General features: G+C 35.3%; 1 pseudogene; it reads left to right on the top strand.

Annotated features, from left to right (window-relative positions):
- Positions 1 to 38107: 38107 nt before the first annotated feature.
- Positions 38108 to 59352, top strand: LOC143599010 (disease resistance protein Roq1-like; annotated as a pseudogene).
- Positions 59353 to 72089: the final 12737 nt, after the last annotated feature.

Raw genomic sequence — 72089 nt, 5'->3', positions numbered from 1 at the left:
TGGATTTCAATTCCCCACAATTCCAAATCCTGTTGGAATGTTCATATTCCAAATCCAATTCCTTCAAATTCCAAATCCTATGCAAATTCCAATTCCAATTCCATTCCATTCCGTGAAACGAACGCGCCCTAGGTATTCACGTACAGGTTTCGAACGTGTAGGCAGTCCTCGATGAGTAAACGTTTGGGAGGTGGTAATTGTTGATGTAATCACAGGTGCCAAAAGCCATGACTATTGTAAAACTGGAAAGGAGTTGAGTGAGTTATGAGGGCTCATCATGGTTCGTAATTGGCATAAAGTGATTTTAAAATTACACAACTTGTTGGTTTATGGAATAACTATCTCCCTACAATCAAGCAACTACTAAAAGTAATTAAAAAAAAGTAACCAAACTTATGCAAACTAATGATTATTGTTCAAGCAGACAACTTTGACTTTTTGAGTCAAAGTGTTGTTCCTAATATTAAAACTTTCGAACTTAGAATCAACATGGTTGCTATACCGCGCATATTAAGCATATTTGCTCCACTGTTTAGTCATGTATATGTGTTGTAAACAAAATTAATTAGTTGAAAAAATTTGTAGCTTCAACAACTAACATGGCATGTTTGATTACACAAAAGTGAAAAAAGCACGCGAGGGTTCTTTAGATCAATCATCAATGGCATGACATGAACCAAACCCCGTTTTGACCCTCACCAAATGTTCAATATTTCTCCAATAAATAATGAAAGATGTAGAAAAATAAGAACCGCTTATAAAAACATACACAATTTATACAACCAAAGGTAGTCCATTCGCTTATGTAAGTCATCAAGGTTACTTCAATGACCGAAAATTAGCATTTTATTATTGTTTATTATCTCTATTAACAAACTAAGAATGACGAAATCAATCAAGACATGCTCCTCAACGTCATATGGTAGCATCATATTACCTTATTTCTCATCAATCCACCAAAAGTCTAAAGGCCCAATGCAAAGTAAAAATGTCTTGGGAAAATGCCAAATTCAGAAACACGTGTCTGGTTTATAACCTCAAGTTTGATGAATAATAATTTAGTGAGGTAAAACTTGTTAAACCTCACGCATAAAAGAGCAGTATACTGTGCTTGAAAGATTGTACAATTAGCTACAGTGATTTATGTGAGTAGAGGAAAACTGCTTTTTAAATATATATATATATAATAACAAAAGTCTGGCTTTTTTTGGTTTCCATAGGTTTTGTTTGATACGGTTTTGGGTACATGCAAAACCGAAACCGATAAAATTCGGTTTTTGAAAAAGCATTACCAAACCATTGGTTCTTATTTGTTCGGTCTTTTCAATTTGATCATGTCGATCATTTTGGTTTCAGATTGGTTTTTCGATTTCATGCACACCCATGATATGTATCACGATTCGCAACCATAATACACCTTGTTTCATCTGATTTCCAATAATTTAGATATAGATTTTATGGTACTAAAATAGAATATATAAACAACCATGCATGATGCACTTTATAAGACACTTGGTTTAACAAATAGCAGGATAGCAAATGAAGCGGAAACAAAGCATGTTGTACGCACGACACTATCCAAGTCCGTCATGCGTACACAATTATGATTACACATAGTTTCCAAACCTTCAAAATTTCGATTCAAGTTTAACAACTTAATAAAGTTAAAGGATAAAAAATATTCTCATGACAAGTAATGGGAAAATTTAAATAAAGAAATAAAAACATTTCATGTTAAGAAAATAAGAAAATAAAAATATTTCATAAGTTCATTCCATATTAAGGAAATGGGAAAAGAGAATTCATCCCATGAAAAGATAGAAGAAAGTGGAAGCATTTCAAATGAGTATAAAAAGCAAAAGGAATTCTATCTCACATGGAAAGTAAGAAAAATTTGGAAGCTCTTTATTAGTAGATGAGTTAACTGTAGGTTCCCAGCCGGATCTACACGAGATATCGCGTACTACGCAGGTGCGGAATCCCTACGTAAGACGTTACGAGTATAGAAAACAATACGAGCTAACACACGATACAATAACCAAACACACGTTGTATTCCAACCGTAAACACGTGATACTATGATCACTGGATACAAAACTCTCTGACTCGAATACACAAACTGTTAATCTGTTAACTATGTTATTTAATAAGCCGTATACAAATGCTTATATAGACACGACAACTTCGCCTGGTATGTTCAGGCGAAGTTGTCCCTAACTTCGCTTGACTAACAAGTTCGCCCATATAAGCGAACTTGTTAGTAACTTCGCTTACATACAAAACTCAAATATAACTAACACGATTACAGACACTCGACACTGAACTACTGACATCATGCACCAACAGACTCTCCCTTGGCAGTAGCTTCATCTCTTTAGCTTCAAACACGTGTCTTGTAATCTTCAATCTTCTATCTTCAAGCATGCACTCTTTCTCTAACACAAACCGAGACAACTCTTTGATATTTCCTCTCTTCGTCTTTCCAAGCAGGAATATAAAATATCTTCTTGTCATTCAACACCTGCAAATCAGCTTGCGATAAGTTTACCAAGTGCATCGGATCGTACACTCTAAGTAGCTCTTGTTCATCTTCATCTTCCATCACTGCCTCAGCTGTCTCACAATCTACAAACCACCACTTCAGGTCTTTAAGCACATCCTTGGGCATTAGCTTCATCGGTACTTCTTTCAAACACCGGATCGGTTTATACTTCATGACCATCCAAGGCTTTCCATCAGCTCTCAAACCTCTATCCTTGTCTTCAACAAGCTTTCCCTTTTGTGGCTTCAACAGCTCAAATTTCTTCTCTTTTATACTTTCTTTCCACACAATTTTCCTAATGACTCTAGCCATATTATCGTCACTTCTGTTTATCAATCCCAATCTGGCTAAGTCTTTCACTTCACATTCTGGCAGTGTATTCAACGATCTTAACATCCTTCTAAAGTACTGAACACCGTCATACCTTTTAATCACGAAGAGCCTCAACTGCTCATCATATATCCAGCAAATAATCCCTTTCTTCGCTTCAGCATAGCCTTTAATGTTGTAACTCTTCTTAAACATTGTAGGGACCACCGGTTTCTTCGTTTTGACGAACCACTGAGCATAGCCTTCCTTCCACCTAGGCTGCTCTTCCCATTCAGACTCATCATTCCCAATCTGTTGACTCATATCTACGTTCTCGACTTGCGGTATCTCATGCTCCACATTCTCCTCTACTATCTCTCCCTCTTCTATCTCTGTATCAATCACAATCTCTTCACCAATTTTCTCTATCACATCACTCGGTAGTACATCATCGTCATCACCAACCAAAACATCATCCATCTCCTCTACGTCAACCACCACCACATCATCACCACCAGCTGCAGATGTCGACTCCCCCTGAGTTGTGGAAGTTCCAAGAGCTTGATCAGTTCTTGGCAACTCACCACCTGCATCTTTCGATGCATTGGGATCATCGTCTCTATCATTTTGTCTCTTGGTCCTCAACTCATCGCTTTTACAGCTCGTCTCCCCCTGAGATGCCAAGAACTCCTTGAAAGCATCTATGATTTTTCCATGTTGTACCAGGAGGGACGACTGCATCTGATTCTCTGTAACTAGGCGCTGAATAGCCTGGGTCTGGATAAGATTAATCCTTGACTGCTCTGCCACGACCCGTTCCAGTGCTGCTATTCGTTCAGAGTCTGATAGGGTTGCATCGAAATCGAACATCATATGCGATAAATCTTGAGTGTACTGAGGAGGGATTTCCGATGTCACCGGGACCTCAGAAGTAGAAATAGACGTAACCGCAGGTGGTATCGTCACCGATAGCCCTGCAGTGGCCACAACAATCGACTCTATAAATTGTGCCACGACCTCCGATGGAGTAACGGTCGGAGGCGGCAATGAAACGATCTCGGGAGTCGAAAGTTGGAAAGTAGTGGGTGGGAGGCCAAATGTAGACGAGGTAGCCACCACGGGAACACCCGTAGCGCTTGGCCTTGTAACCTGTAGTGATGAGGGAACCATTGTCATACCGGATAGTGTTGGTGGAGTGAAACGTACCACCCTAGAGCTCTCACCGGCTCCTGATCCTGCACCTATCCGTTCCCTTCTTGACCTCCGGATCAACTGTTGTACCTCTTCCTCATAATCAGACTCGCTATCATCAACAGTTCTCTTTCTCTTCCCATGTAGTCTTTCTCGAGTCACCATAATCCTTCTGGCCTCTGCCACTTCATTATCAGAATCAGAACCAGCCACCGTAGCAGCTGTCCTAGTAACATTCACAGTCGAAGCACGTTCAACCGGAACCTGAACGTTCTCCTCTGGATCCACCCGATCCATATCAAAGAAGCCTTGACCACCAAATTCTGCATCAAGGTCCACGTTCTCCTCCGGTGACACAACAGGAGCAGCAGGTATAGCTTGAGGTGCTCCTGCCTGTTGTGGTGCCGGGTCCCTAAACTCGTCCCCTTGAGCAGGCACATACCCCGGGTTGATCAAGAACCCAAAGAGTGGAGTATGTCGAGGACGGAGCTCAGGTTTGCTCCTCGCACTGGAGGATCGACATTGGGCGAAGATCCGTTTGTTCACACTCTCAACGTATCGGATCGGACGGCGCTGAGGAAGCGTTGGAGCAACATGATTCAAGATCATTTGTAGGAATCTTGGATACATGATGAATCGCTCACGCGCCATCGCTCTTCGTTGACGATCAATCTCATAAAAGACCATCTGACTAAAGCTGAATCGCTTGTTGTAAGTCAGAGCAGTCATCGCTGACTGCATGGTCGCGCCCATGCCATCAGTGCCCGCCTTTCTCCCTGACATGCAAACGATCATAACATGCATGAGAAAGCGCCACTGGTCAAGTAGAAAGCCTTTCCTCCTCTGTGTATCCCCCAAGGGACCAGAGTATCCTATCCTCAAAAACGCTCAATCACGGAAAGGAGCTACAAACTCTGTTGGGTCATCCCTTGTCTCGTTCCCAAATCGTAAAGCCGCCCGGATTTGTTCAGAAGAGAACTGAACAATCTGATTGTTGACTGTTGCGCGCATCACCGGGGGCTCGACCCTACAATCGTATTCCACGGTCTGCCAGAAATCCTCAATATTGGGCAAGGATATTGGCAGAGTTGTAGTAACCGCGTGGAATATCCTCGAGCGTAAAAGAAATGTGATGATTTCGCGGAAATCATCAACTCCGCTCGCCTCCGGGTCTAATGTTATGTACATGTTGTGACCCGGGAAGAACTGTCTCTGGTGATCACCTCCGTCATCACCGCCTGCACCACCTGCTCCAGCAACAACAGCCATATCTGCAACAAACAGGTTAAGTTAGATAAACTTCAAAGCGAATCACAAGTTCGCCTGTTACCATGAGCGAAGTTGTGATCAATACTGTATAGGCGAAGTTAAAGGTGAGGCGAAGATGGGAAACAACTTCGCTTCAACTTGAACTTCGTCTGAAAATAGTTAAGTGAAATGGTCCAGGCGAAGTTACGGATAACTTCGCCTAATCACAACATCGCCTCATAAACTGTTTCAAAATCAATAATCAGGCGAATTTAAACCTCAGGCGAAGTTACGGATAACTTCGCCTAAACTGTAACTTCGCCGAATTTGAATCGGCAACAGTTATAGTTTTTGAACGACGTGTAGATGATGATTTCGGATATCGAGGACTCCGAAATACATGATTTTATGAAGTTTTAGACGTTCAAGTAGTTTACTATCACGTAAAAACAAGTTTGAAATCGGGTGTTTAAGGTTTCGAAAGACGAGGTCGAAAATCGAGTCGAAACGACCGATGATCAACCTCAAGAACATTGATAATATGATAATCTAACCCTACACACCTTTAATTTGATCTGAATCGAGGTAAGGTTAAAACACAGAAGATCGATAATATAAGTTCGCCGGTTGACAGAGAGTTAAGTTCGCTGGGTTTTTGAAATTATGATCCTGTTTGACCTTAAAATTCCTTTATATAGGGTCAAAGTTAGTACAGGCGAAGTTATCGACAACTTCGCCTATTCCAGGCGAAGTTATCAACAAGTTCGCCTGTATTTTCAAAACAAACCCCTATACTTTTAACAATTTTCAATAAAGTTTTAAAAACATCCTTTAAAGCGTTAAATGATACGATCAAGACCAAGTAACCAGGTATAAAATCAAACAAATACAAAAGTAACAAAACTTTGAAAAATTAAAGTACAAGGGATCAAATTTCAGTCTCGACAGGGACTACCATGTTTTAGAAAAGATCCAAGCAGGAATCATACTAATTTCGTGACTGTCACATAGATCCGTGTTCAGTTGTATTATGACATAAAGAAACAGGTTGTAAGCAGGTAATCTACTTAACATGGTTTTCATCGTTTCTGTGATACGAGTTAGGTTCAATTAAGCTCAAAACTTAAGTGGGCAACAACTCAGAGATTATGATGCCTCCTATCTATTCTCAAGGCGTATTTGGCTTTCCCCAAGTCACCCCGAATTGACCTCAACCCGTAGTGTCTGATTAAGTAGTAATTACTCTTCGATCTTAGACTCTGTTTCCCGTTCAACTTCTTGCGTCTTGATTGATAATCATTAACATTATTAACTCTAGAATACACACATTTTTATTTTTTTATTTTTTTTTATTTTTTATTTTTATTTTTTTTTAACCTAACATGTGTATACACAACTTCAAGTAGAAAATAACTGCAAGTCCCGAATCTGGATCACTGCAGCGTCTTGACACTCCATCTTCACGGGAATCAGAACACTCACGGGCTCGTGTATGACTGGGTAATCGCTTTTCTGCCTATCATTCGGAAAGATATGTATGAAGACATGCACAACTCTTAAGGAGTTTCCACATAAAATCGAGTAGATTTAGTTAGTATCACTTCTACTTTTACGCACCATAGAAAGCTACCATGACATACAATGACTGTCCTAAAGTCTTTTAGGACTAATAACTTCACTAGTTAAGCACACAGAATCAATATATCAATCATTTTCCAAGGTTAGATCAATTTTCTGTTAAACATAGTAAAGGTACTTCTTACGAAGTAGTAGACTTGAAAAATAATTTCATCTCCCGTAAAGAAAAATTTAACTTCTATCGCCCCGTCCAAATCAAAGTCTTCAGGTTATCGGCTATCCAGAAGATCCAATGGATCAGCTGGACCGACCACATACTAGTATGTGTCCTTCTAACTAAGTATGATCGACTAATTTTCAGCGAAAGAATGAAAAACTCATCATAAACCGCCTCGGTCACTTTCAGTTATCTGGTTAATGGCTATCCTCATATTCTACAAGTAGAAATGAGGACCAAACATATCCGAAGACATGTCCTTCAAACTGAGGCAACCGACATAATTCTAAGCGATAGTGAAGTTTTTTTTTTTTTTTTTTTTTTTTTTTTTTATATAACACAAACACAAAGCATGGTTACTCGGGATTGATCATCCCATTTAGCTCAACAAGGTTTTGAAATCTAGTTTTGTCAAACGCTTTCGTGAACAAGTCAGCGAAATTATCTAACGTGTCAACCTTTTCGAGCTCAATCAGCTTCTTCTCAGCACAATCCCGTATAAAATGATGACGTATGTCAATATGTTTAGTTTTACTGTGCTTCACGGGATTGTTAGTTACTGAGATAGCAGCAGTGTTATCAATGCAAATAGGAGTAAGTGAGAAATTCAGACCATAATCGCGCAACTGTTGTTGAATCCAAAGAACCTGGGAGCAGCAGTTGGATGCTGCCATGTATTCTGCTTCACAGGTTGAAATTGCGACTGAGGTCTGCTTCTTGCACTGCCACGACACTAGTCTGCCACCAAGAAATTGACAACCACCAGTTGTAGACTTCCGACTCTGATTGCACCCTCCATAATCAGAATCTGTGTAAGCGACTAGCTCCAAGTCTCCTCCTCTCGAGTACCACAACCCCAGCTTCGGTTTGCCTTTGAGATATCGCAGTATCCTCTTCGCACCCTTCAAATGAGATTCTTTTGGGTTTGCCTGAAAGCGTGCACAAAGACAAACAGCAAACATTATATCAGGCCTAGAAGCAGTTAAGTACATTAAAGAACCTATAATAGCCCGATATTGGGTTGGGTCCACGTCTGCATCGTTATCTGAATCAGCACCCAATTTGTGATTGACGCAGACCGGAGTATCATATGGAGTGCTGTCCTCCATCTTGAAGCGTTTGAGAACATCATGTACATACTTCGTCTGATGAATGAACATCCCATCTTTCCTCTGATCAACCTGCAATCCTAAAAAGAAGGTTAGTTCACCCATAGCACTCATTTCAAATCTCTTGTTCATGACGGCCTCAAACTCCTGACACATGGCGACCTTTGATGCAGCAAAGATAATGTCGTCCACGTAGACTTGCACCAGCAGAAAGTCGCTACCCTTTCTCTTGAAGAACAATGTGCTATCAATTTTACCTCTTTCAAACTCATTCTCAAGCAAGTAATCTGATAAGGTAGAATACCAGGCACGAGGTGCCTGATGTAGTCCATACAGCCCTTTACTTAGCTTGTACACGTGATCGGGAAAGTCAGGGTCAGGAAAACCCGGAGGTTGCTCAACATACACAACCTCGTCGACTTTACCGTTTAGGAACGCACTCTTCACATCCAACTGAAAGACCTTCATCTCCTTATGAGCAGCAAATGCCAAAAACAGCCGAATGGCTTCCAATCTTGCCACAGGAGCAAACACCTCATTGTAATCAATCCCCTCTTGTTGATTAAAGCCTTTAACAACCAGCCTCGCCTTGTTCCTGATAACAATCCCTTTCTCATCTCTCTTACATTTGAAGACCCATTTTGTGCCTATCGCATGCACATTCCTTGGTTTTGCAACCAAGTTCCATACTTCCATTTTCTTAAACTGAGCTAACTCTTCTTGCATGGCTTCGACCCACGAGCTGTCCTTAAGAGCCATTTGATAGTTCTTTGGTTCAATCTGGCTGATAAAGCAGGTGTACAAGCACTCGTTGATTACGCCTGATTCTTTAATGCTTGTGTAAACACAGGTGTGCTCATTCAAGCTTTGTCTTGTTTGTACACCGGCGGACGGATCACCTATCACATTCTCCAAAGTCATCTTTCCATTCGACACCGTCCCTATTCCTGTAATCCTTCCACCGCTCTCTCCTGCGAAACTCACCCTTCCTCCTTGAACAGGTTTCAAGTCGTGTAACAATTTCTTGTTACCCGTCATGTGCCGGGAACAGCCCTATCCACAACCCATTGATTGTTGGCAGCCCTGTTCAACTGTTCCTGCACGATTAAAGCAGATGATTAAAATCTGGGGACCCAAGACTGATTGGTCTTGGGTCGATACATTCCGTACCTTGGCTGTCCAAAGTTAGTATCATAATAATTTCTGTGAGTCCTAACAGGATACCTTCTTGTGGATTGTCTATGAGGCCATCCAAACCGTCTTGAATTAAATGAATTATTAGTTATTGTTTGGTTGTTAGCAGTGAAAAACTGAGATCCTTTTCTTTGAAAACCTGAATTAGACCAATTTCTGAATTTTGATGGGTTTTCAGTTTTAACATTATCGTTAGTTCTATTCTCAGTTCTCGAAGGCCTCACACCTCTGAATCTCTGCTTCAGAGGGCAATCAGCAACAAGATGTCCTTGTTGATTACATCTAAAACAACACCTGTTTTCAACTTTCTTATCAAAAATTGTCTTAGATGTTGAGGCTGTATTACTGTCCGTTTGTCTCACATATGGTGGGACATACGGGTTTAGTGGAGACTTCTTTTCAGGTGTTTTATTTTTTTCTCCACTTTTTGGTAACACTTCCTCTTGTTTTGTCTCACTCGACTCAGAAGACTTGTCCGAGTTAGATGAGACAGGACTCGGAGCAGAAATCTTAACACTTGCAACATGCTTACTAAATTCTGGTTCTTTAATCGTTACTTTAACCGAAACTGTCTGACCATAGTCAACATCGATAGATTTCTGATTACTAGGGTCATAAGTGTAATTATGATTGAAAGGTGGTGGAACTTCATGATAACCAATTCCTCCCCTTTTTGGGGAACCTTGATCACTAACGAGGTGATCAAGTATAGCGGAGGAATTTCTGAATTGTTCAAGTTTCCTGTTAAGTTCCACCACTTTTACCTGGTGATCAACTATCTGTTTTTCCCTTTCAGCTATTAGTTTGGTTTTCTCTTCTAGAACTTCATAGCTAAGATCAATCACTTTAATTTTTTCAGCAAAGTTTCCTTTAAGACTTTTAATATCTGTTTCACTAGCTTTAATTTTTACTTTGTAACTATTTTCTCTAGCTTTAGTGAAATGATGATCTTCTTTTAAAGTTTTATATTGCGCATCCAAACTAACAAACTGATCAGTTAGAGTTGTCAGTTGTTCAGACAGCTGTTCACACTTAGTACAAGGGAGTTCGGTACTTACCTCGGAGAGCTGGTCTGCTACATCTGCCATGTACGCTTCATTTTCGCCAGTTCCCTTCTCACTATCTGCATTTTCGATGTTTGCCAAGTTGGCCTGTTAAAATACTTCTTCAACATGCAGGTTCCAGTTATACTCCTCGTTCTGTCTGGAAATCATGGCTCTATAGTCATTACCACTACCATTTTGCTGTGTAGATCTGTTTTGACTGCGTTCTACACGTTCATTTTTGCATTCTTTTGCAAAGTGGCCATTCTGCTGACAATTGTAACAGCGTACCTTAGACTTATCAAACCCTGGCCTCTCTCCGACAAACTTCCTGCCAGTCTTCTTCATGGACCTCTTCACCCTTCTGACAATCATAGCCATCTGCCACTGCAGATCCATCTCCTCCAGATCATCAGCATCGATCTGGTCATAGTCTTCATCCAAAACTGCAGGATCAACGATCTTACCCTGAATGTAGTTCTCATACGAAGCAATAAAAGATGCATAGAGAGCAAACTGCTGTTCAGCAGATTTGACACTCATGGGCATCTTCGAGTAGTTGTTGTTTGAAACACTTGGGGAATAACTACTTTTGGTCGCTTGAGGTTGAGAAGCATTTGACCCTCTAGCTACATAGCACACATCACCGTTCATGTTGAGAGATACATGTCCCTCATGTGTTGAGCTCGCGCCTGACTCTCCCTTAGAGTAATAAGCAGATGATTCAGTTTTCGAACTTGATCCAGAGTTAACCTTTGCACCATACATACCCGGATCTTGAACTTGATCGGTAGGTGTCTCCTTTCGTACCATATTCAGTTCAAACGTTCTTAGCTTGTTGACTGCTGTCTCCAGGTCATAGTCAGCAAAGTCTTTATCTTCTCTCATCAACACATTATACATCTCCCATTTCGGTGGGAGAGCATCAAGAAGCTTTTCAACTATCTCATCTTCTTTGTAAGCAATTGAATAGTTGCTGAGTTCAGTCATCAGATGATAATATCTAGTGATGATATCATCAAATGATTCATTTTTCAGATACTTGAAGACCGAGAATTGGGTTTTTAGAAGTTTAATTTTCGAGGCACGAATTCCCACATTGCCCTTAAACCGGTTCTCAAGTGCTTCCCAAAGCTCTCTAGCAGTTTTATACTTTCGGAAGGTGTGAAGTATCTCTTGTGGAAGAGCCATTGTAATTGCTGCATGAGCTTTGCTTTCTGCCTCATACATTTTCTTCTCCTCTTCTTCCATCTCTTTGTATTTCTTGATCTGATCACGACCTTCATACTCAGCAGTAGGTGGAATGTAACCATCTTGTATAAACACCGACATCTTGGCATCTTGATACTTGACATATTGTTCAAAACGATCTTTCCACGCTACATAATCAGTTTTCTTAAGCATCTTAGGTGCTTTTGTAGCCGAACCTGCTTCTACTTCCATCTTTACTAGTTCGGTAATGTTTATCGAAGACATCTTTTTCTAAACTCAAAGAAATCCGAAAATAAAAAATTTATTTTCAAACAGCACTGTAGGCGAAGTTGAGGATAACTTCGCTTAAAACTTAACTTCGCGTGAATTTGTAACTTCGCTCACTTTCTTAAATTCGCCTGATTGGCGAACTTGAGAATAACTTCGCTTAAGTTGAGCGAACTTGGGAGGTAGGCGAAGTTGAGGGTAACTTCGCTTGAGGTAAGCGAACTTGAAGAGGTAGGCGAAGTTGTGGATAACTTCGCTTAACCTTATATCTTCGCCGAAACCCTACTAACAGTGACGGCAACTTCGCCTGATGAACACGAAGTTTCTGCATATTAGATTTCTGGGTTTTTCGAGGTTTGTGAAGGTGTTATGGGTTGTTTAAGATTGTAGGAGGAGAGTATAGCACAAAAGCTCAGAAAACTCGTCCCGCGAATAGTCGAACGGAACGATTTCTATACCCGCGTGATAATCCCGAACCACACAATCGAACAAATGCTCTGATACCAATTGTAGATTCCCAGCCGGATCTACACGAGATATCGCGTACTACGCAGGTGCGGAATCCCTACGTAAGACGTTACGAGTATAGAAAACAATACGAGCTAACACACGATACAATAACCAAACACACGTTGTATTCCAACCGTAAACACGTGATACTATGATCACTGGATACAAAACTCTCTGACTCGAATACACAAACTGTTAATCTGTTAACTATGTTATTTAATAAGCCGTATACAAATGCTTATATAGACACGACAACTTCGCCTGGTATGTTCAGGCGAAGTTGTCCCTAACTTCACTTGACTAACAAGTTCGCCCATATAAGCGAACTTGTTAGTAACTTCGCTTACATACAAAACTCAAATCTAACTAACACGATTACAGACACTCGACACTGAACTACTGACATCATGCACCAACATTAACGTATTAATATTCTTTTATGCCTAGCATGCACCCAATAATCCTAGCGGTGGGTGCGAAGCACCCGACACGCACGGGCGAGGGGCACAATGTGGCGCTTTGATGACGCTCACATCGACGCAAGCCGCTTGAGAGCCGTCTTAGTATTTTTGGAAAATGAAAGTAAAACCAAGACATGACAAGTTGCCAAAGACATGAGACTAAAAGTTAAAAATCTGAAATATTGGTTCGCGCTACGCGAAGTACCAAACCATGATTACTTCGCGCTACGCGAAGTAGTCATCATGCATGCATAACACGTGTGGACACGTGGCATCAAGTGTTAGACCAAGTGACGCCACGTGGCGACATAATGTCGATTCGCGCGACGCGAACGACCCTAACATTGTTCCTTCGCGCGTCGCGTATGAGCACATAAACTTCTATAAATAAAAAGGTTCACTGCACATACCAGCTCACACCAAAACACACCCTCTCTCTCACTCACTTTGCAACGTTTTGCGTGATGAGCATCGTAGTGCGTGCCAAGCCCCGAAGATCTGACGGTATAAACTCTTGTACACAATATAGAGTATAAGTGCTGCTCGTACAAGCTTAGGCGTGTAAACTCCGAATACCCGTATAAGGTAGGGGTTCTGACTAAGTTATTATTTTATAATTATATCCTGGCTTTGACCATAGTCGAGGGTATAGCCTAGACCTTGATCAAGATTTATAAATACAAAGGTTATAGATAAAATAATATTTCTTTATTATTAAGAAACATATAATTTTATATACATGAGGATATAGTTAAAATATTGTTTTCTCAAGATTAAAAAACATAAGCTTTTTACATTCAAAGGGTATGGTTAAAATGTTTCTTTACAATTAAGAAACGTAAAAGTTTTATGTACAAGGGGTATAGTCAAAATAGTGTTCCTTTATAAATAAGAAACATAAGATTTTACATACAAGGACTATAGTTAGATTAGCGTTTCTTCTTGAAGAAGAAACCTATTATAGATGTTTTTTCATGAAGAAGAAACTCAACATATGATTACCAAATAAAGAGAAAGATTTCAGATATAAAATATTTTATTCAAACAAATGATCAATCAAGGTTTAAAGCCATCAAAACCAAACTAAATGTTTGTAGCCAGATCAAGAGACGATTCAGATATTTATATAAACATATTTTAGTATAGGTTAATCATCATTCATTAACAAAGGTTGTCAAACGAGACCACCACATCTGTCAGAACAAACAATCACAAATGAATACGTTAAACCTTTACAAACAGTCAAAACATAATTATACTCTATAAGATAAACAAGTCGTTTGTCTTAAAAGAGTCAGTCAAACGTTTACGTGAGATTGCATGATCTCTAAAACATTATAATACAAAATAGAATATAAAAGCAATTTTGACCGATTACACATGTGTATTGATCCAAATATAGTTATCTAGTTTATCAATCAAAGCTACGTGGCCGCAGACTAGTAGTCATAACAAAGTTCTCCAATGGGCGTTAGTTCTCGTAGAACCGTAATTGTGTGTGTATGGTAGTGGCAAAAATCCCAGAATTAAGAGACGTTTCTGCTGAGCTTGTACATAAAATTATATTGTCAGTCAAATAAAGATTTATTTAATGTTTTTATAGTCAACGATTCACCAACATATCGCTGACGTATTTCCCCCCGCATTTCAGGGAAACATATTAACACAGGTAGCAAGGAATTAGAGCCATTCATGGAGTTAGATGCTCACAATGTAGAGATGGATCAAATTTTTATTATTAAAATATTGTAACAATATTTAAACACGATTTATAAAGCAAGTACGTGGATATATAATATCCGAAAAGGTTTCAAAATAAATAAATATTTTACTATAAACAAAGTTTTCAGCTAAATAACTTGCAACTCTGATATATTTACAAAACAAATACCAACTATTGGTCACACGTCTAGACCATAAGTCGAGGTGTAACACTAGTAACCTACGCTCCTAAAGTTGGATACTTTAACTACCCTTCCCACACAGTTGTCTTTGGGTGGATGAGGCAGGTTAGGGCCGTCTAAACCGCTCGACGCTCAAACTCGTTCGCCGCTCGCTCGAAAATTGCTCGGAAAATACTCGCTCGTTTTTTCGCTCGATTGAAAACGAGCCGCTCTGCTCGGTTCGGTTTGTAAACGAGCCAAGCAACGGGCAAGGGTATGCTCGGTTCGGCTCGGCTTGAATATTTTTAATTTATTTTATATATAATTATATATGAACAAATATATAAATATATAGACAAAACACATAAATATAAGCTTACAATTATTTTACCCCTTAAAATTTTTCATATTCCGTTAATTTTATAGTTTTATTTGTTCAATTCAAGTTTTTAGAAAACTAAAAGTTTGTTTACATGATCAATATATCTCACTCTAAACTTATTTATAATAAAAAATTACAATATATTACATGTTTGTTTAAAAACTACTAATTTATTTATAAAATTTATTATTTACAACATTTAAATTTGTTTCTTATTGAATTTTTTAAAGTGAAAAATAAATAAATAATGCTCGAAATCGCTCGATGTTCGATCGAAAAATGCTCGATTCGATTTTGGCTCGTTTCGGTTTTCGCTCGGTTCGAATTTCAGCCGCTCGGTTCGGTTCGGTTGTAAACGAGCCAAGCAACGAGCAACCCTTCACTCGGTTCGGCTCGGCTTGTGAACAGCCCTAGGCAGGTACCTCACTGGACAACTTGGATTCTCCATTTCAAGTCTGCAATACAAATCAATTATATTTATCAATATTTCTGATTAAATTATTAAATATATATATATATATATATATATATATATATATATATATATAACAAAAGAGACTGTCATTTATGAACCAATAATATGTTAAGAAACGAGAGAACGACATAATGAATTTGAATGTCTTTGAATGTGACGCATAAGGCACTAGTGTAACTACATGTTTTTCTCTCCCGCTAGCTCTGGTATATATAAATACACTATCTACTTATCAGTTAATTATTGATTCTGAAGAGAACGTACCCATGTAAATATAAATAAATATATAGGCGAGTGTGGATTGGAGAACACTCTATTGAGAGAACAAACCGAGTATATATAAAATAAGTTATTTATTTTCACTCTTAAAATTTTAAAATATAAGAAAATCATTTAAATATATATATATATTTTAAACAAACTTCATTAGTGTATGGAACTTATACATGTGAAGGTAAACAATTAAAAGTTAAAAAAGAAATAAACAAATTAGTTTTACTTTTTTTACATACATAACATACATATTTATAGGTAAAACCTGAAATTTATATATTTAATATAGATTTAATTATTACATATTTTTTCTAGCTATAGTTTAGTGTTACACAATAAGCTTACTTGTATTTTAGGAGAAAATGGTGAAGGAAGATGAGAATCTCTAGCCTGGCAAGGTTGCATCCGGGCAAAGTCTACTGCCTCCTCTAAATGGAACAAAAGTACCTGGTTTTGGTACATACCCCTGGTCAACATGCATGCTCATATTAGTCAAAGTGTACAACTCACAAAGTCATTAGTACGTACAAACGAGTTGAAACATGCCACACCGTTTTCTTCACTTTATTTCGCGACCCTTTATGACTAAATAAGTCACCAATGGTTACCTACAAGCATAAGTCAAAGCCCAGATCAAAAGAAACCGTTAGTACCCATGAATCCCGACAAGGATCCTGGTAAGGATCCCGAGTCATAAATTTTATCCACGCCACAAGAGATTTCAATCACTACGCATTAAATTGAAAAAACATCCTGTCTCTTCATAGGGTCGACGTAGCATAAAAAGAACGCTTTTAGCCCCTCCACTACGAATGTCCCGGTAAATTACGGTCAACTCCTTTCAATCTGAATTTCAATAACAAAGGAAAAATGAATTCGTCGTCTTATGAATACAGATGCTATCTAAACGTTTTTTACTCCAACCTGCCCAACTATTTAAAAATATGGAAAAATACGTAAGTTCAATATTATTTTATTACAAGTTGTACTTTTTCTGAATAATGCGGACAAATATTTATATTATTAAGTTATAAATTGTCACTATATTAGACGAGTATTGGTGGAATACGAGAAATTAAATATGCCCATATGAAGAAATTATTTGTCTAATTAACATACAAACATTTGTGTTGTATAATGAATGTGACGTACGTGACAGCGAAATCAAATAGCCGGCTTGACTTTTTTAATCCAAATCTTATAAAATAAATAATAGCTTTTTTATGGAAGTTAAGAGAATAAATATTGAAAGAAAAAAGTAGAAAACTAAAGTCGGTAATTCCCAAATGTTCGAGAACAATATAATTACAAACCACACTTAAGACACACCTATACACTCATCCTTTACAACCTTTAGTTTTGTACATTACTCTTAACAACTAGTGGCTTTAGCCACATTACTCAAAAAAACCATAACACCTTCTAGCAGCCGCTAAGAGAGGTCAGAAGGAAAGGTTTGCTTATTTATAGCTCATGAGTAGAGGCTTTATCTATAATAGGGTCAAGTGAGCAAGTAGATACTTTATTCAAGTATAATCAGCGTCTAGTCAGCATGATGTGACATAATATTGGAGTGAATCCAGGGCCAATGGAGCCCCACAACACGTAATCTTAGAGTATCCATAATGGCGGATGAGTAAAAGGAAACTACACGCGCCACATCATCTACCACATCAGATTTTCACTCATTCACTTTCAAACAACAAAAAATCTCATTTCTTCTCCAACACTAAACCCATTTTTAAACACCCATATATTTCACATAATCACCTACTTCTACATTTTCTTTCTATAAACTAAAATACTTATATAGACATCTTATTTGTTATTTCATATTGTTTAAAAATAAAATAAGCTCTAGTAAATAGATTTAAAATAAAAATTTTAAATTACATAAACAATAAATAAAACAATTACACGGAAACACACCCAAAAATAATAATTATTTTTTTAAATTACATAAACAATAATATATTTTTTAAAAAAAAAACTTTTTGTTGAAAGTAAAAACAAATAAAAGAAATTATTTTTTAATTCAAAAAGAAAGATAATTATAGTGGGAGTTGAAATTGGTTTCAAATTTAAATGAAATTTAATTACGTTGTGCTCACTTATAATGTTTACTTCCATCCAATTTTGTGGATATGTTTTAAACTGAACATCACCTCCATGTGCATTTATCCGGTTCAGAATTCTGAATGTTGCCACCACAACCCATTGGAGTTGCTCTTGGACTGTGTTGCTATTGAAGTCATCCTTTATATTCATCCAGTGATATTGTGCCATATAGTGTTGACTGAAAACTGACTGTACACTCGCAGAAGTCTATATTGAAGCTACCAGAACATATTGCGGTTTAGGCGAGCAATGTAATTACCTACTTTTTATACAAATATACAAACCCTAGAACAAAACGAAGACATTATCTCCAATTTCAACTCAAAACTTTTAATTCCCCTGCCACATTTCTCAATTATAACAATTAAACCCATTTAAACTACCAGATCTATAGATATGAAATAGGAGGTAGTCGCCACACCTCAAAACAGCAATTCAATGAACAAAATTGCCAATTGAATGAATCGAACATATTTATCAAAGAAATAGTGTTGCGATGGGATATTGATTAAATTACACTAATAGTCAGTACATTATCAGATCATTACATGTCTATATTCATATAATTACACTAATAATCATTACATTCTCTCTCTCTCTCACTCTCTCATTTTCAATTAAATTATACATTTTTATACATTTATCATTATCATTTCTCTGTCCCTCCCCCATTCACAATTACTTTCGAAAAATATTAAAGAATTATACGGTGTGAACAGTGTATCCCAAAATTTAATTTTCCCACGTAATATTTTTTATCTCCTCTACTCGCAATCACTCATAATCATACCATTAAAAACGCACTTACATAGTCATAGGGCACATGTTGAAAATGCAGAGAGAGAAAGAGAGAGAGAGATAAGCTCTTTTTAAAGTTTATACTTTTTTTAATAAAAACACAATGGGTTGTAACTAAGATTTGTGGTCGTAAAACACAATTGCCTAACATCGTAAAATAAGATTTGCTAAAACACAATTTGTAAGACACAATGAAGAAAAAACACACTAGACAATAATAGGCCATCATTCCTTTGTGTTGATAAATTCTACTCATTTAATCTTAGTACTCTATTATCCAAATCACCTTGTTAGGATTAGAGATGGGAAAATAAACCATTTAATGAACCAACCAGAAAATCGAATTGGTTTGAAACCGATTATGTAGAAAATGGTTTGAAACCGATTAAAATCATAGGTTGGGAATTAGTTTCTAATTTTCTTCACCAAAACCGGTTCCAGACAGGATAACCAAACCGAAACCAGCAAAAAAACGGTTAAAACTCGAACCAAAAACGATATAAAACCTGAACCGAAACCGATTATAACATGGTCATGAAACCGGTAACCGATCATAACCCGGTTTTGACTTTTGTTGATTAAACCGAACATGTTTAAACCCAAACCAAATTTAAGTTTTAAACCGTTTTATACGCATCTCGTTAGGATTCTTTCCTAGCCTCCCTATGAAAAACAAACTTCTTGTTTTAACCAAACCCTTTAAGGTTGTGCTTTGAAAGAAAATATGTAACTTGATACGTTTACAACAACAAAAACAAACATAACCAACAAATCTCATATATATCAAAAGCTATTAGTAAGGTCTGGACAATATGAGATGCAATTATACGTTACCTCTATCTCTACGAATTAATAGGTTGCTTGCAGTGAGACCTTCTACTACAAAATAAACAACATAATAATAAACAAATAAAATATGAATAATATATTAGAATATTGTAGAATTTAGTGCTAACAAAATAATTTTAAAATAATAATAATAAGTGGTGGAGGTGGTGACAAAGAGGAAGAGGATAACGACGATGATGTCGATTATGACAATGACGACACTGATGCCTTTTCCAAATGATACTAATAATGATGATGATGATGAATACTAAATAGGTAAAGTTATGGCCCTAACACACATTTCTAACTAAAACTGTATATTTTTTCTAAAGGTTCTTAACTTTAATCTTAGAGCATTCTCAACCCCCCTCCCCCCTCAAATTTTCGTGAGAGGGTTTCACAAATTATGGGATAGGGTTTTGAGTGATTGTGAATAGAGGAGAGAAAAAAATTAATGTTAGTACACGATTGTGCGTCTCGAGTCTTTGTATTTATCGTTATTGTATTTATCGTTAATGTACTTATCGTTAATGTATTTGTCGTTTAATTAATGTATTAATTATTAAAGATATATATGTAGTTCGTTAAGATATAGTCTAGTTCGCTAAGAATGTTTAGCGAACTAGGTTTAATGTATGTTCCCTCCTGATTCATTAAGGATGTTTAACGAATCAGGGGGTGTGTCGTTAAGTTAGTTTTCATTTAATGTATTGTAACGAAGTGGAGCCTAGTTCGTTACGGAATGTGTAATGAACTAGGTTCATCTTTTATATATAGTGGTGTTATTCCACTGTTAATTTATGAATTGAGTTTTAAGCTTATCGAATCTGTGCTCAAATTCTCTCTCAATCTTCATCTTAATTTTATACATACATATATATACATACATACAATTAGTATTATAACTAATACATAATATATAATCTAATCAATAGCAAATATGAACGAGATCCGTTCTATCTTAGATCTGTTATAGATCTAGGTGATGACACTATTAGCTACACACCTAAAGCTATCTCTCAATACTCACAAGAAGAGAAGAAAGCTTTAGAGATTGAGACAAAATCTTATTCTACTCTTACAATGGCTTTACCCGAAAACATCTTTCACCAAGTGGGTAGTATAAAAATCTGTGCTTCCTTATTTCAACATATTCGTATGAGGAGTATGGGTAATACAGCTGAGAGTAAGAAGGTAATGCTTAAGTTTCAATTTAGAAACTTTAATTTACTGAAGGGTGAAACTGTTGAGGAGATGACAACGAGATTTAATCACTTGATTGCTGAGATGGATAAAATGAAATTGGAAACTTCTTAGGTTGATAAGATTGATACTATTAAGAGTGCACTACCGAGTTCTTATTCTACGTTTTTGATGGTTCTAAAAGAGAACAATTATTTCAAGAATGAAGACTTAACTGCAACTGAATTTTTGCAAAAGATTGAAGCAAGAGAGTACGATCTCAAATGTCAAAATTCTTCCAAAGAGAGTCAAGATCCTGCTTTTTACGGTGGTAGCATGCTTTTAAGTTCAACCATTTCACCAATCACTGCATTTCTTACACAAAATGCAAGTGAAAACGAAACAACCATATATAATGATCCAAAAGCATGTTTTTACACTGCTGGTAATTCTGGATCACCTGGTGTTTCTGTTGGATCTGAAAATTCATCTTCTACAAATCCGTTTTCTCCGCCACCAACTGTAAACATGAAGGAAGCTGAACAAAATTTTGCTTTTCTGACAGCCTTCATGTCTTCTTATGAGAATTTGGTGAGTAGTAAGATAGCCACAAGTGATCTGACTGATGAAGATTATGATCGGATTGATCCGGATGACTTAGAGATTATGGACTTGAAGTGGAACATGGCATGATTGTTCATAAAGTTAAGAGATTTATGCAAAGGATCGGAAAAGATCTTTTTGCTTTGAACAAGAAATTGGGATTTGATAAGTTAAAGGTGAAATGTTACAATTGCCAAGAGTTTGGTCACTTTGCAAAAGAATGTGACAAACCTAAGAAGGAGTATAGTGGTCCTCGTGGTCAAAACCAAAGTACTTCTACACCACGAGGTAATGATGCTGAAAAGAAACCGTCTACTTCTGGGTCACAAGCAATGTTAGCTGATGGAACCGATTGGTCACAAAGATTGCTGTGTAATGAGAATCAAGCCAATTTGGTAATGTTCAAGACAAATGATATATTCCAAGATGCAAGTGGAAGTGAGCTATCGTCTGATAATGACACTAAATCCGATTATGATGATTCATGTGTTAATATTCCAACCACATTTTTTTGCATGGCTAAGATCAATGAGGTTACTCATTCTATCTCTGCTACTTCATCTGTTAAAGTCACTTGTGTTGAATGTGAAACTAACAAACCTAAGTTAGAGTCTTTGAAAAATCACAATGATAATTTAGTAAAAGAAATTGCTTCATTAAAGGATACTTATCGACAATCTCTTGAATCTCAAATGAGATCTCGAGAGAAGATTGAGGCTTTGTCGACAAGTAACCACGATCTCAAGGCTGAGTTATCTGTTAAGATGACAATCAATGATCAAAAGTTTCAAGAAATCTTGAAACATCGTTCAAAGATAACCGAGCTTGAGAATGAGGTTCTTGAGCTAAAGAACAAATTGGGTAAATTTAGAAACTCTTCCTTTTTGCTAAACGAAATAATCGAAATGTCTAGTAAGCAAAAAGATTCAAAAAAAGGTATAGGTTTTGTTGAAATTCCACCACCTTTTTACAATGATTATAAAGTAAATCCTTTTGCTAAAAGAGAAGAAGATGTGATTGTGAAAGAACCTATGATTTCAGAAATTGCTAAACCTGTTAAAACTGAAACTGTTAAAACCCAACTTGCACCTCAAAAACCTCATATTGAAAGCAACAAAGTTTTTTGTTGAAAATGTTGACAAAGTCATTATTAAGGATGTATTTGAACCTGAAGTAATACACAAAAATGAGAACATTCCAAGTTCAAATCACATTCTCTGTGAACCTCATGAATTTGAGGAAGCTGTGTATGGTTCATTCAAACTTCATGTGAGAAAAGAAGATCATGTTAAGGTTAAACCGGTTAAGGCTAAGAAACCAGAAAAGCCTAAAATTTCTGATGAGGACTTAATGCGCTTTATCAATCCTACTGTTTCCAAGTCGACAATTGGTCTAGTGTTTAAATTGAAATGGATTGATACGATGTTCACTGAGAAAGACATTCCAATTAGTATCATTAAACCGGAACTGATTGAAAGTGTTTTTCACAATGAAACCTCTAAGATTCAAGAGCTTGAACATCGGTATGCTCAAGCTAAAACATCAATGACATCTGATCCTTTGACTAAAGCAAAACAAGTTTTAAAACAAGCTAAGAAAGTTCAGTTTGTAAAATCAACTGGAACTGATACTTTGCAAAGTTTTTCTAATTGTTCTAATCTGGATTTTTATCTAAAGAAGAAGTCAGTATCATCTGATGATTTGACTAAGAGCTTTACCTAGAACGTGAGTTATCATCCTCTTTGTCATATGCTAAGGTTAAACCTCAAAATGATCGTGTGGACATGCGAAGTTGCTTTCTTTGCAGTCAACAAGGTCACGTTGTGAGGAATTGTGGACAACAGAAATTTCAAAATCTTCATCCTTTTGTTAAGGACCAACCGAAACTGGTTCCTTTGATAAAGGAGATTCTGAAACGTCCTGTGTCGTGTGAGGATAATACACATATCATGTTTTCAAATGTGAATCCACGAAAGGTGATTCATGTGAATGAAACACATGCTCAAGTGAAACCAAAATTTATTCCAACTGAGCCCATATGTAAGAACACAAATTCAAATGTCGTTCAAGCTGCTTATCTAAGACGAAAGTCTAAGAAGCCGCTAACTTATTCTCAAGTTGCTGAACAGCAGTTGAAATCTGTTCAAGTTACTGATCCAAGAGAAACTCAAAAGGTGCCCAAGACTGAGGCCTGGGCTTCCTTTTTGAACTAATCATTTTTACTTTGTGTGTAGGGTACATCCAAGACTGTGTCTGGTGAAAAATGGATAATGGATAGTGGATGTTCTCGTCATATCACTGGAAATCTCGACCTCTTAACCAATGTGAGAAATATTCAAGGGGTTATGTAGCGTTTGCTGGGAATTCTGGGGTAATGATAACACAAGAAGGTGAAGTTTCTAATGGTCACATTACTTTTGAAAAGGTCAATTATTGTGACAAGGTGGACCATAATTTATTGAGTGTGTCGCAAATATGTGATAAGAAGTACACCAAGGTATTTACTGATAAAGAGTGTCTTATTTTGAAACCGGGATATGTGATTCCCGATGACATGGTTGTCATGCGATCACCTCGATCAAATGGTATTTATGTCTTAAATATGAGTTCTAATGTATCAACGTCTATCGAAACGTGTTTTGTTTCAAAAGCAACCGAGAATGACTCTATTATATGGCATCGTAGAATGGGTTATATTCATGTTCGAAAGATGAATTATTTAATGGCAAATAATTTAGTTGAGGGTGCTTCGTTGAAGAACTTTAAGTTATCTGATCACTGCATTTCCTGCAAGAAGGGCAAACAGAAGAAAAAGTCTCACCCTTCTAAGTTATTGAATTCCATAGATACTCCTCTTGAACGACTTCATATGGATCTGTTTGGTCCTGTGAATCGTGCGAGTATTTCTGGAGACTGGTATTGTCTTGTTGTCACCGATGATTATTCAAGATACTCATGGGTGTTATTTATGAGTTCAAAGGATCAAACACCAGTTTTGGTACAAAACCTTATCACTAAGATTGAATCACTATACAAACAAAATGTGAGGAGAATTCGAAGTGATAATGGTACTGAATTCAAGAACACTGTATTGGATTTCTTTTGCATTCAAAAAGGAATTCATCGAGAATATAGTGCACCCTATGTACCACAACAAAATGGTGTTGCTAAACGGAAGAATCGAACATTGATTGAAGCTGCAAGAACTATGCTTGCTGATTCTAAGCTTCCAGTCTAATTCTAGAATGAGGCGGTGAATACAGCTTGCTATACGCTTAATCGGGGTTTAACTGTTAAACGAATCAAGAAGACAAGTTACGAGCTTTTAAACAATCAAAAGCCTAACTTAAAGTATTTGGAACCTTTTGGGTGTCCTTGTACAATGCTGAAGAAGGATGCGAGTAAGTTTGAAGAAAAGGCCATTGAAGGATATTTCTTGGGATATGCGTCTCCAAAGAAACGTGTATTTAATGTCACTTCTGGATGTGTTGAGGAATGGTATCATGTGGACTGTCAAAAGTACACCACTCCTCCTTAAGGGAAAGGTCCCGACTGGATGTTTGACTAAGATGGCTTATTTAATTTATTTACTCCATTAACTGAAAACATAGACGAAGATCTGGTTCGAGCATACTTTGAAGATCATTTGGCAATTCCAAGATTTTCAAGTTCTAATGATGTTGAAGCTCAACCTGATGCTCCAACTGAAGATCCATGTGATGCTTCTCCAACTGCTTTTGATAATGTATCGACTTCTTCTGATGACAATCAAACTGATGATCCGGTTATTGAACTTGACAGTGATGTTTCATCTCCTGAACTTGGTGAACATTACACTAACTTATTTGATAATGTTGTTGTTCCTGAGAATCCTACTCTTCGGATTCATAATTATCATCCACAGGAAAACATCATTGGAGAACTTGATGTGGGAGTTCAAACACGTCATCAAGTTGCTTCGTCAAGCGAGAATAACGTATTGCGTACTTATGCAGATTTACATTCTTCTGGAATTGTAAATGTTTCTAAATTCACTTGCTTTCTATCCCAAGTTGAGCCAACAACACCTCGTATGGCACTTCAAGATCCTTCTTGGGTAGAAGCCGTGCAAGAAGAATTACAGCAATTTGCACGTTTGGGTGTTTGGGATTTAACTGACAAACCTGCTAGAGTCAAGAAAGCTATTCTGACTAAGTGGGTATTTAAATGTAAGAAAGACGATCGAGGGGTGATCGTACGGAACATGGCACAATTAGTGGTGCAAGGTTTTCATCAGCAAGAGGGTATTGACTACACTGAAGTGTATGCTCCGGTTGCAAGATTGGAATCTATTCGAATCTTTCCGGCGTATGCTGCTCATAAGAATATCAAGGTCTATCAAATGGATGTTAAAAGTGCTTTTCTCAATGGTAAACTACACGAGGACGTGTTCGTTTTACAGCCTCCTGGCTTTGAAGATCCTGATTATCCAGACCGAGTTTACCGATTAAACAAGGCCATGTATGGTCTACATCAAGCCCCGAGAGCTTGGTATGGCACGCTCGTCGACCATCAGATTGATAATGGCTTCAAGCGAGGGACTGTCGACTGCACTTTATTTCATAAGACTGTTGGTGATAATCTTCTCCTAGTTCAGATTTATGTCGACAACATTATCTCTGGGTCTACAAACGACATGTTATGTAAGGAGTTCGAGAAGTCAATGCAAATGAAGTTCGAGAGGAGCTCGATGGGAGAGATGAATTTCTTTTTAGGGTTGCAAGTTCACCAGTCTGCAAAAGGAATCTTCATTCATCAGACCAATTATGTGAACGATGTCTTGAGCCGATTCAAGATATCTGCCGGAAAAATCCCTTCAACTCCTCTCCCCGTGGGTCACAATTTATCACCGGATGAATTGGAGGATACCATGATCCTACCCTCTATCGTGCGATAATCGGATCTTTAATGTATCTAACAGCTTCTCACCCTGACATTATGTTTGCTGTTTGTCTTTGTGCTAGGTTTCAAGCAAGTCCACGAGTGACTCACCTAGCTGCGGTTAAGACAACGGTCTCCACTTCAACCGCCAAAGCTGAGTATGTTGCAGCCTCGAGTTGCTGTTCCCAGGTTTTGTGGATACAACAACATCTTCGCGACTACGGTTTGAAGTTTCTTACTACTCCTATTTTGATTGATAACTCTGCTGCCATATCTATCACAAAGAATCCCGTACAACATTCTAAAACAAAACATATCAAAATTCGATATCATTTTATATGGGATTGCTTTGAGAAGAAATTAATCAACCTTGAGAAAGCACATACTGATTTTCAGAAAGCCGATCTATTTACCAAAGCATTTGATAAAACTCTTTTTCAATATTTGCTTGGTTTAAATGGATTAAAGACCCTTGCTGATATCCTGAAACAATGATAAATATCTTTCTTTTCTGTTTATTTTCTTTAAATTTTTATTTTGATTTTGGTTTTTAGGGGGTGAAAAATAGAAAATACAAATATATTGTGCTTTTAGTTTGTATAGATAAAACCCAAAAACATTTTAAAATTTAAAATCCAAAAACATTTGAAAATTTTAAAATTACAAAAATATTAAATTTTATAATCCAAAACATTTGAAAATTTTGAAAAAGTCAAAAAGATTGTGTTTTTAAGTATGTATAGAGAAAAACCAAAAGGATTTTTGCATACGTTCGCTAAAAAGTATGTCAATTATCCATATTTGAAGGACATATACTTGTATATGTTTGGTCCTGACATTTACTTGTAAATGATCGGGATAGCCATTTACCTGATAATGGAAGTAGTTGGGGTGTTCGTTATGCGTTTTAGTTTATTTTCTCGCTGAAAATTATGTCGGTTATTTAGGTTTGTGAAGCATGCTTGTATGTTTTGGTCCTATTATTCACTTGTGAATTGATAGGTTAGTCATTTATTTATAGACTTAACTTAACAGTGGCGATTAAATTTTTCTTTATTTTGTTTTATGCTCCTCAAAATTTTTGAGTTTTTGAAGGAAAAAGAGAAAATGATAGTACATTGACTGTTTTGACCCCAAATTCAGCAAGAAATAAGCTTAAAAGTCAGTGTGCTTAATTGCATTGGTGCATTAGTAGGTCTTAAGACAAACAATTAGAGTTAAGTATGTGATATAAACATAAAGATGTGCCAAATTGAAAGAGGTGTTAGTCTCTAGTAAAAATCTCGGTGAGGATGGCAGAAATGTAATAACAAGTCATAATCTAGCCTTATACTTGTTTGATCCCCCAAAAATTGAATAAAGCAAATAACAAGCGTTGAGGTTTTGGACACTGTGAATCTTTATGCGGCTTAATCATCTGGGTATTCATATGCATGAATATCTCATTCGCTTTTAGAGCAAACCCAAAGTCATTAAACTTGATCATTGTTGTACCTCGTACAATCTAAATTACTGACTTTATCAAAATCCGCTGTTAGTCAAACATTGTTCCTCCCTTGCGCGCGTCTCAATACCATTAAGAAACGGACCCCAGGGGATAAAGTGTATGTAAGCCGAAAGATGGACTCATGCATATTCACTCATAGTAAAAGAAACTCAATGCATTGCTCATAAATCTTTGTAAAATTCAAATTTTGATCAACAATATAATGGTTTAAGTCAAGTTGGGGTGATATGGAAAAAATCAAATTAAGATTGAACCGAGATTAGAGGCTAATAATTTCTGATATTCTGTGCTTTAATTGAACTATTAATCATATCACAAAAACACTTGAATGTTTGTTATTAGATTTAAGTGGACAACAATATCAATGACCGACTTAACACCAGTCATAATATCGCTGAAATATAAAACTGTGGTGGAAGGGCAATTTGGTCAATATGATTCTCTGCTCAAACTCGACAAAAATCCAAAAATATGTACTGCTTTTGAAAATTCATACAAAAACACAAAAATATTTTTCTGTTTTACATTTTAATTTTCGGATAATTTTATGGTAAATATTTCGTTTTAACACATATCAAATTTCTAAAATGATTTTTATTTTTACATAATAATTATTTTATTTAAGTAAAGTGTTTTTTATTTACGTTAAGGTATTCGATTATCGAGATAAAGGTCCTCGGTAATTCTTTTAAGTTAAAATTACATTATTTAATTCTTTAATTTATTTAATTGTTTAATTCATTATTTTATTCATTTAAAATTAAATAAATGGTATTTCGTTAATTATGAATAAAGAATTAGGTCAATTTCACGAATTATATTATAATTCGTTACCCTAATTCGCTTCCGCACTCTGTAACGAATGACTCTCAATTCGTTATGCATATTTAATGTACTAGACAACGAATAACATCTATTTCGTTATGACACGTGTTAAATAACTTAACGAATCAGGTGATTCGTTAGTTCAAATTTCAAACAAATCAGTTGATTCGTACATTGGGAATCGTGCAATTTCAGATATATAGGACGGCGTGCAAACAAACCGCCTCCCTATTCATCATCTTCTTCTTCCTTTAGTATTGTTACTCTGCCAAAATATTCACTATTTATCAACCTTCAAATTTCTTTGTTTTTAGTATATCACTGTGTTACTAAGGTATAGACGATCATACCTTTGTGTTTTTCATCAAATTTAACACTGGTTTGATAGGTTAATTATATGATTTTATTCTCGGGTTTTTAAGGTTTATGTAAACCTTAATCTATATGCTTAATACTATGTTGTGTAACATCATTTTGATACGATTGTAATCGGAATGTGTTTCCAAGATCAATACTGGTCACTGATTTGGTGTCATGTTCCTGATTATAGGTGTATCAGATTGCCGATTGTGTATTTGACTTTTTGATAGTTGTTGGTTAATTTTGACCTTGACTATTTTGAGTCAAAGATTAAGCTGGTTTTTGGCCATTTGTTATACTTAGCGAATTGGAACTCATTCGTGTCCAATTCGTTAAGCAATTCAAACGAATTAGAAAAGCGAATCAATTTTCTTAACGAATCATATTGGTATTCATTATTTATAACGACTTAGACTGTAGTTCGTTACCATTTTCATAAGTAATTCGCTAGTTCTTATTCGTTACTTATTTACTTGATAGCGAAACAAATGATTCGTTATACCAATTTAACGAATTAGCTTGTTTCTAACGAACGACATTGTTAATTATTTTATAATTAATAAATAAATATTTTATATATAAAACTTATTAAACTTTTATTTATTTTATTAATTATATGAGTATTATTTTTTATAGTTATCACTAATCTTTGAGTTTATTTATACAGTTCAATGGTGGATAACGTAGATCAAAATCCTCCTGTTGATGCACCACAAGATCAACAAGCTCAGGATGCTCCTTTACTTCCGTATGACAAACGACATAACGTGTGTGCCTTTGTTGATACGAATTTTCCCGATGAGGATGTTTTGGAGCTATGCTGGCATTTATTCATCGATCTCGTATTCACTATGTTGTTAATGTTAATCCTGACGTTAGGTTCAGCATTGTTCGAAAATTTTGGAACACTGCTCAATATGTGGAGACAGAGAAACATATTGCAGTTGAGGTTAATAGTAGACCTGTTGTCGTCTCTGTTGAAACCGTTCGAAGGTTGTTACGATTTGACGATACGATTGATGATCCAAGTGAATACCACAAAGACTTAATCAAAGGATTATTTGGGCAGTTATTTTAATCCTGACGTTAGGTTCAGCATTGTTCAACAATTTTGGAACATTGAGACAGGGAAACATATTGCAGCTGAGGTTAATAGTAGACCTGTTGTCGTCTCTGTTGAAACCGTTCGAAGGTTGTTACGATTTGACGATACGATTGATGATCCAAGCGAATACCACAAAGACTTAATCAAAGGATTATTTGGGCGGTTATTTTATTCTGGTGGTCTCGATTCGTTTATGTATAACAAGGCATACTTGTGTCCATAATACAAGTATTTACTTCATGTTCTCATACATTGCCTTGGAGGACGAAAGGATGGGTTTGATGAATGCTGCACCATGCTACAATCATCATTTGTTGCGCTGGTATTGAATAAGCGTTACAATTTCTCAGAAATGATCTTTGATCATCTTACGGAAAATTTGTATTCCTGGGACGCGACGTGTTAAGTTCTTGATGTATCCGCGTTTCATCCAACTGTTTGTTCAAGACGCAATCCGGGATTTGGTGATCGATCCAAATGATGTGAACGATTAGTTTATTTTGGACAACATGAAGGCAGACACCATGCGAAGGATGAAAAAGTACCGTCAAGATCCTCCTCCTAGATTCAAAAGATTGATTGGTCACCCGGCAAATCCGGAGTATGTATGTCCTGACAATGATCGCTGGATCCATGATGACTAGGATTCCGAGCGTGAGGAAGGAAAAGGTGGTAACGAGGGTGATGATAATGATAGTGGTAATGATGGTGGCAATGATGGTGGACATGGTGGTGCTGGTAACGTTACTGGTAATGATCCTGCTCTACAACCTGCTGAGGTTGAAGCTGCTTTAGCTGGTGCTATAGCGGCTCATCACAAAATAAAAAGAAAGGAGTTTATTAAAGAGGGATCATCGAAGCGTCGAGTTTCAGCTGGTGCTGGCATCTCGTTTGGAGTTCAACCTCTAAGGTCGTCCACACCTCAACGTCCGGCGGTGCCGCTAACTACTAGCACCCCGGAGATTACATTGACGACTACGCTTACTTCAGACCCTAGGCTTGGTATAATTCCCCAATCGATTTTATCTATTATACCAAGGCCTACGACTGCTACATCTGTGGTTTCCCCAACACCAATGATGATGTCTCCACCAGATATGTCATTTCTGAGGCTCATCGTCCTCTGGGTCCAGTTCAGCCTGTTTCTACTTCTTTTAATGCTTTGCCTCAAGATCAGTAGATGGGTATGGTGTTGAGTCTACTACATTTGTATGAAAATAAAATGTCTGCTGATCGTATGACTCAAGAACGTATGATGGAAAACCAGAGGAAACTTCTAAGTTATGTGTCGTTCTGTGAAAAGGAGACGAAAGCCCTCCGTGAGATTGTTGAGTCTCAGTGGGTGAAACTAAAAGAACAAAAAGATCTCATCTTGCAACTTACATGCAAGGATGATGAATTAAAGAAGCTCAAGAACAATGACGAAGACCCAGATGCGTCGGGTGCTAGAGGAAGTGAGCCACAACAAGCTCATGGCTCGTCCTCTGGTGCGGGTACAAGCACTGCTGATGATTTAGGGAAGCAGATTATTGCTTATCAAGATTACACGGCTGCCAAACCGATTGAGATGATCGAGGCCGATACAGTTGTTTTTGTTGATGAAAAGGGAATGTTGAGAAGTGTTGAGAACGCGGATGAGATTAAGGTAGGACAGTTTGTGGAAAGGTCTCTAACACGAGAGCAGATTTCGTTATTGCTTGGATTAAATGAAGATGAATTGACCGTGTTAGAAGCTGAGCCCAATGTAGAGGTCGAGAACGATGAAGAGATCTTGAATGATTCGACTATTCAGATGAATACAGATTTTATTTATGAAGATGAGGAGGTTGAGGTTGAAGATGTTACAGCTGAGGAATACCCTGATCTGTTTCAACACAACAATGTTGATCAGGGTGCTCCAGTATTTATTGAGGAAACATTCAAAGCAGCTGAGGATAATTTGGATAAGGTGTCAAAGGGTAAAGGTGTGGTTGATACAAGATTTGATTCGCTTGAAAATCCGACGGATGCTGACATTCAAAGATGGTTTGGTTATCGAAGTAAGAAAGCTAGTAAGATTATTGATGCGTATCGGTATGTGGATCAGGAACAGAAGGATGAAGTTGTTGCTCGGGCTAAAGCCAATCAGATGACGTCATTCAAGACCGTGTCAAAGGTTCAAAGTGATATTATCTCTTGGTTATTTGATTCTGATTTGAAAGTGTGTATTGTTAAATGGGAGAAAGGGGTCCAATATTATGATAAGATAACTGATTTTCTCTCATTACCACGTTGGGACGTTCGAACCCTTGCATGTCATCCATTTATCAACCGTGGGGGAAATCGATTAGCAGATTGGTTTCATAAACATATGTTATTTGAGGTCAACCATGGGTTTAAGTTTCTTAAGCCACAGGTCCCTACTCGTAAGCGTACTAATGAAATTGACCCGAGGACTGGCTGGAGAAAGTTGATTCTTAAAGTAAAGCCGCCAAATACCATGAAGCGTGTGCCTGTGAAGACGTTGAATCAACGTATGTATTTATCATTTAACCGCTGGTACTACGACAACAGAACTGGCGAGGCCGTCATTGTCCTGGGTAAAGGGTTAAAGACCGAGCTAATCAAGATCATCGATCCAATGTGGCTCTGAACTTGACCGAGACTGACAACGACGTGCTTTTCAAGAACAAGATTTTGATTGAGCGCAGTGAAGACTATGATCGTGCAATGCAGTTTCAACGTGTTGTTCGGGTTTGTCATGAACATGGAATTCACAGTTGCAGGGATTGGAAGACAAAACGCTTTAAATAAGTTAAAAGACAAAGAGTTCAAGACGAGGGGGTGTCTGTTATTACACGATTGTGCGTCTCGAGTCTTTGTATTTATCGTTATTGTATTTATCGTTAATGTACATATTGTTAATGTATTTGTCGTTTAATTAATGTATTAATTATTAAAGATATTTATGTAGTTCTTTAAGATATAGTCTAGTTCGCTAAGGATGTTTAGCGAACTAGGTTTAATGTATGTTCCCTCCTGATTCGTTAAGAATGTTTAACGAATCAGAGGGTGTGTCGTTAAGTTAGTTTTCATTTAATGTATTGTAACAAAGTGGAACCTAGTTCGTTACAGAATGTGTAACGAACTAGGTCCATCTTTTATATATAGTGGTGTTATTCCACTGTTAATTTATGAATTGAGTTTTAAGCTTATCGAATCTCTGCCCCCAATTCTCTCTCAATCTTCATCTTAATCTTATACATACATATATACATACATACAATTAATATTATAACTAATACATAATATATAATCTAATCAATAGCAAATACGGACTAGATCCGTTCTATCTTAGATCTGTTATAGATCTAGGTGTTCTCAATTAACTTAGTGATTTTTTGTAAATATGGGGAATATTATTTGCCCTTATTTATTTTTTATAATTGTTAAACTAGTTGTGAATAGAGGAGAAATAAAATTGTAATGATAAAAATATAAAAAAAATATTATTTAATTGAACATGAGAGAGAAATGTAGTAATTCTTAAGATAATTATAGAGATAGAGATGAGAGACCTGCTGGCAGTGTTTTGAAACCCGGCCCAGCCCGGCCGGTCGGACTGGTCTGAGCGGGACCCGGTACCAATACCGGGTCGGGTTAAGGTATTTGGCCGTTTTCTGAAAACCCGGTCGGGTCTTGTGGCTGGCGGCTGGCCCGGACCCGGTGAACCGGTAAATGCTCTCTGCCTCCGATCCCATCTTCACTTCGCCGCTAACTGGCGGATTCAGGGTAACTGTCGGCCATATTCGAAGCATTTTACGGCTGATTCAGAGTAACTTCCCGCCATATTTGAAATGTTTTATGGCGATTCAGACTAAGAAAATAAGTTGTGATGAAGATGGAAAAGGTTCTTTCAATTGAAGCGGCGTAGGGTTTTTTTGAAGTTGAGAGGAGATGAGGGATCTCCATATCTGATCTGCACGGTTATGTTTACAATATTTATGTTATTTACTTTTTTTTATGGTAAGTTACACTTTTAACCCTACAAGTTATAGTTATTTTAAAGTTAACCTTTAACTTGTTTTAATGTTTAGTTTTTTATTTTCTTGTTTTTAAGTTATATTTTTTTTACCCTACAAGTAATAGTTAAACATGTCTACTTCAAAAAAAAATATTACATATCAATGTTTGAAGACTAAGATTGTAACGTGCGTTTTAAAATTTTCGATTATGATGTATGTTATTTGAAGTTCCATGAGTATTGGTTATTTTTTAATATATATATATATATATATATATATAATTAGGATCATGTGAGAACTATTTTGAAATTGAGAACTTTGAGAATCATTTTAGACCACAAATAACACTCTTTTTAACAAAAAATAAAAAAATATATAAAATAAAAAAAACTCGAAAATAAAAAAAGTAAAAAAACTAAAAAAATTTATTTTTCATCCCGGTTTTATAAAAAAAATTGAAAAAAATAGCGGTTTAACAAAATTAGACACATATGTATAATACTTATTTTTTTAATTTTACACATGTTTTTTTATACACATATGTACAATTTAAGGTAAATGATAATGTACATATGTGTACATTGCGTAATTAGATATAAAATGAAATTATACACATGTGTATAATACGAAGTTGTTTTTTTTATGAAATCGGAATGAACTATAAGATTTTAGGTTTTCTTACTTTTTAAAAATTTTTGTTATTTTTTGTTTTATGATTTTTTAGAAGTTTTTTTTAGTGGTCCAAAATGGTTCTCAAAGTTCTCAATTTGTAAAGGGTTCTCTTAGGATCCTTACCCTGTATATATACATATATATATATATATATATATGTATATATACAGGGTAAGGATCCTAAGAGAACCCTTTGCAAATTGAGAACTTTGAGAACCATAGGGTAAGGATCCTAAGAGAACCCTTTACAAATTGAGAACTTTGAGAACCATTTTGGACCACTAAAAACACCTTTAAAAAATATTAAAAAAAAATCATAAAATAATAACAAAAATTTTTAAAAAGTAAAAAAAAAACAAAATTCTTATATTACATTCCGGTTTCATTAAAAAAACGTTGTATTATACATATATGTATAATTTTATTTAATCTTTAGTTACGTAATATACACATATGTACAGTGTCATTTATCTTAAATTATATATATGTGTATAAAAACATGTAAATGTACATATACGTATATATTATACATATGTGTATATAATTTAGCTAAACCGAGTTTTTTTTTCCTATGAAACCGGGAGGTTAAAATAAGAATTTTGGTTTTTTTTTTACTTTTTTCATTTTTGTGTTCTTTTTTATTTTATGATTTTTTTTTATTTTTGGGTTTTTTGTGGTCCAAAATGGTTCTCATAGTTCTCAATTTTAAAAAATTTTCTCATGATCCTGATCATATATATATATATTAAACAATTTTTTTTATTTGAACCCTTATATATGTATATATATATATATACTAGGTTATTTACCCGTGTAGCACACGGGTTAAAATAAGTATTTTTTTTAAATAATAACATAATGTGAAATACAAAAAAAAGGTATCACATATAAAAAGATATACTATACGGTAAAAAAAATTACATATTACGTAATTTGGAAATAAAAAGTTGTTAGAAAATTCATAAATCATAAATTATTTCTTTGTTATTTTCTATATCAAAACTTAGGTGTAAATGACTACTTTTTTAAATTAACTCGTAGACCAAAACTCATTTTAATCTTAAACTGTTTTGACATAATAATCTTTGATACTTTAGTCAGTTAAGAAACCCACCCGTTTCGTATTGGTTACTTATAAAAATCTAATATTAATAACTAATGCAACATATTTTATATTAAACAAATTAACATATTTATGATGGTATTAATTCTTTTAAGTTAGGATGGAATTATTAAAAATTGAAAATGAAATATTAAAAAGATAAATATATTTAATATGAGAGAGAGGAGGGAAAATTTTGTAAGGATGAATATAGTGATGACATGTGACATTTAGAAAGCTTTATTTATTAAATAGTATAGATATGACGTTATCCGGATCAAATACCAGTCCGACCTTTGACCCGATAAGGCGTACGGGCCAGGTATGAAAACATTGCCAGCCGGGAATGATCTTCTGTCTTCAAGAAGTCATATCATCAATCTTGTTCTAAGAGAGGTGTAACCCTGTAAGGTTTATCAAATCATGCATAATTCTTTAATCTCAAGTGAAGGTTAGATGCAATATATGTAATTCGCGTGTTGATCATATTTTTTTTTCTTCCACTTGCTTTAAGAAAAATACAAGTTACAAATTACAAAATAATATTCAACGTAGACTTAACTTATTTAAGTCACATACCATAATGGTATTTCCCTTACATATATTATTATTATTATAATTATTATTAGCTTTTATATAGCTGTTAAACTGTGATCTTATTATTAATATTATTATAATTAGTAGTAGTTTTTATATAACTGTTAAACTTTGATTTCCTTTATTTTGCTTCATACACATGTACTTAGAGCCGAAGGTCTCTCTGGAAGCCACCTCTTTATTCCTTTGGATAGAGATACGGTGTGCCTACATCCCACCTCCCCAGACCCTACTTATAGCTTTGCTGTCGGTGGGATTTTTTAGTGGGCATGATTGATTGATTGTTTCTTTGTAGTTTTTATTTTAAAATAGACGGGTACTTTGGGTGTTAAAAGACAGACTACGTCATCAGTAAGTTTTCCTTCACTATCAATTATTTTAGACTTGATTTTATTGAATTTCCTGTTTTACCAAGTTTGATTGTAATTTTAAGCCCTTTGTGAATGGCGCAGCCAGTTTGGGGCGGTTGTCGCTAAATCGGTGACTCGGATTCGAGATCGACTTTGTGTAAATTGTTCATTCTCGTTTTACAAAGATTTTGTGTAATATATCAAGATATTTAAACTAAACTAATAAACAAAACTCGTCGTGTTGCGGCGGTGAATGTCGTGAATTTGATCGATATGGCTTAGAGCATCCTCATCTCTTCTCCTATCTTAAAAGTCAAAATCTAAAATTACACTAAAACTTATCATATTTTCTATCCATTTCAAGTAATAATATCATTTTCCATCTTTGTCACTACCTATTCTCTCTACTTCACTCACAAACACATTCAAAACATATTAGACTTTTTAAAACGCGTTACAAAATCTTCTCAAATATACAGAGAAATCATTGCGTGTTCTCTCTCATTTACTTACTACACCCTAAATCACTCGTTAAATTATCAAAACCATATTCACAAAATCTGGTGGATGGAATGGGAATGCTCTTAGATTGGTAATGTTAACACCAATAAACCCAATTAAGTAATGACATTCGTATTACTTGAAAAAACACATACTTAAAAGGGTGTGTACTCGATTGTAAAATCTACGTGGGGCGGCTGCGAGTCAACACGAATACGGTTTCAAGTAAATAAATAAGAAAGATGTAGGCTGCTGTAAATTTTGTATCAGAATCCGTTTTGATACTAATAACCGGTTTGATTTTAACTAGCTAATATAATACTTTAATTTTAACGATTTTAGCCTCATTTTTTACTATTAACCGGCTTGTCTAGTCAAATTTAAATGATTTAGGGTCTAAATACTTCATTTTAAAAATGAAAGGTTTTAGGTTGAAGTCATATATATCTATGATAAGGAGAAAAAATTCCAGGTTAAGGTTAAGTCAGAGGTTCTTTTACCTATGATAATTTTTCATGAAGATGGAATAGAGATAATTAGATGTGTATGTGAATTATCAATAATCAAATGACCATTTAAAAAAAATAGTCAAAGGTAGCTAAGGTGGCATCTTATATTTAATTTCTTTGTATATATAGTGCACAATTACACATCTCATCACTCAAAGCTACATCTCTATTTATATACCTGATTTCCATTGTTTGCTTTATACAGATTCCAAACAAATTCGATAATAGATCAATGGCATCTTCATCGTCCTCTTCTCATTTCATTACTTCATCTATTTCTCAATCATGGAGTTATGACATATTCCTCAGTTTTAGAGGAGAAGACACTCACAAGACCTTCGTGGGTCACCTCCACAGTGCTCTTGTACAACGAGGAATCCAAACGTACAAGGATGACGAAACACTTCCTCGGGGTCAGACAATCCGCCCGGCCCTCTTCAAGGCTATCGAAGAGTCACGGATTGCAATTGTTGTATTCTCTGAAAACTATGCAGATTCCTCCTGGTGCTTGGACGAGCTTGCACATATTGTAGCGTGCATGGAAACGAGAGGGCAAATCGTCATACCTGTATGTTATCACGTCGATCCGTCGGATGTGAGAAAACTAGATGGAAAATCAAAATATGGAGAAGCATTTGCCAAACACAATAATGAGAATAAGCACAAAGTTGACTCATGGAGAAAAGCTTTGCAAAAGGCGGGCAACCTTTCTGGATGGGTTCCTAAGGACCACGCAAACGGGTAATGTTCTTCTGTCTTTCTAAAAAGAACCTTTCATTCCTAATATGTTTGTATACTATAAATCGATTATACTTGTAACTAGGTCTGTTTGCTATTTGTTAATGAAACAATCAAATCCAAAAGGGCTAAGGTAAAAATAATATGGGACAAGTCAGTTGAAATTCGTTCACGACTTCACGTGTATCTAAATGCATACGAACGCATAAAAGCTAAGTTACTATTATCACAATTTAGTAGAAAATAGCTCACGTGTATCTAATGTCAGTTGAATAACAACAGTTCCTTTAAATAGTCGATCACGAAGGACATCCCTGACAAAATCATGTCTATATTTAAACCCCGGGAGTTCTTTGCAGTGAAGCGCATGTTCACCAAAATTATCTAAACAAACTTTACGACAGACCGGGCATGGCTCATCAACTGGGAACATGGGGATCATTAAACGATATTTAAGTGGCTCGGTACTCACTACTGACATGTGCTGGCCTAACCCTTCGATGGGGGTGATAGTCAAAAATTCTTGAGCATGAGGAGCCTGAAGACATTCTAATATCGCTCTCTGCCCAGAAGACAGTCCAAACTTTTCTCCAAAACTTTGGACGGTTTTACTATAAAGGGCACTCGCCAAAGCATTTTGGGCTTTAGGGGGGGGGGGGGGCGGTGTCCTTATTAGCGAACCCGCCAAGATCAAGATCAGGAATAGAGTTGTACAAACAATCCATTGCACACCCAAAATCGGAATCTAACCCATCAACACCACAATCACGCAAAATGTGGTCCTGTAACTTCCAAGATTGTGTTCTCGAGGCAACGGAAGCATATGTGGAAACATCCTCAGCTGAATATAACCCTAAACCACCACAATGGATAGGGAGAGAGGCCAGTCTCCATTGTAAATCACCAAAAAACGGACCCCCACATACTACAATATCCTCAATCGCCGCTCGAAGCCCTTTGTCAAAAACAGAGACAGCTTCTTTAACAAACATAGGCTGATATGTTCGGAGTCCGAACAACAACTTAGCCACACCCATACATGAGTGAAGCAAGAAGCTCACATTGAGGGTCAAGCAGGCGAGAAAGACATCTCATTAGTTCCACTGTTCTTGAAGCTCTATTAATGGCCAAACTACTGATAAACTCAGCGTCCCGACTAACTGCTCCTCCAAGGAGTTTTACCCCTAACTCCGGTCTCCCAATCCCAATAGGAAATAAACCTACTTTTGCCTTTACCCCATTGCACGACGGCCAAAATACTTCGGTCTTTTTAATATTAAGCTCAAGCCCCAAACTTGGCCCCTCGGATCTAATAATATCTAAGGCTTTAGCCACTTCAATGGCGTCTCCTATAATCGTGCCATCGTCTAATTACCACGAGTGGAAAAGTAACTTACAACCATCCCGCACCCGATGAATGAGGGGGTGTAAGGCTAATGCAAAAAGAAGGGGTCCTAAAGGATCGCCTTGTTGAACCCCGGTAGTTGACTGGATACAATCATTCCCTACATATAGCCTAGCCAGTTGCCCGTAAAGAAAATTAACCCATAGGGAAATAGAAGGGCATCTGGCACGAACCTCCGGCAGGAGTGTGGTCCTATCCACCAAGTTGAAGGCATTAGAAAAATCTACAGTAAGCAAAGCCAACGACCCATCAGAGTGGAACATGTTAAGAAATCTATTCGCGCTATGAAGCACCGCCTCCGCTCCACTCGGGATCCCCACCCCAAATTGAAAATCACCAAGGTATTTTGCCATCTTTTTTCCAACACTCCTCATAGCCACTTTGGATACAAGCCTTCTCCATATCGCGCCGACGACAATAGGCCTAATCCCATTGTCGGGCTTAAGCAGTGGTGTTAGGGGGGCAGAAGCCACAAACTCCGCCAAAGAAACATGGCATCTCCCCCCTAACCACAAGTTAACCACCTCAGTGATAGCTTTAAGTAACCCCACAGTAATCGCGGATCCTTCCCCACATAGGGCATCCAAAATATGTCGGGCCCTAAGCCCATCTCTCCCACAAGAATTCCCTTTAGGAAAAGATTTAATACACCCTAAAACACTTTCAACGTCCAAAACCAAAAGGGCATCCGATAGTAAGGTCTCAGGCATAACGGACGGAGGCAAGATGGGATGCTTATCAAGTAACACTTTCATAGTAGCGTCACCAAGAGCAGCAACACCCGAAGAGCACAAAACTTTAACCGCGGCCGTGAAGTGCCCGTCAGCAACCTTTCGAATACACTGCTTAGCATTGAGTCCCACCCTCGAATGATCACCTCCAAAGAAGGCCTCACCGGCACTTGAGCCCATATCTATCGGTTGGTTAAAGAGCGATTGGATAAGATCAACACATCCGCTTCCATTACCCCAAGTAGCTAGGGCCTTCCGAATAGAATGACATTGTAAGGATTTCCTATTCCCCGACCTACGCTCCTGTCGGCTGGAAGGCTTGACAACTTGTAATGTGTAGTGGGGTAATATCAACAGCCTAACCCACGCTTCAATGGACTCTGGCCTAGACACCACCTTGCACAATGAAGCAGATAAGGCCTGGGCAAATGCCATGCGACAGCTATGAGGGATGCTTTTTACTGTCTTTAACGGGAGTGCGAAAATACGGTCAAGTATATTTTAAAAATATATATATGAAATACTTAAGTTTGTTAATTAATAAATAAAATAATAAGATGAACAAAAGAAAACGAAAGAAAAAAAAACTTGACAACTTTTTTAACATTCGTTGTATCTAAGGTTGTATGTAAGATTGTTCAAAGGTAAGACTCGATCCTTTTACTTAATAATCTATCTATACCCTGTACCCTTTTTAAAAGAGATGTGGACCTGAGACCTTACCCTCTAAACAATAAAAGGGTCGGGTCTAAATAAGGTTTCAAGGGTCTATAAGAGCATTTCCAATGGGTTCTCTATTACAATCTTTTAAAATTAACTAAAAAACATAATTTATTTGATTTATACATCATTTTCTAATAACCTCCCCAACCCATTCTTTATTACCATATCTGTATTATTTTGTCTTATTATCATTTTCAATATAAATTGATTTCTAATATATATTTATAGAAGGGTAGTTGGAAATAGAGTATTGTGTCAACACTCTAAATTTAGAGGCTTCCTATATCCTTTCACTAAAATTTAGAGATTGAGTTTGGAGATAATGAATGGGTTGGAGTGATTATTTAGATGTTTTTCTAAATTTTAAAAATGAAGATGGATATGGAGAACACATTGGGAATGCTCTAAAAACACTAAAATTCCCAACCCATTCTCCATCTCCATCTCCATCTCTATAATTACACTAAAAAAAATATATATTTCTCTCTTATGTTCAATTATATAATACTTTTTTATACTTTCTCTTTACAGTTTTCTTTTCCTTTACTCACAACTAATTCAACAAATATTAAAAAATTAATAGAGGCAACCAAAGTTTCACCAAAATTACAAAAAAAACACTACATTCTCGCTCTCCACTCTATAATTTACACTCACAAACACTCACAACCTCACCCTATAATTTGCAAACTCCCCTCACATGATTTTAGGGGATGGGTTGGGAAAGATCTAACCCTTTACCTTTTAAGGCTGTAATCACATCTTCTTTTCTGCATTTACTAGTTGCATATCTCATATATGACTTTAATATATGAATCTTAAAACAATTATACTTTCATTTAATAGAATAGTAAAATCTAACTTTGAAAGTTTATCAATGATTTGAACTAATACAAATAATATTCACAATCACAAATTACATGTAGAGAACAATTTAGTGATTCTCAGATATATAAACGAAATCTTTAAAGCTCTCTGGTTGTTTTTTACATTCTCTCAAGCCACAAAATTGTTTTATTTGTAAATGAAAACTTATCATGCATTTGACCCGAATTCACGGGTATAGGTCCCACCAAATCCAGATAACATTAAATGGGTCATAACGTCTCATTATATTAAAAATTAATCTCACCAAATATTTGATATGAAAATCCTATAAAATATAGATATACTAAAAATCAATATCCAATTTTTTTAAGGAAGTGATATTCGGGTCATGGGTCTCACCAAAAACATAGCTTTTAAATGAGTTATAACATCTCATTTATTTGCAGGGTCGTCTTTGAGAATTTATATGCCTCGGCCGACGAAATAAAATGGCCCATAGACTCTAACGAGTAACGAAATATTATAAGCAAAAAAAATTATAGGCCATATGCAAATGGGCTTTTTGTTTGGTTTAAACAATTAAATTTTTAAATGGACTTACTTGGTTATAATTTAGGTTGTGTAAAAAACTTTGTGTATAAAAAAAAACTTAAAAATGTCTCAAGTGAGACTAGAATTTGCAACCTTTTGATTGGAAGTCATACCCATTTACCACTAGACTAAAATAGTTATTGTATAATTAGAATAAAACATTAAATATACATATTTTTTTCATAAATATATATATGTATATATATATATGTATATATATATAAATTGTGCCCCCGAAAATTAAGTGTCATGGCCGGTCGCCCACGTCGCCATATGCCCCAGCCGCCCCTGTTTATTTGTGAAACCCTTAGTAAATTATTAACTTTCTTATAATAAATAAAATTAAAATCCAAAAAAATATAAATATTAGACACGAAATAGAAACACAACCCCGTAATATGGGGGATAAAAACTAGTGTGTGTGTGTGTGTATGAAATGATAACATATAAATGAAATTAACTTGAGAATCAAATAGAACAATTATATATACAAGTAGAGTAATTATGTAATTACATCATAGAACAATTATCATAGAGTAATTATATAATCTACTTGTATATATATAATTACTCAACTTGATTCTCACGTTTAACATGTGAATTTCATTTGTATTTGATCCAAACCCTTTATAGATTGAGGGTGTACCATAAGGATGTGGGGAAATTATCAAGGGTTTGGAATGGTTTTCCCCAGTTCCCCACTTTTTTGGAGTTTTTCAATGAACTCACCCTTATATATATATATATATATATATATATATATATATATATATATATATATATATATATATATATATAAAATGGTTCAAATAAAAAACAATTGTTTTGTGAGAATGTTTTAAAATAAAGCACACAACCTAAATAGGACATTATACCATGTAAATAGGAAACCATACGGTTTTTAAAAACTACCAATCTCAACAACTAGATCCTTGATCCAAGTGCTTAGATTTATTCTTATGTTTCTCACAAAACTATTGTTTTTTACGTTAACCCTGCCCTATATTATATATATATATATAGGTTTAAGTTCAAGAAAAAAATGAAATTACTGCGAGAAATGATTATGAGCCACTAGTTTTATTTTAGGTTTTTTAAAAGTTTAAATATAAAGATATAAATGCAACAATAAATGCACAATTTCTCTCCAATTAATACAACTAATATAACCATAATAAATCTCTCTCTAATTAATATATTTACATAATTTAACTAAAATAATTAAAAAGATAAAAACACTAAATTAGTTTTCATAAATATAAAAAAAATGTGTCCATTAAATATAAACAATAAATATACAGCATACACAAAATCATATAACCTACACTTGTTTTGAGCAATAAAAACGTACAATATACAAAAAAGCATACAACTTACATTTTAAATTCGATATCAACAATCATATAAACTACACAAATATACACATATCCTACACGTGTGTAGGTTATATGTTTTTCATGTGTAGGTTATGTTTTCTTATTCTTAGAACAAGTGTGGGTTATATGTTATTGTGTAGGTTGTATATTTCATATTTAATGCAAACATATGTAAGATAGGTTTTTGTATTATTCATCACAATGTAACTACATGTTGATGGATATTGATAAGTTGAGTTGGAAGAAATTGGTTTTAAAAAGAAAATTTTTTTAATGTATGAATAAATTGTATTTGTGTAGGAAAAAGTTTTCATGTGTAGGTTATATGTTATCGTGTGCGTATGTATTTTATTGATGATGAATTTTGTGTGTATGTTATATGTTTTCTTATTTTCAGATGAAGTGTATGCTATATATTTTTGTGTATGTTGTATTTTTTTTGTTGATATTTAATGCTAACACATGTAAAATAGTTTTTATATTATTTATCACAATCTAACTACGTGTTGTTGGATATTTATATATTGAGTTGGAAGAAATTTGGATATAAAGAAATTTTAACGTATGAGTAAATTGTACTTGTGTAGGATAAATTGTACTTGTGTAGGATAAAAATTTGGATAGAAAATAAATTAATTCTTAATATTTTTCAATTATAGTAATTTGATTAGTTATATAAATTTAATAGATATATTAATTGAAGAGAGAGATGCATTTATAGTTCCTTAATTAATCTTGAAGCTTTTAAAACCTAAAATAAAACTAGTGGCTCATATTCATTTCTCGCAGTAATTTCATTTCTCTCTTGAACCATCCCCTATATATATATATATATATATATATATATATAGGATTGATTTCTTTTGAGAACCACTTTGAGTTTTAAGAACTCGAAAGAACTCAACGTAAAAATTTTTTTTTCGAATTTTTTTTACACATGTGTAATACGTAAGTGCAAGTGATGTACAAAAAATTACGGTATTTTTTTACACACCGAATCGACTTTTTACACATGTGTAACTAACGTTTAAACTTATGTAATTATCAAAAATACTTATTCTCTCTCCTGTTTCATTTTTTAATTAAATTTAATCTTAGCCACATATATCAAATCATTTAATTAAATGTGTGGTTCAAAATTGAGTTCTTAAAGTTCTTAAACTCAACATGGTTCTCAAAATAACCCTCCTATATATATATACGCATAAGATTGATGATGGCTCACATTTTTTGTCATGCTCTTAGCAAATTCATCAGATAATTCAAATTTCTTTTTCAAGTAAAAATCTAAATTAGAATTGTTTGAAAAACTTTTCAGAGTATCTGTTCCAGTTGACTTTACAAACTTAATATTTTTAGCATGTGATAACACTTGCTTGGCTTTAGTCAATGATAACACTTATTTTCTCAAAATAACCCTCCTATATATATATATATATATATATATATATATATATATAGGAGGGTTATTTTGATAATTACAAATTCAGAACTTTGAGAACCATAAGGTAAGGATCCTAAGAGAATCTTTTGCAAATTCAGAACTTTGAGAACCATTTTGGACCACTAAAAACACCTTTAAAAAAATATTTAAAAAAAATCATAAAACAAAAAATAATAAAAATTTTAAAATAGTAAAAAAACCAAAATTTTTATATTTCATTCCGGTTTCATTTAAAAAAATAAAAAAAATTAATAAATTAAAAAAAAAACGTCGTATTATACACATATGTATAATTTTATATAATCTTTAGTTACGTAATATACACATATGTACAGTATCATTTATCTTAAATTATACACATATGTACAAAAAATCAAGTAAATTTACATATATGTATATATTATACATATGTGTATATAATTTAGCTAAACCGAGTTTTTTATTTTTTTATTATTTTTTTATGAAACCGGGATGATAAAATAAGAATTTTGGTTTTTTTTACTTTTTTGATTTTTGTATTTTTTTTATTTTATAATTTTTTTTTATTTTTGAGTTTTTTGTGGTTTAAAATGGTTCTCATAGTTCTCAATTTCAAAAAGGTTCTCTTATGATCCTGATCCTATATATATATATATATATATATATATATATATATATATATATAGAAAATGTTCAAATAAAAACAATTGTTTTGTGAAAATTTGTAAGAAGTTTGAGAAGACTTTAAAATAAAGTACACCACCTAAATAAGACACTATACTATGTAAATAGGAAACTATATAATTTTTAGAAACCACAAATTTCAACGACTAGATCCTAGATCTAAATCTATTCTTATGTTTCTCACAAAACTATTGTTTTCTACGTTAACCCTAATCTCTCTATATATATTCTTATGTAGGGTTATTCTTAATATAATATATATTTCCTTGTGCATTGATTATTCAGGGACGAAGCTAAATGCGTTAGGGACATTGTTGATACAATTTTCAATAGGCTGTCTCCTATAATTACAAATGTTAACAATGACCTCGTTGGAATAGATACTCGTTTGCAAGATTTAGAGGCAAAGTTGAAAATTGGGTCACGTGGGGTGCACATGGTTGGAATATGGGGGGATGCGGGCGGTGGTAAAACTACTCTCGCATATGCTGCTTATACTAAATTCTCTTACCAATTCGAGGCTTGCTGTTTTCTTGAAAATGTTCGTGAGGAATCAAGCAAGCATGGTTTGACAAAGTTGCAAGAAAAGTTTGTATCACTTGTTTCGAAAACAAATGTGGTGGTAGGGAGTGAAATGCTAGGAAGAAGCATGATAGAAAGAATGTTATGTGACAAAAGAGTTTTAGTTGTTTTGGATGATATTAATGAAAGTAAGCAACTAGAGGCGCCTAGTAGGTTCACATGATCGGTTCGGTGAGGGCAGCTTGATAATAATCACTACCAAGGATAAACGTTTGCTAACCCTCAAGGAAGCAACGATATATGAAGTGAGTTTGTTATCAGATGACGAGGCTATCAAGCTCTTCTGTAGACATGCATTTTAGAAAGATGAACATGTAGAAGATTACAAGACGCTCTCACAAGAAGTAGTGTCTTATGCCAGTAGGCTCCCGTTAGCACTTCAAGTTCTAGGTTCTTTTCTATATGACAAAGACAAGGATGAGTGGAGGAGTACCTTGACCAAGCTAAAATACATCCCATATGATGAAGTGACAGAAAGACTCAAAATAAGTTATGACGGGCTTAAACCTGAAGAGAAAGAGTTATTCTTAGATATTGCATGTTTCATGAGGGGAATCCACGTTGACGAGGCAATAAAAGTGCTTTTAATGCTTTTAGTTTTAACCCACACATGGTTGTAAAGGTGTTGGTACAAAAGTGTCTCATAAAAGTTTCAAATGAAATGCTTGATATGCATGACTTAGTAAAAGAAATGGCGCACTACATTGTTACAGGAAAATACCCGTACGATCCTAAAAAATGTAGTAGAATTTGGAAGCTGAAAGATATTGTTAGGATATGTGCTATGGGCACAGCTGAACCGGCCATGGTTAAGTTACTTTATAAATATAATTTATATACTTTTATCTAATGACGTTTATCTATAGTTTTACTGACACAATTTGGTTCTCTTCATGAATTAACATAGGAAACTGAAGCATTAGCTTTGCGAGATTATGCTGTTGACGAGGACATACAATTTTCGGAATATGAACCAAGTGATGATTACCATCGATGTCTTCCTGACGTCATAGCGAACATGAAGAAACTTCGGTGGATTGATTTGAATTTGTATAAAGCATCTTCACTGCCATCAAATTTTCAGTCAACAAACCTTCGTTTTCTAATGTTGAGGTGCAGCCATGTAGAAGACCTTTGGGAAGGGTATAAGGTACGCAGCTTATCGTGTTTCTTAAAATCATTGGGATAAAACTGTGACATGAATTATAAATTGAACTTTGTAATAAAGATGGGAATCCAGATACGGTTACCAAGTAGACGACACTAAACTGGGATATGCTCAAAAGCAATGCTTTCAAACCCAGCCCGGACGTTCACCCGGATGCCTTACCGGGTCAAAAGTCGGACTGACCCGAGAGGGCGGACCGGTGTTTGACCTGGATGATGTCATATATATATATATATGTATATGAAAAAATTATATATAAAAAAATTACTAATTTTCATGAAACTTCAAAAAGCATAATCTAAAAAATACATCATAATCCAAAAATCCAAAAGATACGTAAGAATCTTAGTCTTGAAATCTAAATATCTTAAAGTCTTAACCAACATTCAAATCTAAAACAAAACAAAATCGATATTCATGTGTTTATAAAACATGAAAATCTTCATTGTCCTCATTTATTCATAATAGATTCTAAATCAAATAGAGTAATAGTTTAAGGTAGAGATTCCTTTTGTTTTAGGTTTGCACAAAGGAATGGAATTTGATGTTACAACTTGTCAAACAAAGACTTCCTTTCAAGCCCAACCCATAAAAATAATTTCACCTACAGAATTTAAAAAACACTTTTAATTGGGCCAAAGTAATATGTAAAAAGGCCTTGTAAAAAATCATATATGTCGGCCGACCTAATGTAAGTCTTTATCTTCCACATAATAACACTAGCGAAACTACTACAGCACAAGCCGGCGAATTTTTTTTGTCATCTACCCTCTTTCTTCTACTTTTCTTTCATCACTTATCAGAATTCGAAATTACAAATAGGACGGTTAGGATTTCTTCAACTAATTTTTCTTTTTTCAAACAGATCGGCCGACCTCCTTACGTTGAGGGTAGGGTTTAGTTTGTTTTATTTTAGATGGATTCTGATTTTTGTGATTAAAAAAACCATTTTTTCCGGTTCACCCGTCGGGTCATCGGGGTCCGGTCCGACCGCCACCCTCTAAATCCGGCCGGTTTATTAGAAAACGGGCTATATACCATGACCCGAACCGGTATTAGTACGAGTCACAGTCGGACCAGCCGAGCCGGTTCGGCCCAGATTTCAAAACATTGCTCCAAAGTATATATATGATGGTCATGGTCATCTCTGAGAACTCCTTGACATTTTGTGGCCTAGAACAAGTAAAAAAAAACGAGTCCCTAAAATTACGTTATTAATTATGTAATAGATAATTTGACAAATTTACCAATAAGATTGTCTTTCAAAATGAGTTACGCAACTTATCATGTTTCTTAAAATCATTGTGATAAAACTATGATATGAATTATAAAATAAACTAATAAAGATGGGAATCCAGATAAGGTTACCAAGTAACTACACAAAAAACTGGGATATGTTCCAAAGTATATATATATATGACGGTTAAGGTCGTCTCTGAGAACCCTTTAACATTTTGGGGCCTAGGACGAGTAAATAAACGGGCCTCTAAAATCGCATTATCAATTATGTAATAGATAATTTGACAATTTTGTCAATAAGGTTACCTTTCAAAAGACCAAAAAAAACAAATAATAATAAATATTACTAAAATGACACATATAAAACATAAATAAAAGGTTTTTTTTTTATGTGAAAAAAAAGAACACTAATTCAATGTTTCAATTCCCACAATCGGTGTTCTTTTATTTTTGCATAGAAAAAGCTTTTGTTTTCATAGTTAGAACCAGTGGGTGAACCATAACGCATTAACTGGAGGGTCGTAATAGAATCTATTTACATTCGCTAGAGTGTCATTATTTCAACTTATTCTCGATCGAACTAATTTAATTTTACTATTATTGTTATTAAACTGAGCCAATGACCCAAAAGGATATCCCTACGTTACATAATTATCTTGTTATATAGAAGAACTATAAAATTAAGATGAAAGTTATATGAAGTTGAAAACTTGAAACAAATTAAATGTATACTAATAGAAAATTAAAAAAAATCAAAACTTCGTCTACTTTTTAGTTAAAATAATAAACAATTAAATAAGAAAAATGAAATATCTATAAAATGAAAACACAAAAGAAAGAAAAAGAAGTGGAGTTGGCAGGCTAGGTTAACTATTTCAAATTCTAGCATTCTAGCCTAAAGTCTGAACTTATATAATTAAATAGACAAAATGATAAAAGACGTCTTTTATATTTTCTTGTTTGTTCAATGAGCGTCCTTTAGCAAAACAAATGGTAGAAAACATGCTTAATGTTTCAAATCTCTTACAATTTACGTCCTTTGGTACTAACCCCATTAATTTTTCTCGTTAAATCTAAACATGTACAAGGCGCATAGGGTAATATTGTAATTTTATAGATTATTAAATAAATAAAAGTAAAAGAATAATTCTCTCTCTCTCTCCTTTCTATTCTGTAATTCGTCACCACCACAACAAACCCATCTCCAACATTAAACAACCACCACAATCTAGCAACCACCAAACCGCAACAACCACAGCTAACACCGAAAAACTGCCACAAACCTTAGGCCGTTGAACCCGCCAGAAAAAACCGTTGCACGAACTCTGGTGGTTTCAATCGGAAATCAATTTAAGGTAAGTAAAAAAAAAACTATTCGGCTTTGCGTTATGATCAAAAGCCCTATCGTATGGAGCATTAATTTTGAAGCAAACATGATGATAGTTCCTAGGGTTTTAATGAAAAAGATAAAGTTAACTTGAGAGAAATTGATGGTTTAATCGATGAAATGAATCACCTGTTGCTACTTCTGCCACCGGTGGTTGTTTGGAATAGATGGTGGGTGCAATGGTGGTTTGGGACGACGATAACCTTGGATTCCGATGGCGGTTGAATCGGTGGTTAGGTACGGTTGTTGGCCCGCTTGCAACCAGGTGTCGCTGTCGAGAAAACCGAAAACCCTAGCCATTTGGGTTCCCTCTCTTGTTCGTGTCTCAAATACCCGCCATCGTTGTCGGATCTGTAATTGTCACCGGAGTTTTGAGGTCGTCGGAGTGGTGATATTGTGTAGACTTTAGAAAAGGTATTGAGATGGGGATATAGGTGGCGGCGGTGGGTGGTGGTTAGAGTTACAAATGGTGATGGAGGTTGGTGGATGTGGCGGTGGTTTTGTATGTTTTAGAGAGGTAAGAAGAAGGGTTGGTGGCGATGGTGGAAGAGAGAGAGAGAGAGTGAGTTTTTAAATATATATATTTTTAGTTTTAATTACTAACATAAGTATAAAATTAAAATACAACCCTCATGTGTTTTGTAAATGACCAGATTTAACGAAAAAAATTAACGGGGTTAGTGTAAAAGGACGTAACGTGATATAGAGATTTGAAACATTAAGCATGCTTTCTGCCATTTGTTTTGTTAAAGGACGCCCATTGAAAAAAACGAGCAAACATAAAAGACGTCTTTTGCCATTGTGTCAACTAAATATGAGTTTCTGTTATTTATTAACCAAAAACCATTCATTCTTTCTTCTTCCTTCTCGTCTTTCTATTCTCAGCTTGCCGCCGGCCAGCAGAGCTTTTTAGAAATGTCATTTTTATTATTTTTTATTCACATTAACTGCTCAATATGATGCATTTTGAAGGGTCAAACCATACAAATGTTTTCCCGTTGGATATACAGGCTAACATAAAGCATGACCCTCCTATGGTTCTGCCCCTGGTTAGAACACTTTCCATTCAACTAAAGAGACATTTCGTAGACTTATGCGTTAAAACGAAATTATAAATAAAAATAAATTTTATTTTTTTTAACAATTATGGGTCTCTTGGGGGAGTGGGCATGGGTCTGTCATCCTCATCTCCCTCCCCTTGGGTCGAGCCTAATGACGGTGGAGAGTAGTGAATCTGCCGGAAACTGAATCGTCGCTTTCTGTGGTAGACCAAGATAGATACTTAGACAGAATGATATAGATGAAAAGAGTAATCTGCAAAATGATAGACTGTTGGGGACTCGGCTGTCTACGAAATTGCCTTCCTCCCACCTTATTCGTTTATTCTTCTTTTTTGATTATTTTTTATTTAACTTATTCATTAATACAGAAAAAGTTCAATTAAAAACGGTTAAATGAGATTTACATGACGGTTTCAAAACCGTTTTCAATGTCGCATTGCAAAATGTATTTAAAATGGTTTAGAAACCAGTGTAAAATGGTATCTAAAAACAACGCTTCAAAAACCGGTGTAAAATGGTGAACAAAAACAATGTTTCAAAAACCGTTGTAAAATGGTATTAAAAAACAACACTTTAATACCAAAAAACAATGCTCCTTTGTAGTAAAAAATATTGAAAAGACCGTTGTAAATAATATTAAAAACAACGCTCGATTATATAAAATACAACTATTCTATACATTTTCTTATTTTTTTCTAAATTAAATTATGTTTGTAGTAACCAACACATTCTAGTAACTACAAGCTCAAAATCCTATTTATATACATAAATCATCTTACATTTATACAAAACTGGAATAACATATAAATAAAATCTGAACAAACATATATATATATATATTTTTATATATATATATATTTATATATATATATATATATATATGATTAGGTTCATTTCAGAAGTGTTTTTTAATGAGAGAAGTGCAAAAAGTCATTACAACCAATCATAAATTTTCTTTTATTTATGATTTATTTTAATTGAAAGGGTATTTTAGTACAAAGCTTTTTTTTTCATATATGGCAAGTAACTTATGTGTGGGATAAATTACATTTTTTAAATATAAATATCATTATAATATAACTTGTTTCATTTATCATAAAATAATCGATCTTCCCAATTCTAATTTATCAATTATATAACTAAGTTACAAACTAGTTTTTTCCTTAAATTCTTTGTTTTTGGTACTTTTAATTTATAATTAATTCTTTCATTTTAATTTTTTTTTCTAACTTAACTAAATTTATGAAGATTTTCAACTTTATACCGAATTCGTAAAACCACATACACAGTACATAAATGATTATACACACGATAAAATTTACACATATAGAATTCGAAATACCACATACACAGTACATATATGAACCTACACATGATAAATTTACGCATACATAATTAGAAATACCACCTACACAGTACATATATGAACTTATATAACTACATATGATAATATATACATATACACAATTCAAAATACCAGGTACACAATACATATATGGACCTACACACGCTAAAATATATACATACATAATTCGCAATACAACCTACATAGTACATATATGACCCTACACATGATATAATTTACACATACACAATTCGAAATACCACATACACTTTACATATACGAACATACATACTACAAAAAAATTTATTATTTTTTATATTAAACTACATACAATAAATAACATGTCATGCTAATAACCTACACTTGTAAAATTTTCACATACACATTCGTCATATCACCTACACGGTACATATATCAACTTACATAATAATATTTGTATAAAATAATTTCACGAATCGCATTATTTATGATTTGAAACAAAAGAAAAAACAACATAATGAAGTTATATCGTAATTTATTTTAGTATTGAAACAAAAAGAAAGAAAAATGAAGTCAAACCTTGGTGTTAAATTCGGATAGGAATATAATGTTATTTTTAATCAATAAATGATTTATTAGCAAATTTTTAGAGAATTCAATGATTGTAAACCTTTTGTTATGTAAGAATAAGACCAAAGTACCCCTTTTCTATTGAAAGCCTTATAAATGAGTTGTATATTTATTAAAAGAATGTCATTATGATTATGAATCATAGATCAAACAAAATCAATGATTCAGATTCATTTCTCGCACTTCTCCCATGAACCACCCCATATATATATATATATATATATATATATATAGGGTGGAGTTAAAATAAAAGTGGAGTGTGTCTAAGAAGTGTAAGAAGTAATCTGGTACGTTAGATATGTTGATCTGACGGTGAATATGGAAAGTGTGTTTATTGTGCGATGCATTTTATTTAAGTTACGGTGTGTTTTATTAGATCTAATGGTGAAAACACACTTCCTAAACTTCTTAGGAAAAAATTACTTCTTATTATAACCTTGCTCTCTCTCTCTCTCTCTCTCTCTCTATATATATATATATATATATATATATATATATATATATATATAGGATTATATATATAGGATGAGTATCATTACAGAACCCTTAAATTATTTAAGAACTTTAAAGAACCCTTGAAAACTAACGTTTTTTATAAAAAATTTTGTATGTTAATGTTAGTTGAGTGTAGCTTTATCATTTTTTTATATCTATATTTACGATTACAATTTTGAAAATTAGTTTTTATACATATCTATGTTTTGTTTTACACCTATGTAAATTTGTTAATACATAAATTTTACACATATTTAAACTTGTTATTTATATAGGTAATCAAATTCTTTTATATAAAATATGATAAAAATACTCTTAAATAATGTTAGTATATAAAATTTTTAAAAATGTTTGGTTGTTTAGAGTTCCTAACAGTTCTTAACTTTTTTGGAGTTCTTAAATGATACCAACTATATATATATATATATAGGGACATGTTAAAGAGGGAACTAAAAAAAAGTGAATTAACTTTTCATTTTACATGTAAAAAAGATCATTTTCATGTAAAAAACATGTTTTTACCTAATCTTTTTAGAGTTTTTACATATAAACACATGTAGAAGGCCTTTAAAAAATATATTTTTCGTTAAAAATGGTAAAAAAAGAAATCTTTACAAAAGAATTTTTTTTATTAGAATGTTTTATACATGTATTTATAAGCAAAAAATCCAAAAAAATTTATGCTAAAACTAATTTTTATACGTTAATTCAAGCTTTATATTATTTTTTTACATGTGAAATGTATAATTTACTTTTTTGGAGTTCCCTCTTGAATCTGCCCATAGGGGAAAAGTTAACGTACACACACACATACACACACATAGAAAAGATAGAATACAATAATTGCTTGACATACATTAGGTACAAGAATACTTATATTCACGAAATCGATCCACGAAATCACATCACAAGATCTCGAAATCGTCAATACATATCCAATTAATCATTGGTTCACTGAAATAAACGGTTTTGGATCGTTAATTGATCATTTTTTTTTACTTTTCTTCACGAAAACCGTTTTTGAGCGTTTTATGTTTTTGGCTGAGCGTTTTAGTGTTTTTGCCTTTAAGCATATTTGTTTTTTTGCCTTTGAGAGTGTCGCGTACCTGTCACACGTTAAGCAATTATTGTACATTAATCTCACCATATATATATATATATATGGGGAAAGTTTAACGTACAAATGAAATTAACGTGCTAATTGTGATAATCAAGTAGAGTAATTATGTAATTATATGATATAATTACATAATTACTCTACTTGTATATATAATTACTCTATTTGATCTCACAATTAGCACGTTAATTTTATTTGTATTTGATCCAAATCCTACACACACACACACACACAATGTTATTTATACTTCTCCACATTTGCTCAAAATGTTTCTTGCATAACATCTTTAAAATCTTTAAAATCGCATATGCATATTCTTCAACAGTTTGAGCAAAAAATCTTATTTCCTTTAATTTTTCTAGTAACACTATGTCCATTTTTGGTTCAGCTAAAGATAAAAAACAACACATATCAATTCCACAAAATCTAAGAATAATAGAATATCCATCAAAATAAGGAAATCAATTGTATAATATATGTTAACATGGATCACTTAGCCGTTTACATGAGACTACAACTTCATTATAGTAGGTTTTGGTTCAAGCATTCTATCAAACAATTAGAGTGCATTATAAGTTATATATGAGACAAACATTAAACGAGTTTTAAGGTACATTATGAAGGATCATAGTATGAAAGTTACAACACATAAAAAAAATTCAGTTTGTCTATAACATAATTTAGTTTGTGTGAAAGTTACTTTGTGTGGCTCAATAAGTCATATTGTATTGGATTAGAAAAAAACAGACAATGTTGATCACTAACATCTCCTTTAGTGACAATATATAATCCTCATTTAAGCTATTTATCAATCACTTGGTGTGCAATATTTTTTCCTTTAATTTAATGCTTCTTTCATCATCAATAACTTCAAAAAAATATATCACTCTCTTTTTTAAATATTAATTATCCAAACAAATAAAAATTCAAAAAGCGAAAGAACGAGATATATACATATAGTGAATTATTGCAGAAAAAGTTTCATCTTTTAATCATCAAATTTATGTTTAGCTAATGATGGCAATCACGGACTGGATTATATGTAAATACTTAACAAAATTATAGACAACAAACAATCAACAAGCTCACCATAACGATGACCCTAGACAGATGCAATATTCCGATGGATAAACATAAGCACAGAATAAACAAATCATTTATGAAATTACATAAAGAAAACAGAGATCTATAGATTTAACATAATAAAATCAAGCCTCATAAACCCTAACTAAAATTACATACATAATCAATGAAGTATACTTCATTTTAAACAAATTCTAATAAACACAGATGCAATTTGAAGAGTGGGTTGAGAGCAAAAGAGTATTTAAGAAAGCCGTATTCAGAGGTTAAAGATGGAAGATAAAGTCTATGAAAATTTTCAAATGAGGGAAATGAAAGCACTATATATTGGTGGGAGGGAACCTCAAAATTTTAAACAACTCTAGTTTTCAATAAACAACGCTACTTACAATAAGTTCAATAAACAACACTATTTTTCTATGATTTACAACGGTATTCAATGGTGAAGAGAACCTCAAAACTTTAAACAACGCTACTTTGCAATAAGTTCAATAAACAACGCTAATTTTCTTCTTATCTACATCGATGGGAGGGAAACTCAAAACTTTGAACAACGCTAGTTTTCAATAAACAACACTACTTTTCAATAAGTACAATAAACAACACTAGTTTTCTTCTTATTTACAATGGTATTCAGTTGTGGAGGAAACCTCAACATTATAAACAACGCTAGCTATCAATAAACAACGCTACTTTTTAATAAGTTCAATAAACAACGCTAGTTTCTTCTTATTTACAACGGGTTTAGAAAATTGTTCTTTTTTAAAAACGATGGATTACATCTCATTCAACGGTTTACCTTCATATTGTTGTAAAACACTTTTGTAACCGATGTTAATAGACGTTTTTGTAATAGTGATTATAATAACTGAACCCAACTTCTAACTACAGATGTGTTTACTTCACCATGTGACTTTCATATTTAACTGTCTTAAGCTTAATTACATGCACATTCGTCAGTATCCTTCTACAACCCGTCATGAAGCTCGGGCCTCGATGCTAATTTTATTTGAGTAAATCCCTATTATAGCATAGTTTGAGTTGGGTGATATAATAATGGCAAACTTTTCCTATATCTCAGGAAATAGACAGGTTCGAGCTCCAATAATAAACATTTATTCAACTTTTCTTTTCTTAGATCTCTTTTCTGGTCCAAAAGCAGCCGGTCATTATGTTTCTATTTTTTTCTAGAATATTAAATGATATGATTCTTACACAATTAAATTTACTGTATCACAAACTCCCGATGCTTAATATTTCATGATTAACAAAGTTTGCGAATAGGATTTTGATATTAATAAATATACTGATTTGTATGAAATTTTATGCATTTGCCTTATAACAGCATCTACCAAATTTGAAATTTCTTGATCTCACGAAATCAATCAAACTAGTGAGGACACCAAATTTTAAGGGCCTTCCATGTCTTGAAAGATTGATTTTAAATCATTGTATGAACCTTGAAGAGATTCATCCATCAATTGGATATCACAAAAGGCTTATTTCGGTGAATATGAGCTACTGCGGGTTTGAAACGTTTCCTCCCATCATAAGTATGGAAAAATTAAAGACTCTTGATCTCTCTTCCTGCCGTCGATTTCAAAAGTTTCCTGATATAAAACGAACATGGATAGCTTGGAAAACCTTCATTTGGATGATACACGTATAGAAATAATTCCACCTTCAGTTGGACAGTTCTGTACCAACCTTGTTTCTTTTGATTTAAAACACTGTTACAACCTAAAAAGGATAGAGGGGAACTTTCGTCGCTTAAAACGTTTGACACATCTTCAGCTCTCTAGATGTTATCGACTTGAGAAATTAGCATGTGATTTTTTTGACGAGGACTGTTGTTTAGAAGAGCTTAATTTATCTATGATCAAGAGTCGAGAACCAACATCCTTGTTGAGCCTAAAGCTTCCTCAGTTTCCACGTTTTTTAACGAAGTTGAATCTTAGTAGGTGCAACTTGGGAGACGTAGACATCCCATCTGATATGAGTGGCTTCATAAACCTAAAAGTACTAAACCTAATGGGAAATAGGTTTGCGCGATTACCTTCCAACCTCTCACAAATCTTGTGTCTGAAGTTCCTTGACTTGTCATGGTGAACGAAGCTTGTAGAATTGCCAGATCTCCCATCAAGCATAGCTATTCTCATAGCAGAATGGTGTGACTCGCTTCAAAGCGTAGGAGATTTATCAAATTACAAATGGTTATGGAAAGTCTCCATTTGGAGAGAATGGGAATAAGTTGATTGATGGCGAGAGAGTAGTGCATTCTATGATTCGGGTACAACTCTTATCTTGTTCTTGAAATTTCAATATTTGTTTGGCTTATCAAATATAATAAAGTAATACTCTTCCTCATAATTCAAACAGGGAAATGCAGTTGAAGATCGCGTTATGAGTGTACTACTTCTTCCACGTGTTCTGTTAGATCCTAGTAAAAATTTAATCATGACATTGCAACTTCCACTTCCACACAATTGGTACAATGACTTTAGTGGATTTTTTTTATGTGCTAATAATGACCTGCAGTCGAGTTGCAAAATAGCTATTAAGTTGGAGATGTTGTCTGTGGATTCTCAACTTGATCACCGGGAGGAGTTTAAAAAGAAAAATCCAAAATCTTATAAGAAATATGCATATGTGGGTTACATACCCTTTGCTTCATTGAGGCAGTTCTCATGGTGGAATCCTACATACACTCATATTACATTTCAGATTTATGGTTTGTCTAATCCTAAAGCAGGACTTGTTCCTAGGAAACTTAAATCAAAGGAAAGACCAGTAGATTGCGCAGAGTGTTGGGAAGAAGAGGTTGGAAAAACAAAGACATTTAAGATAAATGCTTCAAGTTCTTCAAGAATTAGAATTGTGTGGTCACCCTAAAATTTTAACTGATTTATTTGCAGTGAATAAGCACTGAAAACAACTTTCAACTTGGTATTGTGTACCTATAATAATAAACCTAATTCTTAGGTCTTTGATGTCATTGTAACCACCACAAATGGGTTTGTAAACGAGCCAACTTGGCTCGTTATGTATAATAATAGTAAGCATGCTACATTAATGAAATTTATTTACTCTTAGTTTTTGATTATCCCCTTGATATAGTAAAAATGCTAAGTTAATAAAATTATGGGGCAAGCTATAATAAAAAGGGTCCTAAATCTAAAAAGTGGTGACTTCGATATGAAATGGACTTCAATTGAGCTCATTCCAACGATGTTGTAATTGTCTCGTCGACCCCGCCCCCCCAAAGTTAATTAAACCCTAAACGTTAAGATGAATGGGTTAAACGAGACGGTTCCAACACTGCTGCGATGAGGTTAACCAAAGTCCATTTTATATCCTTCTCACCACTTTTATAATAAATCCCTTTTTATTTGAACCTAATTAACGTTATAAATATTATTAATATGGTTATCAATATTGTTATAGTTTATGAAACCATTATTCAGTAGTTACCTTATAAATAGTGACTCTTATATTACCTATAACACATCAACAAGAATGAACTCTTCCATTTTCTCTCCATAATCCATGTCCTTTTGTTCATATACTTTGCATATTATATATTGCTAATAGGTGGTTGTAATCCATACAACTTTGGGTGAGGTTTGATATTTACTATTCATTTTTCTGTATTCATTATCTCAAACAAAACCCATATCGTGATCCAGAAAATTTTAGGTTATGTTGAGTTGTATTATTCATGGCTCGAGTTTTGATTCTCTCAAGCATAATTGATTTTGTAATTCATACAACTTTAGGTTATGTTGAGATTTATTATGTAGTCTTCTTGTTTTAATACTCTAAAATAATATCAATATTGAATTTTTTACAATTTTAGGTGATGCTGGGATTAAATATTCATCGGTTTGTCTTGATCATATTAAATAAATTTCATATAGTAATTCATACAATTTTGGGTTATGTTTAGATTTACTATTCTTCTATGTATTTTCTCACACATAAACCATAAAATTAATACAGTTTTGATTGTGTTAAGGCTTTACTAGCAATTTTTTCTATTGTTCTTTTCATGTGTAGTTTAAAGAAAAGAGTCAAAATGACTTCAAACATTTATATATGAATATGACTAATATAAAAATACAAGTGTTGAGTTATAGGACTTCATGATGCTAATGATTATAATGTAATAGTAAAAGCTTTTTTGTCATTTGATATAATATTAAGTTACTTTAGAAGTTCTGATCTTTGTTATGTAAATAACTTAAAAAAGAGAGAAAGAAAATACATGCATTTTATTGGTTATTTAAGTGCATTTGATGTTTAATTTTATATCCAATAACATACAACATAACTAATAACATATACTGATATTACTTTATTGATTATTTAATGTCGTTATACTTACATAATGTCTTTGACATGTCATATTTGTGTTATTGAATATTACACTAGCAAAAGAGCTCATGCGTTGCAGCGAGACACAACAAAGATTTTGTCGGTAGAGAGTTGGTTCGTTATGGCATTGGCATTGGCTGTGGATCCATGACGATTGATTGAAGGGTGGTAGCAGGTCCCAAGGGGTATATTCATGAAAATCCTTCGCCCATCCATCCGCCCAATTGTTGGCATGTTCGTTCCTAGCCGGATCAACGGTTTCCTAATAGATAAAGTCGAAGGTAAATCATGATATGTGAAGATATGCAATTAGCCCGCTACATAATGACAAAATAAAACTCATAAAAACTGTCACTTAAACTCTTAAAACTAATAAAATTGCTAGTTAGATCACAATGATCATTTTTTATACACACATGCATCCAAACCCCATTGGTCTTTCCAAAAGCTTACTATTTTTTCCTTCATAAACAATTTCACATAACCGATTAAATTAGTGTGTAAAGTCTAAAAAAAAAAAATTCCATATGCACAAGGACAAACAAACACCCGCTAGCAAGTCCTCCATATTGTTATTATGTTTCATAATTAGAGGTGTCTATTGTGATCATACTTAGGAAAAGAAGAGTGAAATGTAAATTAAGGCTCACATACTTGAAAGTTGGAACTTATGAAACATAAGGGCAAGACACAGGAGCTCACTCACTTTCTAAGAATATACATATAATTTTTGAACCATTAAGAAAGAGTAAGATTATGTTATACTAATTTAAAAAAAAAAACTAAATATAAACAACTACATTTGTAACTTATAAAGCTGCAAGTTACAATATAAGCTACAACCAACCAGACAAATAAGTTGAAACCCAATTCATAATTTGGGGCATAAAACGCTAAAATTTTAAACCATCATACTTATTTATTAAATTCATAATGATGCGCATTATGTAGACATAAACTTTCAAGATCCAATATGTTATGTAAAGAAAATTTGAATGTACTCTAAATTATCAAAATGTGAATCTAACTAAGGGTCCTGTTTGGAATGATACATAAGCTTTCATGATTATAACAAATATCGTAATCAAGCTATGATATATAGCTTAAATGGTGTAGTTTTACATGGTGACTTGGTAAATGATTGTTGAATCGTAATAGGTACAATTTAGTTAGATGACTGTTACTGGGATCAATTTCATCAACATAGTATCACTCAAGTAACTTTGTTGATAACTCGAGCTTAACAGAGCACATTTTTGGCCTTGACCTTTGAGTTTCTGTTGGCTTTTTGGGTAACTTTGACAATAAAGTCAACCCTTTTTAAAAAGTCAAACTTGCCAAAAAGAAAATGTGACCATAATGTCTGCTCCCTTGTGATAATGCCCATTGTACCATTTCTCTTTAGTGATACAAAATGACCTCACATAAGTTCGTTAGGGTTGGTTGCTTGCTCATTTTTCGAAGCTTTATCAGTAGTTGGTTTTTTTAATAGTTCATTGCCCTACTACAACACCTAAAGCTTTATCACTTCCACTCAAATTATTCTTAATGTTTTCAAAGTTGCCTGTAGTGACCTAAATACAAATAGTATCCAAGTTTTATTTTATCAAAAAAGAATGTAAGAAATCGAAGACTGTAAGTCCACGGTGCGATGGTGATCGATACGAGATCCACACGAGGTCTAGGAATGCGGAATCCTCCTAGACTCGTTTATGGTGTTAGAGACGAAGAACACGATAACACAAAAAAAACACACGAACGAAATAAATAGATCTGCAGACCGCTTTATATATTAATCAAAACACATTGCATACCGAAAGAGAAAACATGTTACGGCCGACCTGAGGTGAGCTCTACCTCGGGTCTGCCCACGAGACTCTCCCTATCTGTTTTCTCTAGACAACTTTTCTGCTCTCACTCTCTCTTTTCTGATCAACACCTAACCCTAAACATAACATACATATATATAGATAAACATCTACGCGGGCTTGGGCCTATGGTGAAGTTGTCCTAACTTCACCAACACGTGAAGTTGTCCTAACTTCACCAACACGTGAAGTTGTCCTAACTTCACCAACACGTGAAGTTGTTCTAACTTCACCTATGACGAAGTTGGCTCCCCCCAAAACTTCTCCCCAACTAGTCGGAATTGCATAGCGACGGTCACAAAATGCACCAACATACTCCCCCATTGTCCGTTGCTCTCAATTCTAACAAACACAAAAGATCATCTGTTACAAAACATGCACCAACAGACTCCCCCTTTTCCGTTGCTCTTCTGTGTTCTTCTTCTGGTAGGACACGATCTTCAGACATTGCACTGTGATCTTAAAACTTGAACTTCAAATATATACGCAACATCAATCCTGTCTTCAACCAGCAGTGTCTGAAACTGTCTTTTAGCTTCACAAATCTACCAATCACCCGGCGTCTTCCATATTAGATCTCTCCTTCAGTGTAAGCCACTCCGAACTATATCGATCGAGATCTTTGACCTGCATCCCGGTGCTTAATCGATCATCTCAACCATTCGGTTAGTAAGATAAGGTTCAATCTTCAACTACTCAACAATAAGTGATCAGTTTCATCAGAAAACCACCTTGACAGAATCTAACACACATGGCCTGTAATATTCATCAAAAGCTTAACCAAGCCTCCATGATCTTGATTACCCGAGCATCCATGATCTCTAAAAACATTATCACCAATTTTTTCCTCAATGATCCTCCTTTCATATGAACGCCATATAAAAATTTTCGTTCAAAAAAAATTCCCGAAAATACCTTTTTTTTTTGGAATACCATATCTTGAACGTCGGAGGAAAAAAGGAAAGCATATCGTTAACTTCACCTGATAACTTCACCAGATAATTTCACCACCTGATAACTTCACCACCTGATAACTTCGCCAACCAATAACTTCGCCAACCAATAATTCACCAGCCAATAACTTCACCAGCCAATAACTTCGCCAACCAGTAACTTCGCCCATTGTTAACTTCACCTTCTAGTAACTTCGCCAAAATCCTAAAATTCTAGCGACAACTTCGCTAAAATCCTATAACTTCGCCAAAACCGTCTTTCCAACTAAAACCAGATCTGAAACATGCCTGAAACACCAAAACGCAGATCTCGAACCATAGCATAAGAGCCTACGGCTCTGATACCACTTTTAAGTCTCCGGTGGGATGGTGATCGATACGAGATCCACACGAGGTCAAGGAGTGCGGAATCCTCCTAGACTCGTTTATGGTGTTAGAGACGAAGAACACGATAACACACAAACAAACACACGAACGAAATAAATAGATCTGCAGACATTAATCAAAACACATTACATACCGAAAGAGAAAACATGTTACGGCCGACCCGAGGTGAGCTCTACCTCGGGTCTGCCCACAAGACTCTCCCTATCTGTTTCTCTAGACAACTTTTCTGCTCTCACTCTCTCTATTCTGATCAACACCTAACCTAAACATAACATTCATATATATAGATAAACATCTACGCGGGCTTGGGCCTATGGTGAAGTTGTCCTAACTTCACCAACACGTGAAGTTTTTCTAACTTCACCAACACGTGAAGTTGTCCTAACTTCACCAACACGTGAAGTTGTTCTAACCAACACGTGAAGTTGTCCTAACTTCACAAACACGTGAAGTTGTTCTAACTTTACCAACATGTGAAGTTGTTCTAACTTGTAATGATTCCGGCAAATCCAGGTATACCCTAGCCGTATATACTATTTACGTGTCATTTAATATTGATTATATGAGTTATAGTACGTATATACGAGTATATATGATTCATAGTACGAATCATACTCGATTATATAGTGAATCGTATTGGAATTACAATTAACCAATGAACGATTATTGAAACCCGAACGAATCGGGAATTACATTATAGACGAAGTATATAATGTTTAGTGATATTCACGAAGTATTAATGCTTCGGGATAAGTAAATTATAGCACAGAAAAAGGATTTCGATTTATTAGTACGTCGGTACGATAAACGAAACCTTTAACATCAAACCAAGCAAGAGACGATCGATCAAACCGAAAAAGATACACAAATACCGACAATATGATGTTTTAATGTTATGGTTTGAGTTTTTAAAGTTTTTAAATCAGTTTTATGTAAATTTTATTTTAACCCGAAAAACGACTATTTTAGGCTCGTTTTAAGCCGAATTACGAGTTTAAACGAGAAACGAACTGAACCAGACTATCCACAACATTATCCGGATTGTGTAATCCAAATGTGTGGCCATGGTTTGAGATGTGGGCCCCCCCCACACCACCATATGGCCGGCCCTCTACACACACACTCACACATTACATTTTCTTTTTTTCAACAAAAACTCTCTCAAATCTCTCAACTCTCATCCACATTCATCCAATATTCTTGAGTTCTAACCAAGATTTGAAGGTATAACATATGTTTTTAAGCTTGAATCTTGTTTTCTAACTTCTTGATCTTGAGAAAAGGAGGTTTCAAATGTAAAAATGGGTGAAAACCCGAGTTGAAACCGATTCTCGCATGATCAAGTGATGTATACAAGTTATACAAAGGATCTTGATCCAAGTGATGAGTTAAAAGAGTTTATAACGAATTTTTACGGTTAAAATCTTTTTAAAATGAGTTTCCAAGTGAAAGATGGGTGAAAACCCGAGATGAAACCGACTCTTGTATGATCAAGAGATGTATACAAGTTATACAAGGGATCTTGGTCCAAGAAATGAGTAAAAAGAGTCGGGAATGGATTTCTACGGTTAAAACCTTTGTTTTTATATCAAAACCGACACTATGAATGAAATGGTTTGATTGTTGGTGTAGCTTGCTTGGTATAGTGTTATTGTGCTTGTAAGTGTTGTATCTAGTGGCTAGCAAAGGCTAGAAACCCGGATCTTTGCGATCTAACGCTAGAAAACACAAGATAGTTCGGTTTTCGTGTGAGTTAGTGATTTGGACAGATTGTAGCGTGCTTAGAGTTGGGTCACGAAATTTCACAGAGATGATCTACTCATGAAAATAAGAGATCTGTGAATTTTTGGTAATTTTTGGATAAAAGATGAATATTTGGTGAATTTAATGCTCGGTTTTGGCCAAAAATGGTGAAAAATAGCTAAACTTGATGAAAAATTCTGAAACATTTAGGATAAGCTTTTAATAACATATAAAAGTCACACACAAAATTTGAGCTCAGTTGGAAAAGTCTTAAGGGGCTTTTCGGTAAAACGAGTTCTAGGGCTTTCTAGCTCGGTTTTTGTGAAAATGGCTTGAAATATGAGTTTTGGGTTCTGGAAAAATTCCAGGGAGTCATGAGAATGGCAAGGATCATCCCGGAAAAAATTGGGATTTTTCTAAAGTATTTTGGTATTTTTGACATATTTAGTGTTTTAATAATGTTTAAAAATAGATAAATAAATGAAAATATAAAAAAATAAATCTGGAAAATTTTTGTAAAATTTATTACTGTCAAAATAAGTTTTGTGCAAAATCTCAAGACCCGAGACTAAACGGGTAATTATTTGTGCTAAAAAGAACATAAAAACAAATTTCTAAAGCTTAAAACGTGTAAACCGGCAAAACTCGCATAAGCGAGCTGACTGATATATAAAAACCTAAAAATTGACCATTTTCATAAAACTAAGTAAATTAAGTAAAAATAAATCATCCGAAAATAATTCGGATGATTTGGGTAATTTTACCCGATTTTACTGTTTCCGGCACCTAAATGACGGAAACGGGCCCCGCGGCCAAACGGGGTGTCCAAACCGAGCTCTAATTTCATCACTTTAACTAAGATAACAGTCAAACACCATTTTTGGGTTAAGTGTGAATAAACTCATTTTTGAAACTAAAAACGGATGACCGTGCTAGGCACGCAAATCAAGGAAAACATAAAAATGATAATTTTGACCGTCCGACTCTAAGCAATGTCACAATCTGAGTCCTTAGAAGTGTCACGGGGTTAACATTGTCCCCGGATCGAGTACAGTACTGGGTTAACAATGTTCCCAGATGTACCGATTAACACGGATTTAATTTACGGGAATTATATAGTAACGACTAGATATTATATTACAGATCCAGGCACGTAGCTGTTCATTGTATTACCCACCGACTCACAAAAAGGTGAGTTTTCACGAGCCCCTTTTACTGAACTGTTTTAAATATTTTCCCGGGGCGGAAAACATGTCTTTGTTAAATATTTAAGTACATACCGATCGTATGGAAACACTTGTATATTTATATATACATGGTTTGATGCATAGAATATATAAATTGTTTATCATGTGGAATTGTTCTGGGGTAACATAGTTCCCAGGGGTTATTATTGTTCTGGGGTAACATAGTTCCCAGGGGTTATTATTGTTCTGGGGTAACATAGTTCCCAGGGGTTATTATTGTTCTGGGTAACATAGTTCCCAGAGGTTATTATTGTTCTGGGGTAACATAGTTCCCAGGGGTTATTATTGTTCTGGGGTAACATAGTTCCAGAGGTTATTATTGTTCTGGGGTAACATAGTTCCCAGAGGTTATTATTGTTCTGGGGTAACATGGTCCCAGGGGTTATTATTGTTCTGGGGTAACATAGTTCCCAGCATAATTTCATTACTAATAAATGGTTATTAAAATGATCTGTCAGTGTTTATTTAAATTAGTGAAACTCACCAACTATTCGTAGTTGACCCGTTTTCTTTACATGTTTTCTAGGTATGCCAAAGTTGGAATGATTGATATGTGCTTAATGATCTGTGCTACTTGTTGGAGGCTTGCTGCTCTATATTTTGTAATGAATATAAATTAATGTCTTATCGGTAAAATATGTGTGTAACACCTAGACAGTAACGAAACTCGCAACAATGTAATATGTTAAAAGTTAATGTAGTGGTATTTTCTTTATAAGCAATGCTGTTGATATCAGATGTGTCTGTTGCATCCCGTGTACGTTTCCGCTGCGGTTACGGGGTGTTACAGAACTTGGTATCAGAGCCATTGGTTATAAAGAATTAGGATGTCTGAAAGAGATACCTAAAATATAACCAGTAGCTCAAGTATTATAGGATCTGAATATCAACTAATAATTTATTGTGACGGGATCTAGATGAACTTGGATGGACAAGTGAGTTATTATGGTCCGGAACATAATAACAGACTTTTCTGCACGGGAGAATTCAGGGGAAGTCACGAGGAACTTTAAATAGGTAAAATTGGCAACATATGTGTAAATATATGATAATATTATTATGTGGTAAAGTTGTATAAATAAGTATGCATTAATTTGATTATGAATTACACTATGGAAAGAACTATATGCTTGTTAACTTGTGTGCAGGTAAAAATGTCAAGCCCGCATAGCTTATCAGTAGAGGAGGATCCGGAGGAGGTTAGCCCCGGAAACTCCGGGAGCTTACACGTGTCTTCCGACTCCGAGCCTAGTGAGGCGAGTCACAGGAGCTCGAGCCAGTCCTCCCCGGCCCGGATCGTCAGATCCCCTACTCCACTCGCACCGCAGGCCACCTCTGTCCCTCCGGGATTTGGTCCTCGCCTTACGGCGCGGATCAGCATTCCGCGTGTCCCACCGACCTCTCCCCCACCCCGACCTGCTACTCGTCGGGGAGAGTCCTCATCTCAGCCCGAGCCGATGGCTCTACCTGTCTGGGGCCTTCCGAGACAGGAGCGGGATGCGGCAGCCTGGCTACGAGTGCTCACAGAGCAAGTAAATGAGCACTCAGCCGCCCTGACCGTGGGGGTACAGAGACGGGTGTACCTTGGTGACCGCATACTGGATTGCCAGTATGCAATCGACCGGTTGACAAGGGAGTGCTCGTACTCCCTATTGATGGTTCAGCGGTTAGAGGCGTGGCTCCGGGGGGTGATGGCAGTAGTGGTGGCGATGGTGGCAGTGATGATGTGGTGGGCATACCACCGTGTTTAGTAGTTATGTTTGGATGGGGATAGTCAGGGACCCTTTTTTTTTATACTCTGTGTAAGTAGTTAGTGGTGATACTAACACGGAGTGAATCTTGTTTAGTTATGATACAACCACTGGCCCCTAGGGTGGGTCTCTTTTGGGGCATATCTTTATAGATACTTTTGGGTATCATTCAAGCACTGACCCTTTTACGGGTTATGTCGAGATGATACCGACATAGGGCCCTTGTATTAAAACTTAGTTGTGTAATGTTGTCTGGAAAGTATGTAAACTGATGTTTGTGTAATATGTATCAATGTTTACTAATGAATGAAATATGTATTGTGTTTTATAATTTGAGATGGTATTGATTATATGTATTTCTTGATGTTGTGTAGAATGGCACCGAAACGATCAACGAAAACATCGGAAGTAGATGTGAGCCGTTTGATTGCTCAACAGTTGGAGGCGGCGATACCGGATATAGTATCGCGCATCGCCGCCAGTATTAATAACTCGACCAATCCAACCCCTCCGAGCAATCAAACGCCCATAAATAATGACGGGGAACAAAATGCTAATCCTCCAAGGAATGATAACACTATTCCGAGTAATGACGCACCGCCTAGGGTGGTCGTTACTGACAGCAATGGCCCTATACCTACGGTAGAGACAAACCGTACTGAACCAATTCGTACATCCAGGGGATGTTTGATCAAGGATTTTATGTTGTGCAAGCCATTAGAGTTTAGCGGGTCTGAAGGACCGAATGGGTTAGTTAAATGGATAGAGAAAATAGAATCAGTGGTGAATATTAGCAACTGTCCCGAGGATTGTGTCGTTAAGTACGCCACTTGTACATTCACCGACCATGCCTTGACATGGTGGAACACCATAGTACAGACTCGAGGTCAGGCGGCGACAAACCGCATGACCTGGACAGAGCTTAAGGCTCTCGTTTTGAAACATTTCTGCCCAAAGAATGAATTACAGAAACTGGAAAATGAGTTGTGGAACCTGGAAATGCAGGGGGCGGATCATTTGGGATATACAAACCGGTTCAATGAGCTATCACGATTAGTACCATGGTTGGTCACCCCAGAGACAAAAAGGGTGGAGCGTTATATTTGGGGACTAACTCCAGTAGTGAGGAGTATAGTTAACGCGGGGGGACACCAGACGTATGAGGGTGCAGTGACACAGGCCGGTATTGTCACGTATGATTTCTTAAGGAGTGGATCACTAAAGGTGACAGGAGAGTCTGCTGGGGGAAAGCGAGGTACGTATGACAATAGGATCCGGGAGAAGCAGCAAGGTAAACGGGCTAGACCCACTGCCCAGAACTACGCTATGACTAGTTCGGGCGGAAGGCAAGAACCGCAGAAGGGAACGTTTCCTAAGTGTGGGAAATGTGGTTACCACCATGGTGGCGTGTGCAAAGAGGTGGTGTGCCACCGGTGCGGCAGGATTGGGCACACAGCACCAAAATGTAGGACAAACCTGAAAAACCTAAATCGACAACCTCAACCAATTCGTGCTCAACCATTTAGGACCCAACCAGCCCTGCAGTAAAACCCGCAAGGAAACCAAATGGTGACCACTAGCCGTGCCTGCTACGAATGCGGCAGCACGGATCACTTCAGAAGAAACTGCCCGAAACTGAACCAAGGAGGAAACGGGAAACAACCCACGGGTCAGGCATCGTCGTCCAACCCGGCGAGAAGCCGAGCTTTCGTGATAGGGGCGAGCGAAGCACGCCAGGACCCCAGCGTAGTGACAGGTACATTCCTTGTTTCTGACCATTACGCTTCAGTATTATTTGATACGGGTGCTGATAGAAGTTTTGTCTCCGATAAATTCCTATTAATAGCAAACATGCCGGTTAGTGAATCCATAGAACCCTATACCGTAGAAGTCGCTAACGGTAAGACCATGATAGTCAATCAAATCGTTCGGAATTGTCCTTTTATTCTAAACGAACAATCCTTTCTGATTGACTTGTTACCGGTAGAACTGGGTAGTTTTGATGTGATAGTGGGAATGGATTGGTTGGCACGTAACAGGGTAGAAATAAACTGTGAAAAGAAAACCGTCAAGATCCGGGTGTCGGATGACGAGGAGGTATTAGTGTAGGGAGAAAAATCCGGCACCATGATACCATTTATATCCCACCTCAAGGTGTTGAAATATATACGTTAGGGATGTGTGGCGTATCTAGCGAGCCTGACGGCCGCGGATTCTGAGGAAAAACGGGTGGACGATATTCCCGTGGTACGCGAATTTCCACAAGTTTTTCCAGAGGAACTTCCTGGATTACCGCCAACCCGACAGGTCGAATTCAGAATCGATCTGTTACCACAAGCTGGCCCTGTTGCTAAGGTCCCTTACAGACTTGCACCGTCCGAGATGCAAGAATTATCCAACCAGTTGCAGGAATTGTTGGATAAGGGATTTATTCGTCCCAGCTATTCCCCGTGGGGTGCACCTGTACTATTTGTGAAAAAGAAGGACGGAAGCCTTCGAATGTGCATTGACTACAGGGAATTGAACAAATTAACCATCAAAAATAGGTATCCTCTTCCCCGAATCGATGATTTGTTCGACCAACTACAAGGTGCGAGCTATTTCTCAAAGATTGATCTTAGATCGGGATACCACCAAGTTAAAATTCAGGAGGAGGATATCCCAAAAACCGCGTTTCGGACTCGCTACGGCCACTACGAATTTTTAGTTATGCCTTTTGGACTAACAAATGCGCCAACGGTGTTCATGGATCTCATGAACCGAGTCTGTAAACCCTATCTTGACAAATTCGTCATCGTGTTTATTGACGATATTTTGATATACTCGAAGAGTAAAGAAGAACACGAACGACATTTGAGGTTAATTTTGGAACTTTTGGATCAGGAGAAGTTGTATGCAAAATTCTCCAAATGTAACTTCTGGTTACAAGAAGTGCAATTCCTTGGTCACATTATAAATCATCAAGGAATACACGTCGATCCAAGTAAGATTGAAGCAATTAAGAATTGGCAAGCACCTAAATCTCCAAAGGAAATCCGCCAATTCTTAGGCTTAGCTGGGTACTATCGTCGATTTATTGAGAATTTTTCCAGCATTGCCCAACCTTTAACCCTGCTGACCCAAAAGGATCGAAGGTATGATTGGGGTGAAGAGCAGGAAGTGGCGTTTCAAACGCTAAAGCAAAGATTGTGCCAAGCGCCAATCTTAAGTCTCCCCGATGGAGACGATGGATTTGTTGTATATTGTGACGCATCCCGTAAAGGGTTAGGATGCGTATTGATGCAAAATAGTAAGGTTATAGCCTAT

This window comes from Bidens hawaiensis, unplaced genomic scaffold (assembly GCF_021521415.1).
Source record: "Bidens hawaiensis isolate Kalapana, Puna unplaced genomic scaffold, B.hawaiensis_p1.1 tig00051382_1, whole genome shotgun sequence".
NCBI classification, from domain to species: domain Eukaryota; kingdom Viridiplantae; phylum Streptophyta; class Magnoliopsida; order Asterales; family Asteraceae; genus Bidens; species Bidens hawaiensis.
The sequence above is the reverse complement of the archived record's forward strand: the minus strand, read 5'-3'. Positions and strand labels throughout refer to the sequence as shown.